Here is a 72,089-nt window from a genome sequence, read left to right as displayed (position 1 = left end):
AGGCCATCGTCCATTGATAGATTCCCCTAACAATGCCACTGTAAATTAACCTAGTAGTTGATTGGTTTTCCAGTCTTAGAAGCCACTTTAGCTTTGGTGAATGTTAGAAGACATCTTGAACTTTATGCATTGGATGCAGTTAGATATCAGTAAAACATGATTTCCTCAAGGGGGAAAAGGGCTTTTTCCATAAGATAACTCTTACCAAAGTTTTGATGAGCTCAGTGTAAATGAATCAGAAACGTATTATATTTCACTTGAAATATACAGGGATTTAAAAATTAAGGAGAAAAGGACTTGGCACAAAGCGTTAGGAGGCTTTGCCAAACCCAAAACATTTGAAAAAAATTGTCTGGATATTCTCAGAATTCTAACTGCCACAAGTTTTGCCTATCCTTAATTTTTATAGTTTGACATTTAATCATGGAATCTGGTGGAACAGTATTGAAGATTTTGGGGGAAAGTGGGCTACAAACTAATTGCCATTTAGTCGGCAAAACTGTGTTTTTTGTAATTAGCTGTGTATCAAAACTTAAATCTATATTCGCAGCAACAGATTTTCTATTTTGACCTGGGTTCACCTGCTGCTTCTTCCAGTTACCAGCTGTTTGACCTTGAGCAAGTGACTTAATATTTCTGTGCCTCAGATTTCTTATCTTTAAAATGAATGTAATTATATAATATTACCTACATATACAATATACTTAAGAGCCTTGGGACATAGTATTCAATAAATATTAACAACTATTGGATAGCACAACTGCTTTGGTTATCAAAGACAAGACACTTCTAAATAACTTTTCTTTCTCAATTCCTACTGAAATTGTAGGAGTTAACCATCCAGACTCTAGTTATGGTGTATGGCTTCAAGCCCCCACCCAGTTTTATTTCTGAATTCTCCTGTTCTTTATCTCCACTCTATATTTTTCCTGTGAGGCTGCTCTTACGTTCCATCTGCAGAGGAGGAGTTGTGGTCTACATCTGTCTGGGCATTTGGGATCAGGCGCTATTCCTCTGCCCCTGCCATCCCGTGGTTTACCACACTGCGGTAGCTGCATTCCTGGTTCCTTCTAATGCTCTTTCTGGGGAGGAGGGGTCCCATCACAACACCTCCCCCACTCCAACCCTTGACCTCACCAGTAGAAGCGTCAATACCAGAAAGAAAAGCAAAATCTCATCTTGAGGTGGTAGCCTTTCCCTGAGATGGTGCTCAAAGCTGATCTTTTATCATTCATGCATTTATTCATCAAATATGTATTGAGGATATAACAAATGATTTGATCTATTATAGAAACCACATTTTATGAAAGACAGGTAAGTTAATTTATCATTGCCACTCAAAAATGTGCAATCTAGCTGAGGAGATGATGGATCCATAAATCATGACGTTATAGTGCAATCTACCTTTAAAGGATGAACTGAGGGGAACAGACAGTGGTGCTGGAGAAGAGGATAGTGAAGGCTGAGAGCTCTCTGCAAGCCACAGGGGTCCAGGAAGGCCCTGGAAGACGTGGGACTTGAAAACTAGATCTCGTGAAGTCAGACAGTTATTAAATAGATTAAGGAAGGAGGCAAGGACATTCTGAAAGTCAGGAGATGCAAGCTGAGAATAAAGTCAGGGAATTTACATGGGACAGTTATAACACATAGCTGGAAAGAGCACAGTAAGAAAATGCACCCTAATGTTTTTTAGGATGGTCTGCATATGGGGAATACACACACACACACACACACACACACACACACACACACAAACAAACACACATATATATAAACTTCCTAGTGGAATTAAATGTTCATGGGTCTTAATTTTGGTGCTCTGAGAGTTTGAACACTGACCTTAACTCTCCTGACGTTTTTCACCCAGGGTACATGAACATTGCAAACAAACTCCAAACGACCCACTTGACACACCATAGGTCCCTAATTCTACATATATTCTGGATGCTGACTCCCTCCTGCTCCTTCCTACAGAACCTCAAATACAGAGATTTTGCAAAAATGATCCTTGGCCCTTTCACTCATTCTGGTTTCCAGCACAATTCTTAAAGCCTATGAAAATGAATCTCTCAACACTGTACCCTGTGAGCAAGTGAAGCTAAACTAACACAAAGGAAAAAAAAATATACCTTTTAGTGCTTGTTATCATTTGTGGATTTGTTTTCTGGTTTGGTTGCTCTCTTCTTTCTTTAATTCTTTTTTAAGTTACTTTTATATTTTTTTATTTTTAATAATTTTTTTCTATTTTAATAATTTTATTCTTTCTCTCTCTTTCATTCTCCCTTTCTTCTTTCCTTCCTTCCTTTCTCTCTCTCTTTCTTTCTTTCTTTCTTTCTTTCTTTCTTTCTTTCTTTCTTTCTTTCTTTCTTTCTTTCTTCTTTCTTTCTATCCCTTTTCTTCTGAGCTGTGTGGCTGACAGAGCCTTGGTGCTCTGGCCGGGTGTCAGGCCTGAGCCTCTGAGGTGGGAGAGCCGAGTTCAGGACATTGGTCCAACAGAGACCTCCTGGCCCCACATAATATCAGATGGAGAAAGTTCTCCCACATATCTCCATCTCAACGCTAAGACCCAGCTCCACTCAACGACCAGCAAGCTACACTGCTGGATACCCCATGACAAACAACTAGCAAGACAGGAACACAGTCCCACCCATTAGCAGAGAGGCTGCCTAAAATCATAATAAGATCACAGATACCCCAAAACATACCACCAGACATGGTCCTGCCCACCAGAAAGACAAGATCCAACCTCATCCACCAGAACACAGGCACCAGTCCCCTCCACCAGGAGGCCTACACAACCCACTGAACCAACCTTAGGCACTGGGGGCAGACACCAAAAACAATGGGAACTATGAACCAGCAGCCTGCTAAATGGAGACCCCAAACACAATAAGTTAAGCAAAATGAGAAGACAGAGAAATACATAGCAGATGAAGGAGCAAGGTAAGAACCCAACAGACCAAACAAATGAAGAGGAAATAGGCAGTCTACCTGAAAAAGAATTCAGAGTAATGAGAGTAAAGGTGAGCCAAAATCTTGGAAATAGAATAGACAAAATGCAAGAAACATTTAACAAGGACCTAGAAGAACTAAAGAGCAAACAAACAGTGATGACCAACACAATAAAAGAAATTAAAAATTCTCTAGGAGGAAGCAATAGCAGAATAACTGAGGCAGAAGAATGGATTAGTGACCTGGAAGACAAAATAGTGGAAATAACTACCACAGAGTAGAATAAAGAAAAAGGAATGAAAACAATTGAGGACAATCTGAGAGGCTTCTGGGACACATTAAATGCACCAACATTCGAATTATACGGGTCCCAGAAGAAGAAGAGAAATAAAAGGGACTGAGAAAATATTTGAAGATATTATCATTGAAGACTTCCCTAATATAGGTAAGGAAATAGTCAATCAATTCCAGGAAGTGCAGAGAATCCCATACAGGATAAATCCAAGGAGAAACATGCCAAGACAAATATTAATCAAACTATCAAAAATTAAATACAAGGAAAAAATATTAAAATCAGGAAGGGAAAAGTAACAAATAACACACAAGGGAATCCCCCTAAGGTTAATAGCTGATCTTTCAGCAGAAACTCTGCAAGCCAGAAGGGAGTGGCAGGACATATTTAAAGTGATGAAAGGCAAAAACCTACAGCCAAGATTACTGTACCCAGCAAGGATCTCATTCAGATTTGATGGAGAACTTAAAACCTTTACAGACAAGCAAAAGCTAAGAGAATTCGGCACCACCAAACGAGCTGAACAACAAATGCTAAAGGAACTTCTCTAGGCAGGAAACACAAGAAAAGGAAAAGACTTACAATAACAAACCCAAAGCACTTAAATAAATGGAAATAGGAACATACATATCGATAATAACCTTAAATATCAATGGATTAAATGCGCCAACCAAAAGACATAGACTGGCTGAATGGATACAAGAACAAGACCCATATCTATGCTGTCTACAAGAGACCCACTTCAGACCTAGGGACACATACAGACTGAAAGTGAGGGGATGGAAAAAGATATTCCATGCAAATGGAAATCAAAAGAAAGCTGGAGTAGCAGTTCTCCTATCAGACAAAATAGACTTTAAAATAAAGACTATTACAAGAGACAAAGAAGGACACTACACAATGATGCGGTGCAGAAAGTGAGGAAAGGGGGCCTAATATATTAAAATCAGGTGAGCCCACAGACATAGCTGCCATGGGAGGCTGAGGGAGAGGCCCTTGCTTTTTAAGTTCTCAAATAATTGATGGACTAATATCCTGAATGCAGACATGCATTATACACAGGTCAAAGAGAGTGTAAACTTTTTTCCCTCTAAGCCAGAAGCTGGTTTTCTACCTTTTGAAAAGTTATTGAGTACAAGCAGGCACTAAGACCTTTGCTCAGGAACCAGCCAAACTGCAGGCCGTGGTTAGTGGAAATGCATATTTGTTCTGGGAAGCAAAACTAGTGGGAGAAAAAAGGGCAACTTTTAAACAAAATACTAAAAAGAAACAGATCTGAGGAATCTGGTGAAACTGAAACTTTTAATCCAAAGAAGATAATAATGACTGAATGGAAAATAATCTTCATACTCATATTTTGATTTCAAACATTGGAAATTCTTTTATGGTCTAGAATTGCTGCCATCGCAGTGTATAATTGTGCTCGATCGGCAGTTGTTTATTGGAGTTATTTCTTCTCTTAACCTCAGGTTAACTGATCGCAGCAAAAGAATTCGTTGGGGAAATTACTTCAAAGATAACTTTCAAATGAAAGCCCGTCAGCTAATAATACTGGGCTCCTTTGGCTTCCAGTGGAAGAACGATCCCATTATAAAACAAGGGAGAGAACTCTACATAGGCATGGCTACTTTCAGCGACTAAGCTCTGCTCAAGAACATCTCTTCCGGTTACTGATGTGATCTTCCTAGTGAACAGGCTGGCTTACGTTGTAGGGGAAATATCAGTGTAGATATGTGTCCATTCATAATCCATGTCCAAAAATGCCATGTTTTTCCCCATTTGGCAAATCCAGGTGGGAAAAAAAGAGATACTATGTATTAGAACTAGAAAGACAGACTTTCTAACCTATTGCTCATATTGAGCAAGGTGCTTCCTGTTTTTCTAGTTTAATAGTCTCCTCTGTCGTCCAGTGGGTACAATCTCTTGGTTATATGTTTTAACCAAGATATGCTTATATGTTTTAAGCAGGAATTTTAATTTTTATGAAGCCCTCTCGATCCTCTATGGAAACCTCTTGGACTTTCTTTTTTTGTCAGTGAAAACCGTAAGTGAAAGTGTAGTGAAAATTATATCCACTTTTTTTTTTTTAGTGAATTAATGTTTTATAACTTGAAATGATAGCAATAAGGTAACTTGCATTCTTTCCTTTCATTGTTTCTCAAACTATTTGCTTTACCAAAGCATTTATTTGAATTATTCATCGATATAAAATGTAGTGTCTCTAAGGCAAGCCTCAAATTCATCTCTTTCTTTAGGTAACTGTGAGCCTGAGATAACCAGTAGAAAAATTATATTTTATGATGAAACAACAACAAAAAAGTATTCTAGAGAAAATGTTAACCTCTTTGGTGGAAGAGAGTTAACATTAGATTTTTTTATTATAAAAATGTTAACCTTGCACATTTTGTGACTTCTAGTTAATGTTCCCCAACTCTCAGTCTACTCTTTGCCCAACGCCAGACATCCGATTAGTCTTTTGGAATAACAATATAGCATTTAGCCAAAAAAATCTAAAGCCACCTAAATTTTATGTCATTGTACTTAAATTACATATTATTTCCATTTCTATATTCATATTGGAGTCTGGTTAGTTTCAGCATCTAGAGTTGTGGTTTGGGCGACTATTTCTACTCTTTAAAAATTTTAGAATCAAAAAATGTATTCAAAACAACTAAAACCAAGTTTTAATTACATGCTAAAGGTTTTTAAACTATACATGAATATGAATGCACTTTCATTATCATATTAAAATATTATATATTGGAATTTTTTTCTCAACCATCTATCCATGAAAGCTCAAATTACTGGAACATATAGTACTCTTTTAAACTTATGGGGAAAAATCTCTGCTTGACAAGAAACTTGATGAGATCTCTGAAAGGGAAAAGTTTAAACAGCAGAATTACATACCAAAATTTCAATGGAGAATGTAATCAAATTATGGTAGTTTCATAAATGTTTTACAAAATTCAAGTTGCAAAAATGAAAGATTTATTTTGATTTAGGAGGAGGAAAGTCAAAATGTAAAAAATATTTTATTCTACAAATAATATGAGTTTATAAGAAGTTAAATTATACACAACAAAGTGCCTAACTTCAGGGAAGGATCAAAAAGATATTAATGCGTGTTTGATGATTTACTGTCAGATGGTGGATCCAAATCCAAGATCATTTCTCCTGTTGCAATTTTGGGTGAACATAGCAACATATGGAGAATCCATCTAAGACATGGTTCCTTGATTTTCTTTACTCAACTACTTTCACTTCTATAATCACTTGAGTGTTATTACTTATGATAACAATAGTTATTGTTATTATTTATAACCAGTTATTTGGTCTTTAATTAGGAACAATGCCATTATTCAATATTTATCAAATTTCCATTAATTCTCTAGTAACCATGTCAAGAAATCTACATACAAAATTGAGTAGTGGTTAAGAACACAGTCTGGAGTTAATTTGTCTGCGTTCAAATCCTGGCTCTGCCACTTACTAGCTGAAGATACCCTTGCTTATGGTTCAAACCCTATTCAGATTATGTAAAATACAACTCTGTTTTTAGTAGTGTGGTAAAAGAAATACTTTGAAAACCCCTCACACTTGAAATTATTAAAATTCTGCATAGAATATTTATTTGCTTTAATTCATTTCTGAGCTGACACAGAAGGAAGGAATCTGAGGAACGTTATAATAAAAGAGGAAGCAGGTGGGTAGCCTCATAGGGGACTTCACATAAAGCTGGACCCCTTCAGTCAGTGTAAGAGAGGGTGAGAAATAAACCCACTACACAGGAGGGGACAGCTGGAAAACTTGCCTGACTTGATCTTGGCACTAGGTGGTAAGAAAATAAAATTGTCCTTGAGAATTTGTAACCACAACCTAGCCCTTACACGACAGATGTTTCCAGTCTAAATCCACCCTTTTTGCGGTCTTAAAAATCTGAATCAAGGAACTTAATTTAAAGTAGTTCCAGATTGGTAGCGTCCCTTTGGGACTAACTGCAGCAAAGGAAGCTCATCTTAGAGCAACGGGGCTTCAACCCAGGCCTCAGATAATCTACAGATAACCTTCCTGGTTGTGTGAGGTGGCGGGAAGGGAAACGGGGCATTGTCAAAATCACAACAAAAACAAACCAGCAAGAAATTCAGATATTTGAATTAGCAGATACAGAGTATAAAATAACTATATTTAATTTCTTCAGGAATAAAAGAAGCCTATAAATATATAAAGGGAATAAGATGGTATAAATAATGACCAAGCAATTTTGAATAAAAGCCAGTTAGATCTTTGAAAATAAAAACTCAAATGTGTTGTCATTTTTTAGAATTATGTCTGTCTTTTTCTAATTGATTTATTCAATAATTCTGGATATAAAAACTTCCAGAAGTGCATTATAAAGTGTTTCTGCCAGTTCATGCTTTGCTTTTTTTTTATAATTGAAGTTGATTTATAGCAGTATATTAGTTTCAGGTGTAAAGCGTAGTGATTCAATATTTTATAGATTATACTCCAGTTAAACTTTTTGCAATATAATAGCTCTATTTCCCTGTGCTATACAATATATCCTGTAGGTTATATATTTTATATCTAGTAGTTTGTACCCCTTACTCACCTACCACTCTCTTGCCCCTCCCCACTTACCTCTCCCCACTGGTAACCACTAGTTGTTCTCTATATCAATGAGTCTGTTTCTGTTTTGTTATATATATGTTTGTTTTATTTTTAAGATTCCACATATAAATGATAACATACAGTATTTGTCTTCCTCTATCTGACTTACTTCACTAAGCATAATACCCTCCAGGGCCTTCCATGTTGTTGCAAATGGCAAAATTTCATTCTTCTTTATGGGCAAGTAGTATTCCATTGTGTGCATGCGTGTGTGTGTGTGTGTGTGTGTGTGTGTGTGTGTGTGTGTGTATATACACACACATATAATAATTTCTTTATCCATTCATTTATTGATGGACCCTTGGGTTGTTTCCATATCTTGGCTATTGCAAATAATGCTACTATGAACGTTGGGGTGCATGTATCTTTTCAAATTAGTGTTTTTGTTGTTTTCAGATATATACCCAGGAGTGAAATTGCTGGATCATACGGTAGTTCTATTTTTAGCTTTGTGAGGAACCTCCACACTGTTTTCCATAGTGGCTGCACCAAGTTACATTCTCACCAATAGTCTGCAAGTGTTCCCTTTTCTCCACATCCTTGCCAATATTTGTTATTTGTAGACTTTGATGATAGTCATTCTGAGAGCTGTGAAGTGATATCTTGTGGTTTTGACTTGCATTTCTCTAATCATTAGCAATGTTGAACACCTTTTCATGTGCCTTTTAGCAATCTGTATGTATTCTTTGGGAAAAAATGTCTATTCAGGTGTTTTGCCCATTTTTTAATTGGGTTATTTGTTTGTTTTTTGATATGGAGTTGTATGAGCTGTTTGTATATTTTAGATATTAACCCCTTATCTGTCATATCATTTACAAATATTTTCTCCCATTTGGTAAGTTGTTTTTTCGTTCTGTCAGTGGTTTCCATTTCTGTGCAAAAGCTTTTGAGTTTAACTAGGTCCCATTTGTTTAGTTTTACTTTTATTTCTTTTGCCTTAGGAGACAGATGTGAAAAAATATTGCTGTGATTTATGTCAAAGAGTGTTCTGCCTATGTTCTCTTCTAGGATGGAGAATAGTGATTCAATAGTGATTCAATAGTGATTCTTTATGGTTTCAGTTCTTAGATTTAGGTCTTTAATCAATTTTGAGGGTTTTTTTTAATATGGTGTGAGGAAATGTTCTAATTTCATTCTTTTACGTGTAACTGTCCAGTTTTCCCAGCACAACTTATTGAAGAGACTGTCTTCATGTTTTACCTTTTCATTCTCTTGATGCCATTTTTTGATAAGCAGAAGGTCTTAATTTTAATGAAGTTCAGTTTATTAATCTATCCTTTTAGGTTTAAAGTTTATTGTGTCTTGTTTGAGAATGTTTGTCTACCCCAAAGTTATGAAGTTCTTCTCTTAGGTTTCCTTCTAGAAACTTGATTTTTATACTTTTCACTTGTTTTTTTATACTTTTATTTTTATACTTTTCACTTGTTTTTTTATACTTTTATTTTTATACTTTTCACTCATAGACTATGAGTCTATCTCAAATTAATTTTTGTGTATTGTGTGAGGTAGTGCTTAGTATTTTTTTCAAATGGATATCAGATTGATAAGGAACCATTTATAGAAAATATCAACCTTTCCTAATGAACTGCAGTGGTGCCTGTGTCATAAATCAGGAACCGTATATGTAGGGGTCACTCATTTTGATTTGTCTATCTTTGTGCCAATACTACCCTGACTTTACAGTAGTTGTAAAATTAGTTCTGAGATCTGGTAATGTACTTCCTCCATTTCTTTGCTCCTGAAATTCAAGATTTTCTTGGGTATTCTAGGTTTTCTGCTTTTTCATATAAATTTTCAATTCACCTGACTGATTTTCACATACACACAAAAACACACTGGAACTTTAATAGGGATTGTATTGAGTTTGTAGATCAACTTGGAGGGTATTGGCGTCTTTAAAATATTGAGTTTTCCAATGCATGAAAAAGATATGTACATTTCAATCAACAATGGAATCAAACTTCTCTCAGCATTTGTTTTTTTGGGGTTTTTTAAGGTAAAGGTTGTACATATAATTCATTAAATATATAACTATGTAGTACTTTGGTACAATTATAAGTGAATTTTTAAATGTTCATTTAGTTTTAGTTGCTAGTAAGAAGAAATTCAAACTGGCATTTATATATGATATCTATAATGAGCAGTGACCTTGTTCATTTACTTATTAGTTCTAATTATTTGTAAATTCTTTTGGATTTTCTATGTATGCAATCATGCCTTGCACTAATAATGACAGTTTTAAATTTGTCTTTTCTATATTTTATATATTTTTTCCCCTTTTCATATTACAGTGACTAAGGCTGAAGTAGAAATATTGAATAGAAGTGATGATAGTGTACATCATTGTTTTATTCTTACCTGAGTAGAACATTGTGCTTGGTGTTTAACCAGATTAAGTAGGATGGCAGCAGTAAGACAGTTGTCAATAGCTTTTATCAGGTTAAGGAAGTTCCCTTCTTTTCCAAACCAATGAGAAATTACTTTTTTTTTTGTTAGTGTGCTAATTTTTATCAAATGATCTTTCTGATTTTATTCAGATGATATATGAATTTTCTTCTTTATTGTAATAATGATGATAATTACATTGATTTCTGAATGGTAAATAAACTTTAAACTAGTAGAATAAATATTCATCATAATAAACATAATATGCTGTCTCATATATATATATATATATATATATTTTTTTACTGGGTTCTATTTGAATATTTTATTTAGTATTTTAGTGTCTTGGGTTGAAATAACTTTCTAGGCCCAAGATGGAGCAAGTACTGATGGGGGCAACAAATCAGCAAGCTGAAAAGAAACTTAGATAACATTTGCATTTAGTGTTTTCCTGTATATGCTCCCCTTGACCAGAAACACAGTATATTCAGTCAGCCAATCCCCAAACACCAAGCCAACCTGGGGCTTCTTACCCAAAACAAGGTTAACTATGTGGCCCCAGCAATCAGACATTTTCTATTTGTCTCTTCCTTGTTCTTTATTCTTTATCCTATAAAAGCTTCTTGCCTTCTGCCCCATTTGGTAGTTCTCTGAAAGGAGATGGTCCACTTCATGAAATGTTAAATAAATTTTGTTTGTATCACCTAAACGTTTTTCTTTAACGTTTTTTTCTAACATGTATTTTTTGAGAGGTATTGGCCTGTAATTATTTTTTTCTTGTAATGTCTTTGACAGGTTGATAGATCAATGTTATGCTGGCCACATAAAACAAATTGGAAAGTATCCTTCATTTTACTACTTTTTGGAAGAGTCTATGGAATTTTACTATTACATTTTCTCAAATTCTTGAATAATTCACTTGGGAAATCATCTGGTCCTGAAGTGTTCTTTGAAGGAATTTTTTTTTCTAAGTTTTTTTTTTTAATTGAAGTATAGTTGATTTACAATGTTGTGTTAGTTTCTGGTGTACAGCAAAGTGATTCAGATAGATAGATATTCTTTTCCATTATGGTTTATAAAAGGATATTGAATATAGTTCCCTGTGCTACACAGTAGTGAAGGAATGTTTTAAATTACCTATTCAATTCATTTAGTAGATATGTTTTATTAAACTTTTTCATTTTTTCCTGTGGAAGTTTTGTTAAGTTTTCTCAACTGTTTTGCTTATTTTATCAGAATTTTCAAATGCATTGGCATAAAGCTATTTATAATATATTTATTATATTTTAATATTTGCAAGATCATAGTGGGTTCCAGTTTTTCATTCTTGATATATCTTGTTAAGGGGGTATCACTTCTATTAATCTTTTCACATAAGAACCTTTTTGATTTGTCTGCGTTCTCTATCATTACCTGATTTCTTTCATCTATTTTTTCTCTTATTATTCTTTTTTCTTCTATAATCTTTGAATTTATTTCGTTATTTCTTTGTGAGATTCTTGTGATAGAAGTTTAAATCATTAATTTTTAACTTTTTTCCTTTCTACTGTATGCATTTAAAGCTATAACTCTATATTGAACAGTGCTTTAGTTGTATTACCCAAATGTTTTGGTAACTTTTTCATTATCATTCAGTTAAAGATATTTATAAAATCCTTGTGATTTCATCTTTGACCAATGGATAAATTACTTAATTTTCAAACAGTTGGGATTGTTTTATTTATATTTATCTTTTTTTTTCTAGTTTAATTTCATTATGATCAAAGAACGTACACTGTGTGATTTCAGTCTTTTGAAATTTGCTGCTTTCTGGCTCAGCATATGGTCCAATTTGATAAATGGTCCATTAACACACATATAGAACATTATTCTGTTGTTGGATGAACTCTTTGATATGTCTCTATATGTATCAAATAATTTATATTGGTTGATCAGATCTTCTATGTCCTTCCTGATATTTTTGTCTGATAATTCTATAACTTACTAAGACATGTGTTAAACCCACCCACCCTCTAAATTGTTGAATGGCCTATTTTTTCTTTTAGTTGTCATTTCTTGATATTGAAGCTATGTTATTTTGTGCATAATATTTACTTCTTATATCTTCCTGTGGATCAAGATAAATATGAGTCTTTAACGTATAGTTGATTTAGTTGGATTTTAAACTAACATCCAGCCATTTATCTTCCCTCCTTTCTTTTTTTTTTTTTTTTTTTTTTTGCTGTACGTGGGCTTCTCACTGTTGTGGCCTCTCCCGTTGCGGAGCACAGGCTCCGGACGCACAGGCCCAGCGGCCATGGCTCGCGGGCCCAGCCGCTCCACGGCATGTGGGATCTTCCCGGACCGGGGCACGAACCCGTGTCCCCTGCATCGGCAGGCGGACTCTCAACCACTGCGCCACCAGGGAAGCCCAGTTCCTCCTTTCTTGACTTCTTTCAATTAATCAATTCCTTTCAATTTTCCTGATCTATTAGGTTTTTATTTTTACATTATTTATCTGCTCTAGAAATTACAATATGATTTCTTAAATTAACACTTAAATTAATACTGCTACCATTTCTTAATCAATGCAAGAATCTTATAACAGTTTAATTCCATTTATCCTCCTTTGTATCATTGTTATCACATATACTATTGTATATACATTTTAAAATCCACACAGCATCATGATTATTGTCATTTTAAGCAGTTAATATTTATTTATACTTACTCTCATATTCACCTTTCTGGTATTCTTCATTGCCTCCTGTAACTTCATTTTTCCAGCTAGGATCCCCTTCAGTATAGCTGAAGAACTCCTGACAGTACCTCTCACAATACAGATATTTGGGCAACAATTCTCTTAAATTTATTTTCTTATAATCCGCAAGTATGTTTATTTCTTCTTCATTTTTGAAGGATGGTTTCTATGGGTGTTGAATTCTGTCCTGAAGCTTTTCTCCTTTTAATACTTTAAGGACATTATTCCCTTGCATTCCATCTAATAGAGTTTCCATTGAAAAGTCATCCATCAGTCTTATTATTGCTCGCTTAATGACAAGGGACCTCTATTTCTAGTTACCTTTAAGATCTTTCATTGTCTTTAACTTTTAGCAATTTGACTATGATGGGCTTAAGTGTGATTTTCTTTTTATATGTCATGATTGGGAGTGTAGAGCTTTTAAAATCTGTTTGGCAAATCACTTTGGGAACAATCTCAATAACTCAGAGGCATGTATAAGTTGGGTTATGACTATAGCTTAAAAGGGTTATGGGGAGAGGGGAATTAGTTCAGTTATCTCCTTCAGAAAACCTCTTAAGTGCCCACACCCACTCACAACCCCCAGGTCTCCCTTAGGTGCTCTTTCTTGGGACATAGCATTAGAGCACATTTCATACTACATTGTAGCTATCTTTTTCACTACTGAAATGAGCAGAATGCAAATAATATGGACACTTTTTTTCAATATTTACAAATGTGTATGTATGTGAAGCATATAAAAATGTTAATAAATGATTTTATTATGGCATTAAGTTTTTGTTAGATCATTTTTCGTGTATTTTGCTTGTTTAAAAATTTTAAAAACCTAGAAAATAGAATAGGTGATTTAAAATGCCCTGAATAGTATTTAAATAGTAGAGTTGAATATAAACTAATTATTTATATAATAAAGTTATATTTGGCCAAAACTCATTAAAGTTACTTAAGAGGATCAACCCTTACATTGTAATCTGTTTCTAAATGTTTACTACATACAAATTACCTGTAGTTAATTCAGCTTTGAAAATACTTTTCAGTAAATATAAAGTACAGCATTGAATCATCTTTTAATATTTACAATTCTATGCCAGTTTCTCAAATTCTTTTTTTTTTAACATCTTTATTGGAGTGTAATTGCTTTACAATGGTGTGTTAGTTTCTGCTTTATAACATATACATATACATATGTCCCCATATCTCCTCCCTCTTGCATCTCCCTTGCACCATCCCTATCCCACCCCTCTAGCTGGTCACAAAGCACCGAGCTGATCTCCCTGTGCTCTGCGGCTGCTTCCCACTAGCTATCTATTTTACATTTGGTAATGTATATATGTCTATGACACTCTCTTCATCCCACCTTACCCTTCCCACTCCCCATATCCTCAAGTACATTCTCTACGTCTTCATCTTTATTCCTGTGCTACCCCTAGGTTCTTCAGAAACATTTTTTTTTTTAGATTCCATATATATGCATTAGCAAGAAGTATTTGTTTTTCTCTTTCTGACTTCACTCTGTATGACAGACTCTGTGTCCATCCAGCTCTCTACAAATAACTCAATTTTGTTTCTTTTTATGGCTGAGTAATATTCCATTGTATATATGTGCCATATCTTCTTTATGCATTCATCCGATGATGGACACTTGGGTTGCTTCCATGTCCTGGCTATTGTAAATAGAGCCACCATGACCATTGTGGTACATGACTATTTCTGAATTATGGTTTTCTCAGGGTATATGCCCAGTAGTGGGATTGCTAGGTTGTATGGTAGTTCTATTTTTAGTTTTTTAAGGAACCTCCATACTGCTCTCCATAGTGGCTGAATCAATTAACATTCCAGCCAACAGTGCAAGAGGGTTCCCTTTACTCCATGCCCTCTCCAGCATTTATTGTGTGTAGATTTTTTGATGATGGCCATTCTGACTGGTGTGAGGTTATACCTCATTGTAGTTTTGATTTGCATTTCTCTAATGATTAGTGATGTTGAACATCCTTTCATGTATTTGTTGGCAATCTGTGTATCTTCTTTGGAGAAATGTCTGTTTAGGTCTGCCCATTTTGGGATTGGGTTGCTTGTTTTTCTGATATTGAGCTGCATGAGCTGCATGTTAATTTGGAGATTAATCCTTTGTCACTTGTTTCATTGGCAAATATTTTCTCCCATTCTGAGGGTTGTCTTTTCGTCTTGTCTGTGGTTCCTTTGCTGTGCAAAAGCTTTAAAGTTTCATTAGGTACCATTTGTTAATTTTTGTTTTTATTTCCATTTTTCTAGGAGGTGGGTCAAAAAGGGTCTTGCTGTGATTTATGTCATGGAGTGTTCTGCCTATGTTTTCCTCTAAGAGTTTTATAGTGTCTGGCCTTACATTTAGGTCCATAATCCATTTTGAGTTTATTTTTGTGTATGGTATTAGGGAGTGTTCTAATTTCATTCTTTTACATGTAGCTGTCCTGTTTTCCCAGCACCACTTATTGAAGAGGCTGTCTTTTCTCCATTGTATATTCTTGCCTCCTTTATCAAAAATAAGGTGAACATATGTGCGTGGGTGTATCTCTGGGCTTTCTATCCTGTTCCATTGATCTATCTTTCTGTTTTTGTGCCAGTACCGTACTGTCTTGACTACTGTAGCTTTGTAGTATAGTCTGAAGTTAGGGAGCCTGTTTCCTCTAGCTCTGTTTTTCTTTCTCAAGATTGCTTTGACTATTCAGGGTCTTTTGTGTTTCCATACAAATTGTGAAAGTTTTTGTTCTAGTTCTGTGAAAAATGCCATGAGTAGTTTGATAGGGATTGCATTAAATCTGTAGATTGCTTTGGGTAGTAGAGTCATTTTCAGAATGTTGATTCTTCCAATCCAAGAACATGGTATATCTCTCCATCTGTTTGTATCAACTTTAATTTGTTTCATCAGTGTCTTATATTTTTCTGCATACAGGTCTTTTGTCTCCTTAGGTAGGTTTATTCCTACGTATTTTATTCTTTTTGTTGCAGTGGTAAATGGGAGTGTTTCCTTAATTTCTCTTTCAGATTTTTCATCATTAGTGTATAGGAATGCAAGAGATTTCTGTGCACTAATTTTGTATTCTGCTACTTTACCAAATTCATTGATTAGCTCTAGTAGTTTTCTGTTAGCATCTTTAGGATTCTCTATGTATAGTATCATGTCATCTGCAAACAGTGACAGTTTTACTTCTTTTCCAATTTGGATTCCTTTTTCTTCTCTGATTGCTGTGGCTAAAACTTCCAAGACTATGTTGAATAATAGTAGTGAGAGTGGGCAACCTTGTCTTCTTCCTGATCTTAGTGGAAATGGTTTCAGTTTTTCACCATTGAGAATGATGTTGGATCTGGGTTTGTCATATATGGCCTTTATTATGTGGAGGTAAGTTCCCTCTATTCCTACTTTCTGAAGGGTTTTTTAAAATCATAAATTGGTGTTGAATTTTGTTGAAAACTTTTTCTGCAGCTACTGAGATGATCATATGGTTTTTCTCCTTCAATTTGTTAATATGGTGTATCACATTGATTGATCTGCATATATTGAAGAATACTTGCATTCATGGAATCAACCCCACTTGATCATGGTGTATGACCCTTTTAATGTGCTGTTGGATTCTGTTTGCTAGTGTTTTGTTGAGGATTTTTGCATCTATGTTCATCAGTGATATTGGCCTGTAGTTTTCTTTCTTTATGACATCTTTGTCTGGTTTTGGTATCAGGGTGATGGTGGGTTCGTAGAACGAGTTTGGGAGTGTTCCTCCCTCTGCTATATTTTGGAAGAGTTTGAGAAGGATAGGTGTTAACTCTTCTCTAAATGTTTGATAGAATTCGCCTGTGAAGCCATCTGGTCCTGGGCTTGTTTTTTGGAAGATTTTAAATCACAGTCTCAATTTCAGTGCTTGTGATTGGTCTGTTTATATTTTCTATTTCTTCCTGGTTCAGTCTTGGAAGGTTGTGCTTTTCTAGGAATGTGTCCATTTTTCCAGGTTGGCGTATAGTTGCTTGTAGTAATCTCTCATATCCTTTGTATTTCTGCAGTGTCAGTTGTTACTTCTCCTTTTCCACTTCTAATTCTATTGATTTGAGTCTTTTCCCTCTTTTTTTTGATGAGTCTGGCTAATGGTTGATCAATTTTATTTACCTTCTCAAAGACCCAGCTTTTAGTTTTATTGATCTTTGCTATTGTTTCCTTCAATTCTTTTTCATTTATTTCTAATCTGATCTTTATGATTTCTTTCCTTCTGCTAACTTTGGGGTTTTTTTGTTTGTTTGTTTCTTGTTCTTCTTTCTCTAATTGGTTTAGGTGTAAGGTTAGGTTGTTTATTTGAGATGTTTCTTGTTTCTTGATGTAGGATTGTATTGCTATAAACTTACTCTTAGAACTGCTTTTGCTGCATCCCATAGGGTTTGGGTCATCATGTTTTCATTGTCATTTGTTTCTAGGTATTTTTTTATTTCCTCTTTGATTTCTTCAGTGACGTCTTGTTTATTTAGTACTGTATTGTTTAGCTTCCATATGTTTTGATTTTTTACAGTTTTTTTTTCCTGTAACTGATATCTAGTGTTGTACTGTTGTGGTCGGAAATGATTCTTGATACAAGTTCAATTTTCTTAAATTTCCCAAGCCTTGATTTGTGACCCAAGATATGATCTGTTCTGGAGAATGTTCCATGAACACTTGAGAAGAAAGTGTATTCTGTTGTTTTTGGATGGAATGTCCTATAAATATCAATTAAGTCCATCTTGTTTAATGTGTCATTTAAAGCTTGTATTTCCTTGTTTATTTTCATTTTGGGTGATCTGTCCATTGGTGAAAGTGGGGTGTTAAAGTCCCTGACTCTGATCTTGTTACTGTCAATTTCCCCTTTTATGGCTGTTAGCATTCGCCTTATATATTGAGGTCCTCCTATGTTGGGTGTATAAATATTTACAAATGTTATATTTTCTTCTTGGATCTATCCCTTGATCATTATGTAGTGTCCTATTTCTCTGTAATAGCCTGTATTTTAAAGTCTATTTTTTCTGATATGAGAATTGCTACTACAGCTTTTCTTTTCTTTTCTTTTCTTTTCTATCCCCTCACTTTTAGTCTTTATGTGTCCTTAGGTCTGAAGTGGGTCTCCTGTAGACAGCATATATACAGGTCATGTTTTTGTATCCATTCAACCAGTCTATGTATTTTGGTTGGAGTATTTAATCCATTTACATTTACTTTTAAGGTAATTATCAATATGTATGTTCCTATTAACATTTTCTTAATTGTTTGGGATTGGTTTTTGTAGGTGTTTTCCTTCTCTTGTGTTTCCTGCCTAGAGAAGTTTGTTTATCATTTGTTGTTCCTTTATCATTTGTTCCTTTATCATTTGCTGGTTTGGTGGTGCTGAATTCTCTGAACTTTTTCTTGTCTGTAAAGGTTTTAATTTCTCTGTCAAATCTGAATGAGATCCTTGCTGGGTAGAGTAATCTTGGTTGTAGGTTTTTGCCTTTCATCACTTTAAATATGTCCTGCCACTCCCTTCTGGCTTGCTGAGTTTCTGCTGAAAGATCAGCTGTTAACCTTATGGGGATTCCCTTGTATGTTATTTGTTGTTTTTCCCTTACTGCTTTTAATATTTTTCTTTGATTTAATTTTTGATAGTTTGATTAATATGTGTCTTGTCTTGTTTCTCCTTGGATTTTATCCTTATGGGACTCTCTGTGCTTCCTGGGCTTGACTGACTATTTCCTTTCACATATTAGGGAAGTTTTCAACTATAATCTCTTCAAATATTTTCTCAGTTCCTTTCTTTTTCTCTTCTTCTTCTGGGACCCTTATGATTCAAATGTTTGTGTGTTAAATGTTGTCCCAGAGGTCTCTGAGATTGTCCTCAATTCTTTTTTCTTTATTCTGCTCTGCAGTAGTTATTTCCACTATTTTATCTTCCAAGTCACTTATCTGTTCTTCTGCCTCAGTTATTCTGCTATTGATTCCTTTTAGAGAATTTTAATTTCATTTATTGTGTTGTTCTTCATTGTTTGTTTGCTCTTTAGTTTTTGTAGGTCCTTGTTAAATGTTTCTTGTATTTTCTTCATTCTGTTCCCAAGATTTTGAATGATTTTTACTGTCATTAGTCTGAATTCTTTTTTAGGTAGATAGCCTATTTCCTCTTCATTTGTTTCGTTTAGTGGGTTTTTACTTTGCTCCTTCATCTGCTGTGTGTTTCTCTGTCTTCTCATTTTGCTTAACTTACTGTGTTTGGGGTCTCCTTTTCACAGGCTGCAGTTTGGTAATTCCCATTGTTTTTGGTAAACCTTATCAGTGGGTAAGGTTGGTTCAGTGGGTTGTGTAGGCTTCCTGGTGGAGGGGACTGGTGCCTGTGTTCTGGTGGATGAGGCTGGATCTTGCCTTTCTCATGGGCAGGACCACGTCCAGTAGTGTGTTTTTGGGTGTCTGTGAACTTATTATGATTTTAGGCAGCCTCTCTGCCAATGGGTGGGGGTGTGTTCCTGTCTTGCTAGTTTTTTGTCATGGGGTGTCCAGCACTGTAGCTTGTTGATCATTGAGTGGAGCTGGGTCTTAGCGTTGAGATGGAGATCTGTGGGAGAGCTTTCTCCATTTGGTATTATATGGGGCCAGGAGGTCTCTGGTGGACCACTGTCTTGAACTCAGCTCTCCCACCTCAGAGGCTCAGGCCTGACACCTGGCCAGAGCACCAAGACCCTGTCATCCACATGGCTCCCTGGGCTATTCTGAGGTTCTGAGAGAAGAGGGAATTGCAAAGTGGATCAGAGGCTGGCATCTGAGCCATGGAAGGAGGCAGTGGTGTCCACCCCGGAGCCATCCATGGCTTCAGAAAGAGCCGTCCTTGTTATTTTTTATTAACTATTATTATTCACTTGGGAAGGAACAGGTCATAAATTTGGCTCTTGGATTTTTAACTGCCAACAATATTCATATAAATAATATATAGGAATTTTCACAAATGTAAAACATGTCACTAAAGTAACTATATTGGCTGCAATAAATCTGAGAAAATGTCATAGATAAATTTCTAAAACCTCATCCAAATCTAAATCTGTTTAATTTTATGGGTTAATTATGGAGTCGATTATTAATCTCAACATTTGCAGATGGCCAATTTATTTTGTAATAAATTACAAGATTATTTAGAGTTTCTGGCTCTCTAACAAAATAAGGCAATAAAAAGGGAAGTGACTGTACAACAATAATTAATTAAACAATTAAAAAGAGTAACCTAGTTATATACTTGCATTATTCTTGCTCTTCCTTCTCCCGCTAATACTATTACTGACAGACTACTGATAAAGTTTTGTATTTCTTTGTAGCTCTGTATTTGCAATGTACTCCACTGAGGTTGTACCCTCAAAACACTGTCTTTCAAAATCATTTGAAAAATTTTTGTCCCCTCCATACTGTTTCTTTCGTATTCCTGGAAGTAATCATCTTTATTTGTTTTAAATTTACTGTTCCAGCTTTATTTTCATCAATTAAAAACAAATATCTATTATTTCCTGTGTGTATATATGTATCACTCCCTCTTGTCTTTCTTACAAGGTTAACATGCTAGTTACACTCTTACATATCCTGCTTTTCACTTGTACTCACATCCTGGCAGACCACTCTATCAATTTAGAGATTTTTCTCATTCCACGTTCTTTGCATAGTATTCTCTTATGCCAATCCCCTTATGATGGACCTTTGAGTTGTGCCTGGCCTTTTACTAGAATAATGCGATAATGATTAATGTTGTACACATGTCATTTCATTATATTGCCAGTGTATCTCTGGAATGGATTTGCAGAATAAGAATTGCTGGGTCAAAGGGTAAATGCATACACAATTTTTGGAGAAAATGGCGGACTGTAAAGCTTGTAGAATTTTCATGTACCATTTAATTATTTTAGAATTCACTTTTATGTTAGGAAAAAAATCATTTCTGAAGAGATAATTAAGGACATTGCTCAATTTATTATGTGAAAACTCACAGAACAAATCCCTGTCTACACTCACGTTTGGTAAAACAAAAGTGCCCCTGGATAAGTGGTCACATTAACTTCAATCAATAGGCTATCAATAAAGGAAACATGTCAAGACCTCACTCTTTCATCAAGGGAGACATTTGGGGCCAGAGAGATTCAACTAAGGTTGGTGCCACCTCTCCAGTTTGCTAAGACAAAGCCAGTCACTCCTGCAGTGTTGGCTTAACAGTGCAAGCACAGGTCAGGAAGAAGTTGGCGCCCTTGGTACTGCAATGCCAAGGTTACTGTCTCAGAAGGAACTGGGTCAGAGTCACTGGCAGTGGGAATAGGCTTTGCTCCCAAGAGCATACTCAGCTGTTTCTGGGAAAGCTGATGTTTGCCTTATCAGGGTGAGCCTGCTTCTCATGAGGTGGTCAGTTATCGCTCTCACTGTTGGGGAAGACTGAATGGCATCAGGCACCCACCAGCCCCGCATTTCTTCACTGTCAGAGGTGTGCAAGACTCAGGGACAAGACTTCTTTTGTATCCATCCGGCCTAGTCTGAGGGGCTATAAACTGCAACACACACACACACACACACACACACACACACACACACACACATATCAATGAATGAAGCCCCACCTCCTGTAGAGATGGAAAGAACTTTCCAAACATGTGGATGAGAACCTGGAGGCATAAAAGAGGAGGAAACAAAGTGAAAAGGGAAGACTAGCAAGAGAAAGAGAAGCTGCAAGGGAGCCACAGAGTTCTAGGGGGTGGGAGACATTCTGAAAAGGCTTAAGTTAGTGAGGCTTTCTTATCTTATGTGAAATAAGGAGAAATTTAAATTTTAAATTAAGTCCTAGATTTGGGTCCTTCTCAGCAAACTAGCCTGGGAGTAACACTCTGCAAGGCAGAGCCACCCTGTAACCAACAGCCTTGGGCCAACTAGTGACCAGAGGTAGTGCTTCTCCCCCAGGAATGCCTATGGTTTCTCTTCTTGCCCTTAATATGGGGAAGCATGAACATTTTTATGTTCAACTGCTGCAGTTTTCCTCAGCCAGAACTTCTTGATATAATGTTCTTTTCCTCTTTTTCCATGGAACCGTGTTTTATATTGGTACCTCAAAATATTTTTTGAATTAAATAGAAAAAAAAAATGGAAGAAGGAAGGAAAGAGGCAGGGAAGGAAAAAAAGAAATGGAAAAAAAGAAAAACAGAAGATCTGATGTATTTCAGTGATGCTCAAAGATATAATCATTTCTGCTTTAGAAAAGTAGTCCATTCCTTGTCAAAACTATCATGGCATCTACTTCTAATTCTATTGTAAAACTACTGAAAGCAAGAAAACAATTAGATTAATTGTTATTAATTAAAACCCTAAAAACAAAACAATTAATTATAATATTTTATTGAAAGAAAAAATACAGCAGAGCTCAAAAAGCTACACTTGTTATGCTTTATAAAGGTAGATGTTTACACAGGTTTTATAAATGCACACATTCATGACATTATATCACAATATCAAAGGCACCTTTTACTGCCACAGTATTAGGTAATGAATAAAAAATATCAAATTAATCTTAAAAAATCTAAAATGATACAATATATTTTAGGATTATGTACATATTTGAAACATTTAGCTATTTTTAAACACTTTATTTTCAAACGTGCATCAGAATTATCTCTAATTCTCAAAATATTATGGTAATTTGACAAACAAAAATTCTGTTTGTCAAATAACAAAACACAAGATGCTGTAATCTATAACCAAGCACCAGTTAAAGTCAGTATTTGAAGCTCCATCAGTTTGGCTTCTAACATGTGCAAAGTGAAGTGGGTATTTAAGATAACCATTGCAAAACATTGAGTCTCAATTTTTTGTGTCTTTAATTAGCTGATTACTTTAGAGAAAATGGGGAGAACTGGATGATTTAGATCAATGTTTTTCTAATGGTTCAATGGAATCCTAGGGCTCTCAGAAGAAACTTCCAAGGCACAGAAGAGGGTTTGGGAAATAAGTAGGTCCATTATATGTACATTATATGTTAGAGCTTTGTACAGGATTGAGATCATACAAAGAGTTCTATTGCTTTAAAATGTTTGAAAATACTAATTTGGAAAACTGCTTCAAAACATATTTCATTTGGTTATGCTAACGCAGTTTAAGAAATATGTTTGTCAAAACAGATTATCACACTTAGTCAGTTGCACAACTCAAGTGAAAGTTTATCTAAAAATGTTGCCTTCATGGTTACAGGGTATATAATTCTAAGTTTTTCTGTACATTTTTAAGTCTATAAAGACTTTGAATGGAATAATAAAATGTTATCATTAGCTCAATAGTATGACCAAAGAACATTATCAAATTATAGATCAACACATAAAAGTGGAGAGATAATCCTTTGATATATGGAATTGTTTTAATATATAAAAATAAATGATCACTTCTGAAAGTGAGATGCACCATAATTCTGTTTGATAATTTTAACTCTTATTGTATTTATGATGTAAACAAATTAAAAATGTATTTTATTAATACCTACTTCACAAAAAGAACACTTTAATAAGCACCTCAGATCTGGAATATCATTTAAAAAAATATTATTTAGGAAAATGGATGTCAAGATATATTATCTCTATTATCTTCCTAGAAAATTATGTCAATAGAGTCAAGCACTTTTTAATGCTCTCGGATTTAGTGAGTATCCAAGAATTTAAAACTGTTCAGCTTAAATTTTTATTGAACGGAAGAAATGGTTTTGTTGCAGGCCAAGTAGCCATCAAGAATTTGTTCTTTTAACCACCAGAGGGCGCCGGTGCCTGCAGCATGGTTGGTGTAGGTGTAATCTAACCTTTACTTGAATTTTACATCGCCGTGCTAAAAAATGCCTTTAAAAAAAATTGAAAACTTCTAAGAAATATATTTACATTCTGTAACATCTAAATAATGTTGGGCTATTAGATTAAAAAATTGAGTGTACTGGCTTATTTTGGTTAAGACTAATTTAATAGGACTTTATTAATGTTTCTAAATCAGGAATTGAATGGATAACACTTTTAACTCTGAATAAAGAGTCCCTAAGCTCCTAACAGTAACAATTCATTTAGCACCACATATTTAGCACCAGAATAGATATTGATAGTTCACACTTAATAAAAACTTTAATTCCAAAGAAACTTCAAAATTGTAGCAAGCATACGGTGGTTGTTATGCATTTTCAGCACCATTAATCAGTGAACTGTGTAACTTTCTAAGTTTTTGATTGACCTCTCATAAGTCAAAGTCAGACCATGATATAATTTTTAAAAATCATTCTGCATGCGTTTAAATATGTCTTCCCTCACACATACAAAAATACAAAAAATATATATAAAACAAAGATAATATTAGACATTGATAGAAATCTAATTTCACTCTACCTAAACACTTCTTCAGGAAAAGGCTTCCCTACATCCATGTCAAGATTTGTGTCCTATGCTACTGCAGAACATAGGGAATGCTGTTATACACGGGGGAGAACACAGACCCCAGGTTAACCATGACTTTTCCTTCCTGGACACATTCAAATTATCTGTTTAACTTATGTTAAGCAGGATACGAACACAAAACACATAACTGGCCTAAGTGTGTTTTAGATTTGCTTATGTAGATGTTATAAGTTGATCTAACACAAGCATGTATTAATGAGAAAAAGATATATTGTTTCAGTTCAAATATTCTGAGTAAATTGTATCAGTTGAACTTTCCCTAGTGTTTGGTCAACTCTTCGCTAAAGCTGCATGGAGCTTTCAAATGAATATTTCCATGAAGGTTTCAAATGAACACCACAGCACTGCCAATTGAATTTGGTAGGGAAGCCCTAATGGACCACAGAAGTGATGCTGCTTAGACTACTGAACAGACAAAAGCATGATAACAATAAAAACTGTTTCTGCCACATCTTAAAAGCATGCTTATCCATCATAACCAGCAACATTAAGGGTGTGCCTACACAACTCAAATACAATTCTGTAAAGAAAGCCATCAGTTTAACAGCGAAAATTGTAATTTTTCCAGTCTTTTGATGACACGGAAGCCAAAAAAATCTATATCGAGACAGAAATATTTTACTTTTCTACTGAATAAAGGATGACATGAAAAATCTATACCAAAGATAAAACCAATGCTGTAGAATATGCATGCCAATTACTATTTCTTTTGAATGAAACCTATTAAAATGAAAACCTCAGTAATGACTATTTAAAGCTGCTCTTATGAAATAGCTTATACCCACACCCTTTGTGCTCTGGGCATTACAGTGAGAAATAGCTATCCTAGCACCATTGTTGCATGCTGTGTGAAAAAATATGACACTCTGTGTTGATACTAGCAAACTTTCATTTGCTTTAGCCTGGAAAATAAAACATTTCACATGGCCACTTCATATTACTAACTTTAAAAAGTACAGATAGAATAACAAATATACCCGTTATATTTTCAGCTGAGTTGTTAAGTTATAAATAAACTTACAGTTCTAGTTGTGATTTGGAAAGGACTGTTGTGTACAAGCTATGAGTGTGTGAACCACAGTCATAATCTGATATGTTTGATGATTTATCTGAATTGTTGATGCACTCAAAGCTTTGTATTTAAGACATTTTTGTCTTAATGAAACATGGAAAGGTGGGGTTCCTCTAAATCCTTGCAATTCTGGACTTTTTAGTTAATTCTAAAAACCCATTCATGTAAACATTTATTACATTACAGCCACTATATAAGAAGCTGGTATAAATACAAAGATAAGACAGAATTTCTGCCAAAGGGGAGCTCAGATAATTTTATCTCAAATAAAAGTCTCACAACATGAATGCTAATTTTAATATTCATACATTTCTGTTACTATGGTAATCTTACCTTCATGTGACAAAATATCATTATACTTTTTGAGACTTGAGAAACGAAGCTACACAAGTAAACCAGCAACAGAACTGGAACTGATAGTAACCTTTTCTGGTTTAATAGTACTTTTCCTACTTCTGTAGAACTAGTTTAGCAAACTCAAGGAAGGAAATATTTTCTAGATAAATCAAATGAATATCGCGCTAATGAGCTTTCTCTTCAACTGCCGATATATATGTTAGCTAAAAGTTGAATTGGGGCCTGATTCTTACTGTTACTTCTATTTTTCATTTTAGTCTCCAAAATTTTTAGTTTTAATAAAATATATGTCCCCACAAAAGCAAAGTAGTATGATATGAAAACATTTGGTCAGATTCAGTTCATAAAAGGAATCAGGCCAATTGTTTGTCATCATGTAAACCTGAACTTCAGATGGTGGATGTTTCCACCATTGGATTTAATTAACTACCTCACCTTTCAGCGCATCTACCCTAAGAAATTGCAAACGTGTAGGGAGTTTTAAACAAGTAGTTTTCTTCTGTTATTTGTACTCTGGAACTAACCGTGTTTACTTATTCTGTGATCCTGTTGAAGCATTGCATAACCTGAAATACACACACACACACACACAAATGCATGCACACTTGAAATGTAATGTGTTAAGTGTCTTGACCCATGTGTTGAATTCTCCTCTCTGAAAGTGATTCCCTGATTTGGAAATAAGCATTTTCAAAGTCACATGAGTGAGATTTTCATAGTGACTTTGATTTGATTTCCACCAAACTTAATGGAGAACTGAAAATTATTCTTCTACTTAGATATGGGAATAAAATTTAGTAATTAGTCCTTAGAAAATCATCTGAAGAGGCCCCTTTAACAAAATCATAACTGTCTGTGGTGTGCACATGGGAACTTGCACATGATGCTCAAGGACCATGGTGATTAGATTGATTCTCACCAAGTAAGGATGGGCAAAGCAATGGAGAGCTGGAGGTATCCTTGACACCTACAGTGTTTCTTTCTGACATCCCTCACCTCCTGCTGAAAGGCTTCAAGTTACACTAGACCTTCAGTATATGCCCTTCAGAAGCTCTCCACCTGTGTGTGTGTGTGTGTGTGTGTGTGTGTGTGTGTGTGTGCAGTAACCCTATTTCTGCGACTTTTCTTACCTGTGACTTTTCATACCTGAAGCTCATTTCTCTTGGACCTTCTCAGTTTACTTAGGTCTTGCTTTCTGCCTTCCAAAATCACAACTATTTACTCTCACCCAGTAATCCCTAGGCAGTTGTTAATTTTTCCCTGCCTCATTTAGTTCCAGATGCTATAGCTACATTTTCATGCTAATCAGAAGCCTTACATATTACACAGTGTGGCCTATCACCTATTCCACCTACATGTGAACATTGTTGCACTCACTTCCTCAAAATTACATGGAAAATAAATCTGTTAAAAAATAATAATTTTACAGCAATATAATTAGGTGGCATTATTTCCTGAATATTTTTGTGAGCTTCTTGAAGTCAGGAATCATATTATCTTTGCATGATCAGAACATAACTATCAGAGTGCCTTGCCCATCGTAACCACTCAACACAAGATTCAATAAAAGAGATTAAGCAAAAGGCATGATTTGAACCTTACATAAGTCAAGAGTATCTTTTGGTGAACCCAAGTAAGATAAAATATCTCCAGAATGAAATCTGTGGTTGCTTAATTAAATTATTATATCCAGATATTACTGAGTGTTATTTTGCAAATTATCACTTTTGGGGCACTATAGAAGTGGGTGCTGAAGATGGCCCACCACCTCACATACATTTTAGAATAGGATTTTAAAAAATTTCCCTCAAGTTAACTACAAAATCATATTATTATCATCTATGTGTTATATCAGCTATGTGTGCGTATATACACACACATACATTATAGGCCAAATATATATTCTATTCCTTAAGAACATAATTCCTTTGGAAAACAAGTTTTGGAATTGGATGCATCAACTATGTCAATACTACATACACAATATTTTAATTTAGGCTTAGAGGTCAGAAAACAGAAATGGGTGCTTTGTTTACCTCCAAGGATTAAACAAACATAATAGACAAACACTAATTTATACAATGAATAATAAGAGGAAAACAAGATTATGATAAAATATGTATAATATGTGCAAAACTCAATATATATATATGCCTATGATTCCCAGAAACCATTATATTTCCTGGAGGAAAAGACAAGCTTATTTAAACCAGTATAGGTAGTTTGACGTTACTCCTGCAAAACAAAGATTGTCAGTACAAGACCCCCCGTAACTGGGAGGGCAAGCTGAACATGGTACCCCTACTTTATATGGTGCTTCTCCAATCCAGTTGCCCCTTGAAAAAAAAAGAAAAAGAGAGCATTAGTGCTACTTGCCCATTCTTTAAAATCTGATTGTCCTTAAGCACAAGATCACGTGTTGACATGTGATGATATTTTTAGAAGTCTGTCGTTTTAGAAAAGCACTAAAAGTTATAACCATTTCTTATTTCTACAGTAACTTGTTCTGTATATCTTACTTTTAAAATGTTTTCTTTCTGAGTAAATTAATATTATGTTAATTTACAGATAAGAAGTGAGGCACTACAATGCATGGTGACATTATTAGTCATCCGACACCAGGCTTGATGCTCTATCCACTCACCACAGCTGCCTCGTTCCTGCAGCAGCCTTCTAGAGCACATGGGCTGTGTCCACTTAAACTTACTTCTTAAAAAACTCATGCTAATATTATTATAAAGATAGTAAAGTATATACAGATATAGATATATCCATGTCCATTATATATATAAAGATATATACACGTAATTCTGGGATGCTTAGAAACGGTGAAATGAGCAAGAAGTTGTTACAAGCATAAAAAATAGGTTTTAAGTGTTCAAAGGATTTCTTCCTCAAGTTGAAAAAATAGTTTAGATTCTCAGTATTCATAAGATGAGATAACGGAAAACTCAGTAAGAGAATAATGGCTCACAGAAGCAGCCATTAAAGGTGATTCCAAAACATTTTCCCATATGTAAACTCATAGTTATAATTTTTAGTAATACTATTAGTTTTTTGATAATGCTGAACCTATTTAACTGAATTATTATGTGTTATCAATATTTTTCTTCATCTGTAATTATGGCCATGATTATAGTGGTACACCAAATTCACCATTTAGGATAGTTAAAAACAGCCACAATGCCTTATGTTATTAAGCTCTTTTAGCTGTGAGGAAGGAGGCAATGAATGTATTCTCAGTAGCATGGTGATTAGTAACTACAGTACTATACAGCCAGTGATGTGAAGGAAATTGAATGGTCAGGAGAAAATTTGGTTGTAGATAGTAAAAAGTCAAGGTTGAAGATAAGACAACAGTGTAAAGGCTAAAATATGAAACAAGTGGGTCTCATCTTTGAAACCTAAATAAGAACAAGCAGGTGACTCATACAGTGCATCTACCAGACATGAACATATCCTTATTCAGTCAGTTGAAAAGTCACGTTTTTATCTATAAAATATCTGTAAAGGAAAAGTTGTCTGTAAAATGAAAAATATGCTGATTATTCATATTACAAAATGAGATGAGATTACAAGGCTGCCCACCTCTATCTAGCTTATTCTACACTCTGCCTTCCAGAGAAGCTTCCTCAAGCATAATTTTGGTAATGTAAATGTTTGCTTATGAACATTCAAGGAGGTCCATCCCTCAAGAGTGCAGCTCACTCCTTTATCCTAATCTCTCCCATTCTATATTCATAATCTTATTTCCCTCTATATCTTTACCCAAACCTATAAAAATATATGAACCCAGCCTGTGGTATTTTAATTTCATATTTTTCAACTTATTCTACATAGCTTTTAGAAATTACACAGCACATATTTTTGGTAATGTTAACTTAGAAATACAATTTAATTATATAAAAATTATTATTTATTATATTACAAACTTTTATATGAATGGAAGATAATTGTATTCAGTATTAGATCAGTCAGTTGATAAACTTATATTATTTTTCCTTCTAATTTTTATTCTATTTCATCTAATTCAATTCATTCTCATTCTCTCATTTTTCTCTCTCTCTCTCTCTCTCTCTATCTCTGTCTCTGTCTCTGTCTCCCCCCCAAACCCCTTTCCTTCTCTGTTTTATTTTGCCCCTGAAAAACAGTTATACTTGAGATAAATTCATATTGGGATTGGAAGAAACATAGTCAACTATCAGTCAGGATTTTAAAACTTTCTTCATTGCCTAGGTTTCAAAAGAATGGTTCTCTATCACAGCAAATATAGCATACTAACACAATATCTTAAACTCTCAGACTTATAAAACAATCAGACATCTCATCAATAGTATTACAAAATTCCAATCATTGGCCAAAAACAGAATAGTTAAATGAATGTTATAAAAAAACCTCTCACTATTTGAGTACTACTTGGCCTATTTATGTCAGAAAGAAGGGTTAAAGTCTTAATAGGAAAATATACAGTATAAAACTGAAAATATCAAACAAATGCAGTTTTAATGCTTATCATAATGCAGCCACATTTTACTTTCCAAATCTTACTATTCTAATAACTGTGGAGAGGGGACCATCGGGAAAATTGCTATTTTTCTAACTTTGCAAAAACACTGCCACTGGCATACTACCATATAAATGAGTAATGCAGTTATTTGTGAAACGTTTTCTCATTCCCTCCCCATACTGGCAAAGCTGGAGAAAATCTTTGTTTGGGACTTACTTTGGAAGACACCAGGAGTGTCATAAATCCTTTGTACATTTTAGTATTTATTCCAAATGAGAACAGACTCATGTATAAATACTGGAACATTTTATCCGAAGAGTCATTGCTATCAAAAAGGCATTTTATCAGATGTTAACAAATGCTTATTTATCCTCATATTATAAAGAATGTTCATAAATGTGAGCCTATTTTATAATCTTTGATCAATTTTCACAATACCTTTTTATGTATGCCATAAGAAGAAATTACTGAATATTTTTTGTACTGAAATTGAAATCATGGCAAAGCTTTCATTAAAAAGAAGTCATAGCATTTAAATTTTCCCCTCTGATTCTGAATGCCTCCTTAACCATCTATGGAAAAAGTAAACTGTGATTGTAATTTTACTCTTAAAAGAAAGAAGAAGGGCTTGTTTTGCTTTCCTAGTGAAAAAGCTAAGCCAACATTCTAGTACTGATTGATGAGAATACTGTGGTGTTGATAAATTCCCTAGAAGATCCTTTCCTGATGCCTTTTATATAGCTATCAAAAGCCTAAAAGTGTATGTTTATTTTATAATTACCATGCCTAAAGAAAGATGGTAAGGAGAATTTAGTGACTCTCCAAATCACAAATAGTCTTGCCTGCAATTTTAATCTAGAATCCTTGTGAAAAGAAACCTTTCAGCTGATAACTTTTCAGATATACAAGAAGATGGAAGATTTGAGGATTAGTGCTTGTTAGTTAAGTCTTACTCATATTATTTACCTGTTAAAAGTATCTATCAGACTGAAGATATTTAACATCATTAAAGATTCCAAGAAGTAGAATCCAACTGGATACTTACTTTGGGGCATAGTTGCATACCAAATAAACTGCACGGCGCCATACAGCTCCCCAAACATTCATGTTTTGACAAGTATGAATTGCACATCCTATTCGATTGGAAGTGGCCCAAACCATCTGAGAAAGTAAATCGATATACTGTTATTGAAGTTGGAGCTAAGAAAATTCATGTTCACCAAAATAGTAAGAGCATTTTTTAAAAGTATGAATCAAAAATGAACAAAACAATTAAAATAACCTGTGTATAATGTGTGCACATGGGGCCAAAACATCTCATAGGACATCTGGGATTGCAATCCTGGGGATACGGAAAAGCATAATCTTTCACTTCATCATACCATGGCTTGACCAACTGGAGAATAGAGCGATATCTAGATATCAAGAAACACAATGAGAACTTAGAGTACAGTAGTGGCAATATATAGTGGACTCATGTTAAATTATAAGTTAATTGGTCCTTTTGCAGATTATTCATGATAAATCAAGAACATACCCACCCCTCACAATTACCATCATCACCTAGTAGAATCCTCTATTCCTCCAAGTAGAGCCAAGCATGAAAATGCCCAGGACTGGAGCAAGTGATCCTGTATTTGTCTAAGTATGTGTCTGGTTGTTTCAAAAAGAGAAATGCGAATCTTTCAGGAATTATCATCTTTATCTTGTTTTACCACCTGATTTTCCTCCCCTATGTGGAAGAGAATGAGTCTTTGGAATATTGGATGATGACATTCCACAGTGGTAGAAAAATTATCCTATTACTGGGAACAGCTTTATCCATTGTTGCATATACTTGCATATACATACGTGTGCCTATTTATATATACATATATGTGTAAATATATTGAATTTGTACAACACACACAGATACAGGTATATGCAAACATGGGAAGGTTGCATACACAATAATGGCTTCTGCCACCATGAAGGGATTTTTCTGAAGTAGAAGAGATAGGATACAGGATACAGCCTGATCCTTTCAAAGATTCTGTGAGATAAGGGTAGTATACAGGCTAAGGGAGGGTGTTCCAAGGGTGAAAGGGAAAACTGGTTTTTCTAGGCCCTTTTAAAAAATTAAATAATCCTTGAAGACATCTAAAACAGTCATAGGCCAAGCATCAGTGCCTGACACATAGTGAGCCCTCTTGCAGATATTACTTGAAATTGGTGTCACTAACCCTTGGAGTCCATAAGCAATAAAGTTGCATGGATAAACAGTATCAGTGAAACTACTTCCTACCTTCCAGTTCGTACAGATAGATTTTGACCCAAAAATCTCAATAAGTAAGAAGGCCCATGGTCCCAAATGCAAGTAGCTGCCCAAGCCTCTGCGGATTTTGCAAGATTTTCATCCCAGACCTGTGAAAGTGAAAAAAACCTTCAGCTTTACTGGGTTTGCTAGTAACAAACAAAAAGAGAAAAGAAATGGCACTACTATTTCCTAAACTTCTTTCAATTCTGCTTCCTGACTAGAAGAAAGCAAATTTAGACCATTGTTATTCAAAGTTCTACAGTGCAATATTGTTATTCCTCAAAAATCTTTATTGTTTTTACAGGGCCATCTAGACCCAAAGTCCAGACATAAATTTTGGTAAAGGATAGGTTAACAAAAATATCGTATCCAGATGTAACTTGGAGATACCTCATACTGACCACTGAAGTTTGAATCCACCAAAGTCAACTGGTTTCCCTGGAGTTTATTCACAGCAAAAAGGAGCCATGCTATTGATATATCTTAAAAATTAATGAGATCAAATTTATTCAAATCAATGTACCAAAATTAACAATGTCTCATAGTCCAACTTTTTAATTGAGATATAATTGATATATAACATTATTAGTTTCAGGTGTACAACTTAATGATTTTTATGTACATATATATTGTGAAATGATCACCACAATAAGTCTAGTTAACATCCGTCACCACACACAGTTACAAATTTCTTTTCTTATGAAGAGAACTTTTAAGATGTATTCTCTTAGCAGCACCCAAATGTACAATACAGTATTATTAACTACAGTCACCATGCTGTATATTACATCCTCAGGATTTATTTTATAACTGAAAGTCTGTACCTTTTAACCACCTTCACATATTTCACACACCCCACCCCCCAACCTCTGGCAGCCACCTATCTGCTCTCTAGATCTCTGAGTTCAGTATTGTTTTTGTTGTTGTTTTTAGATTCCACGTACATATGAGATCATAAGTTATTTGTCTCTTTCTGACTTATTTCACTTACCATAATGCCCTTAAGTTCCATGCATGTTGTCACAAATGGCAAGATTTCCTTGTTTATTATGGCTGAATAATATTCCATTTATCTACTTATTTGTTGACGGACAATTAGGCTGCTTCCATATCTTGGCTATTGTAAATAGTGCTGTTATGAACATTGGGGTGAAGTTATCTTTTTGAGTTAGTATTTTAGTTTCCAGACTAATACCCAGAAGTGGAATTGCTATATCATATGGTAGTTCTGTTTTAATTTTTTGAGGACACTCTATACTGTTTTCCATAGTGGCTGCACCAATTTACATTCCCACCAACAGTGCCCAAGGTTCCCTTTTCCCCAGATCCTCACCAACACTTGTTATTTCTTGACTTTTTGACAATAGTCATTCTAACAGGTGTGAGATGATGTCTCACTGTGGTTTTGATTTGCATTTATTCCAACTTTTAAGTGTCAAACTATATTAAATTATAATATATAAATGATATTTTATATCATTTGAATATTTGATAGTAATAATAATATTAGAACTTTTAATTGTTATGAGCTAGAAACATAGATTTACTTAATGTAACAGTGTATTTAAGTGAAAGGAAATTAATTTAGTGACTTTGAAATAAAATAGGAAAAAAAATTGATGAACCCTTCAGAGACATTTTTACCCTAGAAGACCATGGCACCCACCCTGAAAAAAGATTTGTTAGCCACTTAGAAGTTGTCTTAAATTAGAAAAACAAAGTCATCTTACATAAATCTATCTAGAATTACATTAAAATAAATTCACTCACAAAATTACATGAAATCAGAATTATCAAGAAAGGATCTGGAGTAATTCTGTGGTGACAGTGGCCATATCTCCACTGTCTGTGTAAAAAGAAAGATCATTCAAAAAGCTATAATAAAATACACTTTCCTTAATTATCCAGAATATAATCTGCCCATTTTGTGGATTAATTAAATGTGGCAAAACATTACATAATACCCTTTTAATAAGTAAATAATCAGTGTTAAATACAGTATATAAATGGAAAATACTCATTCTATAATATTTTAAAAGTTAGTGTCTCTTTATATACTTGTCTTCTCCTTTGAATTGATATCATGCTTTTTTACAGTTATAAAAAATACTTTGTATTATTCCTTCACACATAGCTCTGTAAAATAATCATTTGATATGTTTTATGAATTATTACTTCAAACCTCTCCTTTTGTTTGTAAAAATTCTGTGCAGAAATATCAGTGAACCAAACTAAATTTGCAGTGAAAATCATAGTATTCTAGAACTGAAATTAACTTTTAAAAGCATTTTGTTTGGCTAATAATGGATTCATCTGGTATTTATTCTTCTGATATTTTTAATGAAATATGGATTTACAAAATATGGATTTCAGTTCACCAAAATGCAAAATATTACCATTAGATCACAAATGAATTTTAGACGGAATAGCGTCAACAAATTATGTCTCTGAGCTAATTGTAGTCACTTTGGGAAAAAAATACATCTAAATATTATTAACATATTGAAGTGGTGTGCACTCAGAACAGTAACTGCTAAAAACACGGCTTTTCTGTGTTTTTATATAATCTTTCTAAAAACAGTCTTTCTTATAGTCTTGTTCTGAAATATCAGCACTGCATGGCACAAATAATACTGAAAAAGAAAATAAAATATCTTGTATTCTAACCCTAAGCCTACTGCTAAGATCATCTGTGACTGAGGACATGTCAATTATTCTGTCTCCCAGTTAACTCATCTCTAGGGTCCCTTTCCTCTTCAGCATTTCATGATTTAGTATCCCTGAGTAACTCCAGCATCAGAATCAGGAAGATCTGTTATACTGACCTATGACTTGTTCAGTTCTAGCCTTTTCCATACCACAGAAAGAGGAAACCTAGATTCTTCACAAAATAATTTAAAATATTTAAGGCAGTTAACAAATTTAAGGTAACTTAGCATATATAATTCTATATGCTTACTCATATACTTAAAATGTATTGTGTATGTCAAAGAGATAAACCAAAGAGTTCATGCCTGAAAAATATCTTACGTGAGCACCATTTTTAAATTATTATAAAGGATTTTGATAGGAAGACCCTGTATTTAGCATTACCGATGCCTACGTTTTTAGGTGTTTCTATGTACAGATATCATAATTAAAATTTTTGAGATGATAGTTGTGAGGGAGGAGAGATGACCACTTTTTTTCATTTCTCCATGTTTGCTTTTAGGAAACTGATGGGAGGGATTTCTGCCTGTCCCTGAAGGAAGATGCTGGAGACCCTGGCAGCACTGGCCAGGTCCCACACTGAGAGTGGGATCATTTTGCCTTCCCATGGGAGACATACCAACTGTCTCTCTGATGCCTACTGCAGAAGAAGTCAGAAAGTCCTGTGCTCTTTCTTGCCTGTTTGTCCCCAGGCAGGACTCACACCCATCCTGTAAAGAGGGGAAGATCCTGCTCTGAAATTTACGAATTGCGTATCTACTGTATTTGCTGTCTCCGTCTTTCTCCACTGGTTACAACTCCCAGGAGAATATGGGTGAGTGATGTATCCCTTTAATCCACAGTGGTATTTAAATCTATTAATATGATGAGAGGTCTTTCAGGGTTGAAAACAGCAAATAAGGATAGCTTCTTTCTTATCCAGAAGCTCTAAATTGTGATGAATGTTGCCAGTTTAACCATGTGAAAGAATTGGTAACGATCCTGTACATATTTGATATTATTAATATTTATAGTGGTTCAGAGAATCTGGCAACAGGTTATTAAAGCAATACGTTAGCCTTGTAATTTCAACATAAAATATATCAATAATTATTTATATTTGTGGTTTTAAGTTAAAAATTTTAAGAAAATCTTGTTACAATTTTTAAACAGTATTGCAAAATTTAGAACTTAAGAGTCACTGTGTTGCTTAGGCTTTTAAGACATTTAAGTATATGGAAATTATTTTCAATAAGCCAGTTGAAGTACTAAAGGTCAAATATGTTAAATCTATAAATGCAGCTTAAAATTTAAATTAACTAGATTTGTAAGTAGTAACAAACATTAAACAAATGTGATTGCCAAAACTTGCTAGATTTCTGAATAGAACAAAAATATATGTAAATGAAGCTAAATTAGAGGAGAACAAGAAATATTAAATTTGAAAATGACCTCTTAAAAAATCTGTTCTGCACGTGGAAACCATCTTCAAAGACATAAAATACTAAAAAATAAAATTATCACACTGAGTTTTTGAAGACACATTTCTAAATTGGTTATTGTCATGGATACTCTGATAGCAATGACATTGGAAACAGTATGGCATGTCGTATAGACACTTATTTTCTTGGACTGACATGTGGTCATTTCTCATATATTTAGATAAAAAGTAAAGGCAGTTTAGATAGACAAGTTTTTGGCTTTTAAAAATAACTCAGCTGGGGCTCTTTGTTCTTTTTCTGGGTTAGATTGGGAAAGCAGTGCTGACTTATAGAAGTGAGAAAGAGCCATTAAAAAGATATTAAGTGATGACAAAATTATTTTCCCTGAGGGCTGCCAGAAGCTTTTAAAAAACACTTCATGGGCATGGTTGTGGTTTTGTTTTGAAATTGGGGTTTATTCCCTTTCGGTGGAAATGCTTGTGAAGTGCCAATAAAGGAAACTGAGAGCTGAATATATGACCCAGTGTTAAACCAGACAGGAGGGAAGAATGGGCCTTGGTAAGACTGGGGGGGGGGGGTGCGGCACAGGAAGAGAAAAGGATTTCCCATGGGAAATTGGGGGCACTAATTGGATTAATTAAATGATATTAAACCAATTATACTTTTAAAAAGAACTAGCTAAGGAACTTGATTTAAAAAAAATTCCCTCAAGCCTCAAAAATGACCATAAATATGGGACCACATTATACCACAAAGTATCAACGTGGGGTCCTAAGCATTTTTTAAATGTTTAAATGAAAATAGTGAAGACTTTCCTCAGGTAAGATGAGTGCTACCTTTTATGTAGGTGGGAAAGGTAAATTTCTATTAAAAAAAGGTGTAAAAGTGTACTTTTTTTTAGAGGTATTCTGAACTGGATCATTGCCAGCAGCATAAAATTCTTAAAAACAAACACAAAAGGACTTCTCTTGACCCCTTTTCATCTTCGTCTTCCAATGCACCATTCCTCTTCTTCCTTTTACAATAAAATTTGAGTGTTGTCTTAACAGAGAATTTTCAGTTTTTCTTCTTCTACTCTTGAGCCCACCCCAGGCAGGTTCCCCCCGCTACCTCCACTCTACCCAAATTGCTCACATCCATATCATAAATGGTCATTTCCTGGTCACCATGTTTTTTGTTCTATTAGCAGCTTTTAGAATGCCTGACCACTTGCTCCTCCTGGACCCACTTCCACCCCCTGGTTTCATGACCCCACCCTTGCCTTGTTTTTCTCTGGCTGCTGCCTTGTTTTCCTCCATATGTTTGCTGATTCTTCCTCATCTCCCTAACCTGTGCATGCTGGAGGGTTCCCAGGGCTGAAGCCATGTCTCTGTCTGTCTCTCTGTCTGTCTGTCTCTCTCTCTCCCTCTCTCTCTCTTCTGTTTCATCAATTCACTGCCTAGGTAACCACATCCAGTCTCACACATTGAAATACTATTTATAAGCTGGTGGTACTCTTCCAAATTATATCTATAGACCTCTCCACTGAATTCCAGACTGATTTATCCACCTATCCACTTTAAACCTCTACTTAACAAGTCCAAAATTGAGTTCCAGTATTCACAACCCTGCTGCCACTCCCTACCCTCTAACCAGCTACTCCTACAGTCTTCCTCCCATCAGTGGATGACATTACCCTTTTTCTTCTGGTTCAGGGGTCACCAGATCTATCCCATTGCCTACTTATATGTTATCTGTAGCTGTTTCTGTGTTACAGTGGCAGCACGGACCACAAGGTCTGCAGAGCTAAACGTATTTACCATCTGGTCCTTTACAGAAAAAGTTTACCAATTGCTTTTGTAGTTGCTCAAGCCAGAGAGTCCATAGCCATCTTTACTCTTTCTTTGCTTAATAATCTTTTTATGCTCTATCAGCAAATCTTGTCGATCCTGCCATTAAAATCCTGTCTATCCAGAATATACCCACTGATCATCACTATTATTACCACCACCTTGAGTGAAGCCACCATCATTTGTTATCTGGATTATTGAAAAAGACTCCTTCCTGAGGGAGTGTTTCCTACATATAAAGCCTTAATATATAAATTAAGGAAGGCATGGATAAAAGAAAAATATTCAGAATTTGAGGTAAGATTATTTAAACAGGATTGGTGATTAGGAAATAAAGGAAAAAAAAATTTCAGTGCTTTAATCTATGCATGGCTCAATCTATACCTCAGTCAAGTGCTTTGAAAATACCAAAGTGCTATTTAAATATAATCAAACTCAACTGATTGGGTTGGGGGTTGGTCTAGTAATGAAAATGAGTATTGGGTGTAAGATGACAAAATGCAACTGCTGCTTGACATCTGGACAGTTATATGAAAGAGAGAGAGAGAGAGAGAGACTTGGAAATGAGTGAATTTTTCCCCACCCAAAGAGGTTCTTCCTTTTTAAACAATTGCTGACAAGTAGGAAGTGGGCACAATGTCTCTAAACCTTAAAACTTTTCAGGATAATCTAGAAATCCTGATGTATATGTGAAATGTATCCACTTCTACATGTTGCCAAATAGCCTTTTAAATGTAAAATTCTCTACAGTTCAACACTTGCAGAGCAAATTAAACATGACTACTAATTGGAATGGTTAATGGGCCTACAGTTTATGAACTCTGATGGGAGGTATCATTGTCACCATTACGCTTATGTAGATGTGTGATCTTAATACACAAGGATGGTGGCAAGAAAGAGTGACCCTGGAACTGTCTTGGCCCCAAATCTCCTTACACCAAACTTACCAGATGGGGACTGCTGTTTTGTTATCAACAATGGAAAATGCAAGAAATGCAAATTTCCAGATCAACCAATAGAATCCTAGATAATTTGTTAATCTAGGCAGCTAGTAATTGACTACTTATTGGGAGGGCTGCACAGTATTGGGTACTGGGAATTCAACAGTCAGCAAGACTGACATGGACTCTGCTTTACAGTTTAGGAAAGAGACAGGCAATTAACGCACTACCAAATAAATAGTGAATTTATTCCTGTGTGTATGTGTAATGTAAGAGGTAGCATGGGGGGTGGGGAGGGACTTGATTTTCCATTCCCTTAATGGCACAACTTCTTACCTTTTCCAAGATTTTCAGAAAGCAAATATCTTCATGCCACCTTCCTTATGCTGGCCATACTCTGGTTGCAAGAGGTGGTGTGTACAGGTATTTCACACAAAAGGGCTGGAGGCTTAGAAAGAGCTGGGAGACTGGGGGACAAAGGTTTAAGGCATAGATGCTCACAGGCTTCAAAGGCTTGAAACACTATCGTAATACAGAGTTTTCCTATGTGGTTGCCAAGGTTAGAAAGAGTACAGGAAGCAAGATTTGATTCCATATGAAGAAACACTTTCTAATATTCAGCGATGTCCTCAGATAAAAATGCATGTGGAGCGGGCTCAAGAGCAGGAGATGAACTCATGGAGGGGAGTGTGTATTGTAGTCTTTCAAAGCATGGGCTCTGTTGTCATACAGAACTGCTTTCTCATCATTTTGATTTACTTACTCTGGGACCTGGGGGAAGCAACTTACGCTCTCCAAACTTCAAATTTCCTGTCTCTAAATGAGGAAAACTGTCCCCATCTCACGAGACTGTTGTGAAGGTTAGGCAAGATAGTGATTGAAGAGAATTTAGCACAGCTCTAGCACGGCAGGGTGTACAGAATGGTAAACGCTATTATTATTGGAAGATCAGGCACTGGAAGAGTGGTGGTGTCTGTGAACTAGAAAGATGCCTAAAGTGAGAGGTAATGAGAGGTGCACTTTTGATCACCTTATCTGGCAGCCTGAAGTTTGAGACACATCAAGCTTTAATCTCAACTTAGCAGGCAATCAGAGAAAGTGAAAACATAAACCCTGAAGCAACAAACTAATCAGAAACAGAACTGTGTATAGATAACAAGGACCTTGCTTCTTGGCAACATAACATTAGACAGTGGAAGATAAAAATTAGAGAACATTTCAGAAGTTTTAAAACCTATTAATTCCCCTCCTTAAATCCCTCTTTAACATATGTTTTATCTTTAAATTTAAAGACCATTTGTTGATGGATTCTAGCAACAGTTCTCCTTTCCCGGGAAATTAATACCCACCAGCTATCATTTAATACTGTAGTTATATGCCAGGAAGACACTTTCATGTGTGGTTAATTTTTTTCACCAACTCAGTGTTACAATCAGCTAAAAACTGACTTCTTGATTGTTAAACTATCTTGTGAGACACATGCAAACCCCATACCTTGCTGTTGCCCACTTAGAAGAATTCAAATGCCTTTCCGCCTACCTACTGCTTGCTGAAAACATGATCTCACTGGAATGCAGAGACAGATTTGGTAGAATGTTCATATTTAATGAAATTATGAAATGTGAATTTGATGCACTTTGTAGGGTAAAAAAATATTGTGCCCTTAAGCAACATTCCTGGACTGTTTCAGTTCGGAGTATGTGATGTGAAATTTTAAGAGTCATGAAGTTTAGTCTAAACACACAACTTTGGCGGCATTCTTCCATATTTGTGTCAAAAAAATGCTTGGTACCTGATTTTAGACTCTATGGGTAACATAGACTGGGAACATTCAAATCATACCCCTCCAAACCTCAGTCCATGATGTATTTTATGCCAAACATTTCTCTTGACCATTTTAAGCTGTTAGTCTTTATCTTCCCTGCCTTCTTTCCAAGCCATTCTTCAGAAATTCTCATAGACAATTAAACATCTCAAGTTCATAACCATTTAATGGCCATTGACTGACTATTAAATGGTTTTCAGATATACTAAATTCAGGACACCAGCCAGACTAGTCAACTTCGATTTTTCTGAAGTCCTTTGATTAGTTTCCAGAAAAACCTTATCCTGAGTGTGTCAGAAGACTAGATGGACCTGGTGCTATCTAGGCCCCTGAAATAGATTTGGAGTCATGTTGACTTAAGTCTCAGCACTGATTCTAAAAAAAAAAAAAATTCTTAAAAGATACATGAAACTTTCTTGCAAAAATTCTTGAGTAGATTCCCAGACATAAAATCATGCATCCATGCTGTCTCCATGACACTACCCTACCCCCATTATGTAAAGTGGTCCATTCTGATTACCAAAGCATATTCCCAACCAAAATTCTTTGTATTGGAAGAATGTTCCCTCCCACACACTAGCTACTTTTTTCAACCTCTGTAGATGTGTACCCTGGATGATAAACCTTCAGCTACTTAATGACTACCAGAAACCTGCACTTTATTTTGTGTTCTCCAACTCAGGGAAGCCCAATTGTCCTAGTCAAAGATGGAGGCATCCTCCTTGGCTTCTCCATCATATAAATCCTTATGCCACTTCTTCATATAAATCACTTACACATACTGATTTGATCCCCAAATTCATTTTGTCACATCCCTATGCCCTTAAATGTCATTGAGGCTTCAATTATCTCTCGCCCAGGCTATTATAACAGTCTCTTGACTGTGCCATTACTTCTGCCTGTCTCCAATCCCTTTCTCAACCTGTAGCCAGAATGACCCTTCTGAAGGCAAATTAATTACACAACTTAAAACCTTCAACCACTTCCCTTAATCTTAGAATAAAACTCAAACAAGTTTCTGCTTGCCTTCCCAGCCTCATCAAACATCACTTTTTCTTTTATCCTCTACATCCAAGCCACACTGAATTTCATCCATGCCTTCAAGGTACCATGCACCTTCCCAAAACACCCTTCCCCACCTACCACATATTCCCTCCTTCCAACTCCTGCCTGTATAACTTTTATTTATTTTTCATATTTAATATCTGAAATCATTTCCTTTTGGAAGCCTTCCTTGCGTCTCTACCCCCAGTCCAAGTCTGGGCCAGATATGCCCCATGGGATCCCACAGCACCTGTATTTATTCTACTTTAGCACACAGCTCACTGCTTTGCCCACTTACTCGTCCATTCACAGTACTTCCTATCAAGAAATGTCTTTTTGCTCCCTGCTGAACCCCTCAGCACAATGCCAGGCACATGAATAAATACTGTGGAATGAGTGATTGAATACTGAGTGACCCCTGCCCACCTGAGCACCATAGCCATGTGCTCTTTACATGGAATGCCCAGCAAAGGTTAAAAGACTTCATTCAGTTGTTCCATAGATTGTTACTGAGTGTTCTCTGTGGGACAGATATGATGCTAGGTTCTATAAATAGTCAGCAGGAATATAATAAAATTTTCTGTACCATTGCATATGGTCAAATATAATTTGCCAACAAAAAAGCAGTGTTGAATACTAGGAAATATGGTCGATATATATGTAGCCTATGTATGATTCAAAGCTCTTCCTTCTACCAACTGATGGTGAGGTTCTGAATCATATCATGTTAATGTTTTTACATTTGCACATCTTAGAGCCTGTACTCAAAACAATCATAAACAAAATGTCCTTACTTTCAGCTGGCTCCATAAGTGGAGAGCTAAACATTCATATATAAGCAATACTAAGTAACTAATACTACGCAACATGCACCTTGGAAGAAAATTCATACAAAATGTGCCCAGTCTCCATTTGAAGCCAAGACACTTAAAAGGTTCTACATGTAGGAGAACAGGAATGTGGAGTTCCAAATGAGCTGGAGAAATGCCTTCCTGTCAGCAATCTTTCTCAGTTCCCTGCTGGCTGGCAATGTTCTCAGGAGGCTTTCTAGTGGTCATAAAAGCATTCATTGAAAAAATTTAAGTTAGACACATCAAATTTCTCATAAGAAGAAAATTGAGTTATCCTTCCCAAATGAGAGGAAAGGTGCCATCTGGTCCAGTATATGGTTTCATTTAAAACAACGATAAGGATAGACATCACAAGTGTTTTGTCAACTATGAATAATTTAAAAAAAAAGTCTTTTACATTATCTACATTCTCTTACACACAAAGCCCAAATAAACAAAATCCAAATTTTTCCTTATTCTCAAGACATAAATTACTGTAGGCAAATACTTTACTGGCTATTTCTGAGGGCGGATTAATCTATTCTCCATTCATTCATTTGAGTCATGCTTTCTGTAACTTTACTACCTGCTGTGACTTGGTAACTAGTATTTTTCTCTTTTCCAGAAGAGTATAGGAGACTGATTCCCTTAGCTCTGCAAATAATATTTGCAGGCACCAAACAAATGAAATAGGGCATATTATCAATACAGCTATTTTGGCTTCTTGAAATTACATTACACATTTTTTTTCACATTTAAGTTGTTCAGTTCATATCTATCATTATCTTCACGCTGTCCCCTACCTGTCTTTCCATCATTCTCTACCATTTATGAAGATGGCTACCATGTGTTCTCATGAACTACTTCCATTAACTGTTCATACCTGTCACTGTGGTAGGTATAGGTGTCCAGTTCCTCCTCACCTTTGACTAAAAGAATGGCCCTGTTGGGCTTCCCTGGTGGCACAGTGGTTGAGAGTCCACCTGCCGATGCAGGGGACGCGGGTTCATGCCCCGGTCCGGGAAGATCCCACATGCCGCGGAGCGGCTGGGCCCGTGAGCCATGGTCGCTGAGCCCACGCATCTGGAGCCTGTGCTCTGCAACAGGAGAGGCCACAACAGGGAGAGGCCCGCGTATGGCAAAAAAAAAAAAAAAAAAAAAAGGCCCTGCTGATTCAGTGGTTGCCACCTCTTGGGTCACCTTCACAGCCAATCTAAACTCCATCAATTGATAGTGCCATCTTTCTCATATGCACCTCTGACCCTGCTCTAAAACCTCCGTGGCCTCCCTAATGGCTCTTGTATTAAGTGATCCTCAATCTTTTCTCAAAATCCTTGAAAACATGGCAAATGTGTTATGCTTTTCTCTCCTGGCGATTTTGTTCATTCATTGCTTTACCTACTATAACATCCAATCCTACCCTTTCCTGAGCATCTATCTCATATACCCTTCCTCTAAGCAGCCTTCCATGATTTTGCCAACTAGAGATTACCTCTTCTTTCTTTTATTTCTCCATGGTATTTTGGTCTGTACTCTTTTATTACATCAGTCTTACACAGCAGCATCTTATACTGAATTATGTGCCTAAGGTTTTTTTTTTCCTGCTTGTTTTTCCTGTTTTGTTTACAGTTTAAATACAAAGATTTCTGTTATCTTTGGATCTCATCCTCTTACAGAAGGACTTCAAATTTTTTAAATTAATTTATTCAATTGCCTTAAATTCAAGAAATATCTTACAAATTTTACTCCATGTATGAGTCTTGTAATTTCATTCTTTTAGGGAATGATTCTTATTCTAAGAAACTAGTGTGGTCTGTGGTTTAGAGTCACGGTTTAAGTTGCCCTTAGGAAGAATGAAAAACAGCTGGTGTCCAAGGAGCTATGGAAATTTGTCAAAAAACTAATCGTAGAACAGAAGCCAAGAGTTTGACTTGCATATCTTAAGCTCTATCTATATTATTATTTTTTGAAAGGATACAGTGTTTGGAAAATCATGGCCAGTATACCCAAAGAAGATATTATACACTAAAATATGAATGTCAACACTCTAGTGTTCAAATTGTGTCCACTTAATTTACTCAAGCATACACTAGCATAACCAAGTACTTAAAGAGGATAAAATCATTTAATTTTAAGGGGCTTTTTGCTTTTTAGAACTTTGAAAAACTTCTTTCATATTTTAGGTGCACAGGATAAAATGTTATTATAAATGATAAGTGAACTTTAAATATAAATAATAATATCAAAATTGATTCAAGTTATAAACATGTAACAATTCATAGGGATTTCAAATTCACCAAATAATGGTTGATTACTGTCTATACACAAGAAATTTCCCAAGAAAATAGTTATACAAAGGTGAATAAACATAGACTGAGCACCCTGAAAGCTTAAAATTAGGAAGATTGCAAGAAATATACAAATAACTGTAAATTGAGTCTGATTTTAATAAGAGCAGTGTGATAAACATAATAGGCTACAGTGGTTCAAAAGAAGGAGAAATCAAATATGACTGTGAATGTAAGAAACAACAGTGAAGGACACAACATTCTTACATAAAACTTGAAGGGTAGGATTATAAATATTGGAATAAGTTAAGGAGGAGACATTAGAAGGTGAGGAAATGGCATGGGAAGAGGCTCAGAGAGTAAAGTTGTGAATGAAGGGGATTGCAAATCAGGCTGATGCAATTAGAAACAGCCCTGATACCAAGGGGGAAAGGGGTGGGGTGGGAGGAATTGGGAGACTGGGATTGATACATATATATTATTGATACTATGTATAAAATAGACAACTGATGGGAACATACCATATAGCACAGGGAACTCTACCTAATGCACTGTGGTGACCTAAATGGGAGGGAAGTCCAAAAGGGAGGGGATATCTGTATGTGCATGGCTGCTTCATTTTGTTGTGCAGTGGAGGCTAACACAACATTGTAAAGCAACCGTACTCCAATAAGAATTAATTAAAAAAAAAAAATAGAAAGAGCCCTGAGCTGAAGACCATTTTCTATGAGGCTCCCATAGTGATATCACCCACTGATGGGGACAGTTTGAACACAGGGCTGGTAGCCATACTGAGGTAAGTGTCCTAAGCTTTTGAGGTCCATATTTGAAGTTAGGAATTGAACTCACTTTCGAATTGTTCACAGTCCAAAGCAATGTTAAACAAATTAAAATAAAAGTAACAGTGTTCAACTGAGATCTGTATTTTTCACCTGGCCTGGAGGTTAAAGTCACTGACATTCCTGCTCTGACCTGTTAGATTTTATTTCTCTCAAAGTTTCTCTGAGTCTGCATGAGGGATCCAATGAATTATTTCAGTTAGTCAATTTACTCACAGAGACAGGATTTCACTAAATTGAGCACATTTTTCTAACTGAAGTAATCTGTTCCTCTCCCCCTCAGGGGAGTTTGCCCACTCTCTTCCCTCTGTCTGGAATGGTCTTCCCTCATCTGTCAGTGTGGCTTACTGCCTCACCTTCCTCCAGGACATCTCAGGGAGCCCTTCTCTGACCACACTATTAAATGTCCCAGCCTCAACCTGCTTTATTTTTCTTCATAACCTTATCACCTTCTAACATACTATGTAATTTATTTATCTTGTTTATTGCCTGATTGCCCACCCAGGAGGCCAAGGACTGTCTATTTTATTCATGAATTTATCCTAGGTGCTTAGAATAGTACCTAACATATAGTAAATGCTCCATAAATATTAAGTGAATAGATACATGTGTGATGAAGTGTATGCAGTATTTACATGATAATTTGAGACAGTGTTACTTTATAGAGCTTAATATTCTGACTACTGTTTCTCGTTAACTTTACTAAGTGAAGAAGGATTTATAAAGCATTTACTATATAACAAGCACTGTATCTGGTTCTTACAAAATAAATTATTATGTAGTAGCTCCCATATTTGAAAAGCAAATAATAATAAAGGAATGACAAATAGAATATGAAAACTATATGATTTCAGCTGGCATTGCAAAGAAGGAAACAGTGATATCCTGACATCTCCAGCAGTTTCCCCCAATGTAGTATTTGCTCGGTCTAGAGAATGAAAAGATGCTCCCCAATACAAGCATAGGCTTTGAAATTACACAGACCTTAACTCTAATTCCAATGATACCATTCCTTATCCAAACCACCTTCACCTAGTCATTAACTTCTTTGTGTCTAAGTGATTTCATTGGTAAAATGAGGATCGAAATCTTAACCTCACAGGGAGACTGAGCTATCAAATGAGATCATCTGTGGAAACAATTAGCCAAGTCCTTGGCACATAGAAACAATTTAATAAATGCATGTGGAATGAATTAATTCTTGATCAGTGGGGAAAAGTATAACTAGAAAAATGTGGCTTTTTAAAATATATTTCTACTGTGTTGTACCCCACATATTATTCATGATGATCCCTCTTCCCTCAATATTACTGAAATAATAAATTGCATTATATATTGATTGGTTATCATATAAATTATTGTTCCCATTTCACAGAGAAGGAAGTAGAGTCTTATGCATATTAAGTAACTTGCACAAGGCCACAAAGTACACAGCAGAGTTAGGATTTCACCCCACATGAAGTCCTCTCCAAAGCCGGTTCATTTGTCTTGATCCTTACCTTAGTCTGCATAGCTATGTGATTGCCGCCAGAAAGTATTCCCTAAACCTGCAGTCTGGATGGCATACCTTTTTGAGCTCACATAGAATCTTATGCATATTTCTCTCATAATGCATGATGTTTGAAAACATGTTTGTTCCTCTCCTTTCTATACCTGGGCATCACCTTCTAGAAACACCTGTTCAATGTGAGTAATTGTTCCTATTTTTAGATCTTGAACAGGTTTTCACTGGGCACTTTCACAGTAAGCTCACAGAAACCCATAAAAACTAATGTTTATTGAACATTATTTTTCTGTAGGCTCTGGTCTAATTGTTCTAGTTCTCAACTCCATACATTCCTCATAACAACCCCATATGGCAGATACTACCTTTATCCTCATATTAGAGATGATGAAAATAAAACACAATTAGGTTAATGAATTCACTCAGCTTATATTCCAGGACTGGGGTTTGAACCCAAACATTTAGATTCCAGACTACATATTCTTAATCATGAGACTATATTGCCCCTCATACACCAGGACTGATGACATCTTCTTTTCCACTTTCATTTAAAAATCCTAGAAAAATGCATTTTCATAGAGTCTAAATTGTACTTCTATGAACCATGACTCTCTTACATTTGGCAAGTCTGTATTTTTCTGTGACACTAATTTCTACAATTAGTCAAACTTTAAAAGCTTATTTAAATAAAATAGATACATTTAGAATCTGACAGAAACCCCCAAATTTTAGGTCAGCACTTACAGAGTGTTGTTAGTGGTACTGCCATACCCACCCCAACTTAGAAATACCATACTGGTGGTCTTCATTGCCTTAAACAGGCTCCAAGCTGTGCTCTTGGAAGGTGCTGGAAGTTAAACCATAACCTTGTATAAATTCAAAACCAAAAACAAAGAAACTTTAAAAAGACATCTATCCTTTTAATACCAACTTTTTAAAAAAACTTTCCAAGTAAAATGATTTAAACACAGAGAGCCTATTTTTTATTTTTAAGAGAGAGCAAAGAATGTGTTCATGGCAAGTTGGAACAGTGTGCAAATGTGCTGACTTCACTGTTATCTGAACGACAAAGCATTAAATCACAAGAAGGAAAAAGTCAGCATGTTCTCTGAGAATACAAATAGATTAGTGTCAGGAAGAGCTTTGTCCAAGAAAGGGAAGAGATACCTATCCAGAGAATAATTCATGCACATGAAACCTATAATTTAAAAAAATCATTTTCAAAAAATATTTTAGCTGATAAATATGACTATTAGATAAACAAAGCACAGAAAAAGTTCCATGTGAATTTTTTTTTTAAGTGGACCTTCCAAATGTGATCAGTCATCACACCCCACTCTTTACCTCTTTCTTATATAAGACCTGATTCATTAATGGTTATGGAACTCACACAAAAATATTAGATCCCTTTCCTCCCTTTTAATTATATGATGGAACAGTACTTAAGTTTACCAGGCACTTAAGAACATTCCTTAAGTTAAAAGGTGTAAAAAACCCCATATCCCTTAACATATGAATTCTTTAGATTCTCCTAATGTACAATTTAAGTAAAGCGTCCTCACTCAGAATTCAAAGAAAACAAGGTTCTCTTACCATATATTCCATGTTTGCTGCTGGTGGGAACACTTTGCCCCGAACTTGGTTATGATAATCAAGAATGGCGATCATGTCATTCTGCGAAATGTAGCGCTTCCGCCTGGCTTTGGGGATGTCCGCAGAATCTAGTTGTGCTTTTAGAGCTGCTTCAATATCAGTGAAATTATTGGTTGGCGGGGATGAGTCAGTGGAATTGAGTAAGATGACGGCACTTGCTTCACAGAGAAGGGAGAGCAGGAGTGCACTGCTGATGGCAGAGATTGCTATCATTTTGAGAGGTGGAGAGGGAGAGGCCACAGAGTTTGCCTTAAAGCAGAAAGGTAGAGTTAGGGTCTATGAAAGGAAAAAAAAAAATAGGGCCAGAGGGTATAAATTTACAAAATCATTGCTTGACTTGACTTTCTTCAAAAAATCCAAGCAAATGCTGAACTCAAGCCTAGAAGACAACCTGTAGTGGTCTCTATACATTTTACTTGGTGTTATGAAGCAGTCCCCTAAGAGGAACTTCCTATAGCTAGAGAAAAATAAACAGCATGGCTACTAACCCTAAAATGAATGTGAGCCATTTACCCCAAACGCCTGAGCCACAGAATGCATTACTGCATATTTATTTTCAGAGGGAAATCTTTAGGAATTGAAATTCATCTTGAGAGTGAAAAGGAAAAATGCATCACAGGTAATAACAGAGAATGTGCTGATAATGTCCCCCAGACATATATGGACACCAAGTAATAGAACAGATAGAAAAAAAAAGTTATAATAATCCAATCTCATTTCTAAAAAAATAAAAATGTGAGCTACTTTAAAAGCAATGCATGCAAAATAAACTTGTTGAGCTAAATAGCTTACCTCTGCACAATGCCAAAATGAATATAGTATTCTTCCAAAAATTTAAAGTTCTTTGCTAGGTTGTAGCATGAACTCTTGTAAGAGGAGTGTGTCTTATTACAAACTCTCAGAGCAAAACTCTGCAAGGTTTGAGTGCTGCTGGCTACAGGAGCAGCTAACAGCTTTTATATGTCACAGTCTGCAACGTCCAGAAAGGGCAGTCTTTCTTAGGGTCTCTCTTAGCCAAAATCAAAGGGGAGGGGTTTTGGATAGAAAAAACAGTGATTGGGTGGCAACCTTTTTATGTGGGTGGTGAGGAAATTGAGTCACACCCACAGCTTACAAAGTACAAACCATAAAAGACAAACCCTTTTTGCTCTGAGCTTCCACCTTTTCTGTGACTGGTTAATTTTCCTCATTTAATGCCTTCTAGTTCCTGGTTCCCATACAAAAAAAGGAGAAAAAAAAAGGGACTGTGAGTTTTTGAAAACACAGAAGGTTGAGTAACAAGCAGTACATTTTTTTTTTTTTAAGACAGTAAATGACATGGGAGCTGAAAAGAGCAAGCTGACATTAACTCAAAAGATCAGCTCACATAGTTAATCTGGGTGGCCACAAATATGATTCAAAAGAGATGCCAAGCAAATCAGTAGTAGTCAAACTATAGCATATGATATTGGGATAATAGATGCTCAAGTGGTTGCACTTTCTGTCTCCATGTGGCTTTATTCCTCTAATTTTCATATTTAGTCTCTCTTTATCTCTTTCTCTTGTTTCACTCTCTCTCCTTTTTTCCCTTTCTCTACAGAGAGGCAGCAAATTACCTGCCTTTTACCTGCCTTGTATAGAATGCAAATAGAGAAGCTTATGACAAATGACAGCAGCCAAGATAACATCTGTTTCAGGTTTAGAAGCATAGAGTTGAAATTTTAAGCAAAGAGTAGCCCAGCCTCTCAGGAAGCATATTGGAGGGCACAGCTCCGAGGCCATGAAGAATGTCACAGCAGCAGCTGCAGCTGTCAACCGTCAGAAGTGCCTTCCTAGAAAGATGCCATTGGAGCAAAACCTGTGTCTGGCAAGACAAGAGCCAAGAATGTGACTATTAGGGCAATTTGTAACAAAAGGACCCTCACAAATACCCTGTGTCATGAGAACTTTAACAAAATGTGGGATATTCCCAGTCTGTGGCAACAGGAATCTTAGAAACTACACATTATTCAGTTAAACTTGCATAACGTACACTGACTAGTCTAGTTGGTCATTGTGTGTTGCCTCCTGCATGTTTCAGCAGGAGGAGTACTATGTGGATTTATATTTGTCAGAAAGGATGATCATGTGGTAAGAAGCACACCAGGCTGGGAGCCAAGTTTCCTGGGCTATATTCCCAGTCGTGTCTCTAGCAGTATGTGTGGCCTGACGCACATAGTTTAGCTCTTCACTGGTGCATCTAAAAATGGGAGGGAAAAGGTGTGTATTCTATTCTTCATCAAATTCCTTATGAGAGCAGGACAGTGTTTGAAACTGAAAGTGCCACTGAATTTCAAAGTTCAGTGTGGAGATGCATTCTTTGATGTTGATAACATGTGCCAAAGTTCAGGTTTTGCTATATTTTCATGAGCCTTAAGTTCCTAACTAATTTCGAGTAATTGGAGAAGGGCTCAAGGTGCAATACTGAAAGCTGTAAATAGGAATTAATGAACACTGTTAAATTGAAAAGGCAAGAACATCTAATAGGAGCACAGAAGGTGAGCATGAGTATTATGAAACATCGGAGCAGCTTCAGGGAATGCACGTGGCTGCTCACAGCTGCCGATGTTTAACAACTGGAGCTGTCCAGCTAGGGTCTCACCCCTTCAGAAAGGACTCATGGCACATTGAATGAATCTCAAGGATGCTGTGTCAGAGATTCCTGAACCGAATAGAAGATTAGACGACATATTCTCTGTGGGCCATCCAACTCAAAGATCCAAGACCTTTTGAGAAATAGTGCCAGCACTGATTAGCCTATACTTTTCAACATATCTCTTATAGCTGTCTAGCATACAGGAGACTAAAGGACTTTTAATGCCTAAGCAGCAGACATGAATCTTTCTTTCTCCAGGGTGGCTGAGTTCTTGCTTAGAATCTCATAAAAATCAACCATTGCTTTCACGGTTACCTCTTTGTCATGTATACAAAGAGATATTGTTCATCTATTGAAGTTTGACTTGAGGTACTTCCACAGGGATGAAAATGTGTCCCTCGAGAAACTTGTCTGAACGATAAATGGATTTCCTCTATGAGAAAGTGGAGGGATGGAGGCGGAAAAAGAGAAAGAAGGAATTTCTGAGATGGACCTAAGCATGCCCAATTACATGAGGACAGAGATGATAGTTACTTAATCCTGAGACCCTGAGGCATGTCAATGATTTCAGATGTCTTTCAACAAACATGAATTATAGTGTGGAATTTCAGACTATTAGGAAAACCCCCAAGGGTATGGAATCATAAAAGAAAAGACCTGTGGGAGGAGAGTTAGGAATTCTGCTTCCAAGCAGACATTATTGCCAGAAGAAGTATTTTAAATGCTTTGGAAGTCATTTTAATTTTAAAATACTTGCAAAATTAAGAGGCATACATCCAAGTTGTCAGTAAAATAACTACTAATGAACAACTAACAATGAGGTGGTTCTTTATGAGATCTCTTCTTGAAAAAGAACATTGATGTGTATAGAAACATTTAGGGGAATGCTTGCCAACATGGACAGAAAGGAAATGCAGTTATATTACTGAGAAGAAATATATAAACAATTGGCAGCAACTATTGTATACCTTGAAACCTGTGAGAAAATGGTTGCGATTTTAAAATTGAAATCAGATATATTATGTATCCCAGAATGGCACAACTGCTTAAGCAAAGGTACTGTGAGTGTTTGTGTGTGGATACAGATACACATATGGTTTTAGTCTAAAACATTTCTAATCAATGGAGAACAAAGAAAGAGTTACACGAAAATGAGTGAAATGATTCAGTTCACTTTTTAGGAAGGTAACAAAAGGCAATGTTGATAATGAATGACAGGAGAGGCACTAGAGTAACACTAGGAAAAGATTGTGGAATTAACTTTAAGCAGTCATAAAAATGTTTAAAAGGGGGGAGAAATTGGCAAGACATTTCAGGCATAAAAATCCACAGGTTTGGCCAAGCTGTGGATGTACGAAGCAAGGTGAGAAACAATAAGCAATGGATAATTTGGGTTTCTGTCCTGGAAATGACAGAAAAAAGTTATAATTTCTATTTATATGGCACAACAGAAAACACTGTCACACACACTCAGCCACCTGAACCAAGATGGTGGAGTAGAAGGGTGTGCTCTCACTCCCTCTTGTGAGAACACCAGAATCACAACTATCTGCTGGACAATCATTGACAGGAAGACACTGGAACTCACCAAAAAAGATGCCCAACCTCCAAAGACAAAGGAGAAGCCACAATGAGATGGTAGGATGGGCACAATCACACTAAAATCAAATCCCTTAACTGCTGGGTGGGTGAGTCACAAACTGGAGAACACTTATACCACAGAAGTCCACCCACTGGAGTGAAGTTTCTGAGCCCACGTCAGGCTTCCCAACCTGTGGGTCTGGAAACGGGAGGAGGAATAGCTAGAGAATCAGACTTTGAAGCCTAGTGGGATTTGATTGCAGGACTTCGACAGGACTGGGGGAAACAGAGACTCCACTCTGGGAGGGCACACACAAAGTAGTGTGTGCATTGGGACCCAGAGGAAGGAACAGTGACCCCATGGGAGAGACCTACCTGCTAGTGTTGGAGAGTCTACTGCAGAAGCCGGGGGTGGCTGTGTCTCACCGTAAGGACAAGGACACAGGCAGCAGAAGTTCTGGGAAGTACTCCTTGGTGTGAGCCCTCCCAGAGTCTGCCATTGGCCCCAACAAAGAGCTCAGCAAAAACCACATTCACAGAAAGATAGACAAGATGAAAAGGCAGAGGGCTATGTACCAGATGAAGGAACAAGATAAAACCCCAGAAAAACAACTAAATGAAGTGGAGATAGGCAACCCTCCAGAAAAAAGAATTCAGAATAATGATAGTGAAGATGATCCAGGACCTCAGAAAAAGAATGGAGGCAAACATCAAGAAGATGCAAGAAATGTTTAACAAAGACCTAGAAGAATTCAAGAACAAACAAACAGACATGAACAATACAATAACTGAAATGAAAACTACACTAGAAGAAATCAATAGCAGAAGAACTGAGGCAGAAGAACAGATAAGTGACCTGGAAGACAGAGTGGTGGAATTCACTGCTGTGGAACAGAATAAAGAAAAAAAAATGAAAAGAAATGAAGACAGCCTAAGAGACCTCTGGGACAACATTAAATGCAACAACATTCACATTATAGGGGTCCCAGAAAGAGAAGAGAGAGAGAAAGGACCCGAGAAAATAGTTGAAGAGATTATAGTCGAAAACTTTCCTATCATGGGAAAGAAAATAGCCACGGAAGTCCAGGAAGCTCAGAGAGTCCCATACAGGATAAACCAAAGGAGAAACATGCTGAGACACATAGTAGTCAAATAGGCAAAAATTAAAAACATAGAAAAATTATTGAAAGCAGCAAGGGAAAAACAACAAATAACATACAAGGGAACTCCCACAAGGTTAACAGCTGATTTCTCAGCAGAAACTCTACAAGCCAGAAGGGAGTGGCATGATATACTTAAAGTGATGAAAAGGAAGAATCTACAACCAAGATTACTCTACCCGGCAAAGATCTCCTTCAGATTCAATGGAGAAATCAAAAGCTTTACAGACAAGCAAAAGCTAAGAGAATTCAGCACCACCAAACCAGCTCTACAACAAATGCTAAAGGAACTTCTCTAAGTGGTAAACACAAGAGAAGAAAAGGACCTACAGAAACAAACCCAAAACAATTAATAAAATGGTCATAGGAACATACATATTGATAATTACCTTAAACGTGAATGGATTAAATGCTCCAACCAAAAGACACAGGCTTGCTGAATGGATACAGAAACGAGACCTATATATATGCTGTCTACAAGAGACCCACTTCAGACCTAGGGACACATGCAGAGTGAAAGTGAGGGGATGGAAAAAGATATTCCATGCAAATGGAAATCAAAAGAAAGCTGGAGTAGCAATACTCATATCAGATAAAATAGACTTTAAAATAAAGAATGTTACAAGAGACAAAGAAGGACACTACATAACGATCAAGGGATAATCCAAGAAGAAGGTATAACAATTATAAATATATATGCACCCAGCATAGAGCACCTCAATACATAAGGCAACTGCTAACAGCTGTAAAAGAGGAAATTGACAGTAACACAATAATAGTGGGGAATTTAACACCTCACTTACACCAATGGACAGATCATCCAAAATGAAAATAAATAGGGAAACAGAAGCTTTAAATGACACAATAGACCAGAGAGATTTAATTGATATTTTTACTACATTCCATCCAAAACCAGCAGATTACACTTTCTTCTCAAGTGCACACGGAACATTCTCCAGGATAGATCACATTTTGGGTCACAAGTCAAGCCTCAGTAAATTTAAGAAAATTGAAATCATACCAAGCATCTTTTCCGACCACAACACTCTGAGATTAGAAATGAATTACAGGGAATAAAACGTAAAAAACAAAAACACACGGAGGCTAAAATATACGTTACTAAATAACCAAGAGATCACTGAAGAAATCAAAGAGGAAATCAAAAAATACCTAGAGACAAATGACAATGAAAACACGATGATCCAAAACCTATGGGATGCAGCAAAAGCAGTTCTAAAAGGGAAGTTTATAGCTATACAAGCCTACCTCAAGAAACGAGAAAAATCTCAAATAAACCATCTAACCTTACACCTAAAGGAAGTAGAGAAAGAAGAACAAACAAAACGCAAACATAGTAGAAGGAAAGAAAGCATAAAGATCAGAGCAGAAATAAATGAAATAGAAACAAAGAAAACACTAGCAAAGATCAATAAAAATAAAAGCTGGTTCTTTGAGAAGATAAACAAAATTGATAAACCATTAGCCAGATTCATCAAGAAAAAGGGGGAGAGGACTCAAATCAATAAAATTAGAAATGAAAAAGGAGAAGTTAAAACAGAAACCCCAGAAATACAAAGCATCCTATGAGACTACTACAAGCAACTCTATGCCAATAAAATGGACAACCTGGAAGAAACAGACAAATTCTTAGAAAGGGATAACCTTTGAAGACTGCACCAGGAAGAAATAGAAAATATGAACAGACCAATCACAAGTAATGAAATTGAAAGTGTGATTAAAAATCTTCCAACAAACAAAATTCCAGGACCAGGTGGCTTCACAGGTGAATTCTATCAAACATTTAGAGGAGAGCCAATCTTCTCAAATTCTTCCAGAAATCTGCAGAGGAAGGAACACTCCCAAACTCGTTCTATGAGGCCACCATCACCCTGATACCAAAACCAGACAAAGATTCTACAAAAACAGATTACAGACCAATATCACTGATGAATATAGATGCAGAAATCCTCAACAAAATACTAGCAAACAGAATCCAACAACACATTAAAAGGATCATACACCATGATCAAGTGGGACTTATCCCAGGGATGCAAGGATTGTCCAATATACCCAAATCAATCTGTGTGATACACCATATTAACAAATTGAAGAAGAAAAACCATATGATCATCTCAATCGATGCAGAAAAAGCTTTTGACAAAATTCAACACCCATTTATTATAAAAACTCTCCAGAAAGTGGGCATAGAGGAATCCTGCCTCAACATAATAAAGGCCATATATGACAAACCCACAGCAAACATCATTCTCAATGGTGAAAAACTGAAAGCATTTCCTCTAAGATCAGGAACAAGACAAGGATGCCCACTCTCACCACTATTATTCAACATAGTTTTGGAAGTCCTAGTCATGGCAGTCAGAGAAGAAAAAGAAATAAAAGGAATACAGATTAGTAAAGAAGAAGTAATACTGTCAGTGTTTGCAGATGACATGATACTTTACACAGAGAATCCTAAAGATGCCACCAGAAAACTACTAGAGATAATCAATGAATTTGCTAAAGTTGCAGGATACAAAATTAATGCACAGAAATCTCTTGCATTCCTATACACTAATGATGAAAAATCTGATAGAGAAATTAAGGAAACACTCCTGTTTACCATTCCAACAAAAAAAAGAATACAATACGTAGGAATAAACCTACCTAAGGAGACAAAAGACCTGTATGCAAAAAACTGCAAGACACTGATGAAAGAAATTAAAGATGTTATAAACAGATGGAAAGATATAGCATGTTCTTGCATTGGAAGAATCAACATTGTGAAAATGACTATACTACCCAAAGCAATCTACAGATTCAGTGCAATCCCTATCAAATTACCAATGGCATTTTTTACAGAACTAGGACAAATCATCTTAAAATTTGTATGGAGACAAAAAAGACCCCAAATAGCCAAAGCAGTCTTGAGGGAAAAAAATGGAGCTGGAGGAATCAGACTCCGTGACTTCAGACTATACTACAAAGCTACAGTAATCAAAACAATATGGTACTGGCACAAAAACAGAAACATAGATCAATGGAACAAGATAGAAAGCCCAGAGATAAACCCACACGCCTATGGTCAACTAATCTATGACAAAGGAGCCAAGGATATACAATGGAGAAAAGACAGCCTCTTCAATAAGTGGTGCTGGGAAAACTGGACAGCTACATGTAAAAGAATGAAATTAGAACACTCCCTAACACCATACACAAAAACAAACTCAAAATGATTAGAGACCTAAATGTAAGACTGGACACTATAAAACTCTTAGAGGAAAACACAGGAAGAACACTCTTTGACATAAATCACAGCAAGATCTTTCTTTATCCACCTCCTAGAGTAATGGAAATAAAAACAAAAATAAACAAATGGGACTTAATGAAACTTCAAAGCTTTTGCACAGCAAAGGAAACCGTAAACAAGAAGAAAAGACAACCCTAAAAATGGGAGAAAGTATTTGCAAATGTATCAATGGAGAAATGATTAATCTCCAATATATATAAACAGCTCATGCAGCTCAATATTAAAAAAACAAACAACCCAATCCAAAAATGCACAGAAGACCTAAATAGAAACTTCTCCAAAGAAGACATACAGATGGCCAAGAAGCACATGAAAAGGTGCTCAACATCACTAATTATTAGAGAAATGCAAATCAAAATGACAATGAGGTATCACCTCACACCAGTTAGAATGGGCATCATCAGAAAATCTACAAACAAGAAATGCTGGAGAGGGTGTGGAGAAAAGGGAACCCTCTTGCACTGTTGTTGAGAATGTAAATTGATTCAGCCACTATGGAGAACAGTATGGACATTCCTTAAAAAAACTAAAAATAGATTTACGATATAATCCAGCAATCCCACTACTGGGCATATACCCAGAGAAAACCATTATTCAAAACAACACATGAATCCCAATGTTCATTGCAGCAGTATTTACAATAGCCAGGTCATGGAAGCAACCTAAATGCCCATTGACAGACAAATGGATTAAAAGGATGTGGTACATATATACAATGGAATATTACTCAGCCATAGAAAGGAACGAAATTGGGTCATTTGTTGAGATGTGGATGGATCTAGAGACTGTCTTCCAGAGTGAAGTAAGTCAGAAAGAGAAAAAGAAATATCGTATATTAACGCATATATGTGGAACCTAGAAAAATGGTACAGATGAACCGGTTTGCTGGGCAGAAATTGAGACACAGATGTAGAGAACAAACGTATGGGGGGAAAGCCATGGGGGGAGTAGTGGGGGTGGTGTGCTGAATTGGGTGATTGGGGTTGATATGTATACACTGATGTGTATAAAATTGATGACTAATAAGAACCTGCTGTATAAAAAATTAAATTAAATTAAAATTTAAAAATAAAACAAAAAATAACACTGTCACATATCTTAACCACCTTGTGATAAATTAATATGTATTAAATAACAAATAGGGTTTATACAATGATCTTAAAAAGTCTCTGACCACTACTAAATCCATTGCCATAGAATCAAGTTCAAGTTCCTTGACCTACCTGACCAGGGTCTTGAGAATATAAATCAATTTACCTTTTAAGGTTTATTTGCTTCAATCAATGGTTTCTATTTCTGTACCCTGGCCACACTTTATGCCCCCACTACACTTAACCACTCTTTTTTTCTGTTGGCTTCAGTAAGTTAAGCCCATGTGTGTTTATTCATTGGGTAGGATGGCAGCCTTTTTGCCCTTAATAATATAATTAGTACAGATAATTATGTATGTTATTATAAAAAGAGCTTAACCAACAGATAGCACTGCATTAGCTGTGAATTGACCTCTGTTTAATAAATTATTTTCTTAATTACAAGTCTCACATAGCATTGTAGAGTGCCCAACATCTACAGATGTTTAAATGAGCTTTGCAAACATTTTCCCCCATATTTAGCCATTAATAACTACTAATCAAACTATAACATATATAGGGGATAGTTTGATGAAAGGTGCTAGAATGGTAAAATGTTTCGATGTCTAATGTGTATTTCAGTTTGTAATGTAGAGGATTGTGAATTTATTGAATTCAGAAAATATGCAGAATAAACATACAAAATATTTTCAAATTTTAGCCCGCTGTCTAATTAATACTATATATAAATATATAATATGTATAGGTTATATATTATATACTTATATAAATTTTATGCATTATATTATATATATATATTTATGATATGTAATACCAAAATACAGCATTTGGGGAAATATTTGAGAAATTATGTAAGATACATATGAACTACCATCTTCACATAATTATGATTTCTTTTATTATATTACCTAGTATTATGAAACCAGATTCAGGGTATCTGTACATTAACTCACCATTATCTCTTCCTGTTCTCTTTCTTACAAAAGTGATTAGGAACTAAATATCACATTATGATATTTGTGTGATTATTCCAACTTCTGTGTGTTTATTTTTCCTCAAATAAAAACAAAGCCAAAAACACTTTTAGGTATTCTTCAATAAAAAAGCATAAAAATTTACACTTTTGTGTGACCAAACTTGAGCTTTCTCATTGAAAAGCATGAGAAAGCTCATTCAAAACCGTTGAAAAGCATGGTTCCAAAGCAGCCTTTTAAGTCCCTGACACAGCTTGTTTCTAAAATAAATAATACAAAGTAATAAAGAATGATAGTTTAATGAAATATTTAATGTAAAAGTAGAATAAAATTATTTTATATTCATACAAGCTTTTAAAATCTTATCATTCATGTACTTTTTTTGAAAAGCTATTGAAGAATTTGCTGCAACAAAACAAAATAAGTCAAGAAGAAGATAGATGTGGAATTCAAGAAATAGGTCCACAACATGAGAATAAGAGATTCCCTCAATGATGGAAATTCCTGTGATAATGGTGGAGGGAGTTCTCAAGCAAAACTTGTGGTACCCTAGGGGCCAGCCAGTCTAGGTTGGAATAGCAGCACAAAGAACACCAATATAGAGTATTTCTGAAGGGGAAAAGAATGAGATTGATATATTTCATAATACTTTTTAACATGTTGAGCATATACTCGTGAAATAATGTAGGAGAAAGGAAATATAATCACAGAATACTATGTGATTCTGCCATGAATAATTATATATGCATAATATATACAATGAATAGTGCTGTAACCCAAAGAGATGAAATTACTCTGTCAGAAGGATGAAGAAAGAAGTGTGAATTTGTATGTTAACAGGGAAGGAGGTGGGGGGCTTGAAAGAGAGCTTCTTTGAAACACTCACCTTCTGTTATAGTAAATGTATGACATCAACTACTGCAAAGCAAATTATTCTGAAGCTTAGAGATTAAAACAACAGTAAACATTTATTATCTCACACAGTTTCTGTGGGTCAGGAATTTGAGAGTAGCTTAGCTGGTGTTCTGGCTCAAGGTTTCTCATAGCATTCCAGTCAAAATCTTGGGACTAAATGTAGTCAAATGTGGCTGGGAGACTTTAATAGGGCTGGAGGATTAACTTCCAAGATGGCTCATTCACTTGCCTGGAAGGTTGGTGCTGTTGGCATGAGGCAAACACATATGGACCTTACCACATGGACCTCTCCATAGAGCTGCTTGAGTGTCCTCACAGCATTGAAGCTGGCTTCCTCCATAGTCAGTGATCCAAGAGTGAGCAAGGTAGAAGATCCAGTGTGTTTTACGACCTACCTATGGAACTCACACACCAGCATTTCCACTATATCCTGCTGGTTACATGAGCCACTCAGACCTATTCAAGGAGGGAGGAGACTGTACAATACCATGAAACAGTAGGTGAGAATTACTGAGCGTCGTCTTGAAGACTAGCTACCACAGGAAATTTTTGGAAAATAGCTAATTTTTAAAAAATCAAGACATATGTATATTAGTTGAAAATATGGAGTAAACTATCAAGGAAAAGTATTAAAAGAGGTGAAAGTGGGAAGCAATCTGAATGTCCGTCGACAGAGGAATGAGTAAAGAAGATGTGGTTCATATATACAATGGAATATTACTCAGCCATAGAAAATAATGAAATAATGCCATTTTTAGCAACATGGATGGACCTAGAGATTATCATACTAAGTGAAGTAAGTCAGAGAAAGGCAAATATCATATGATATCACCTATATGTGGAATCTAAAAAGATGATACAAATGAACTTATTTACAAAACAGAAACTGACTCACAGACTTCAAAAACAAACTCATGGTAACCAAAGGGGAAAGTTGGGGAGGAGGGATAAATTAGGGGGTTGGCTTTAACATATACACACTACTATATATAAAATAGATAACCAATAAGGATCTACTTATAGCACAGGGAACTCTACTCAATATTCTGTAATAACCTATGTGGGAAAAGAATCTGAAAAAGAATGGATATATGTATAGGTATAACTGAACCATTTTGCCGTACACCTGAAACTAACACAACATTGTAAATCAACTATACCTCAATATAAAATAAAAATTAAATTAAAAAAATAAAAAAGGTGAAAGTGGCTGTTTCTGGGGAGCAGAAATGTAGTAGAAGTGAGGGACATGAGACTAATGTATTTTTTTATTTTAACTTTATAGAATTATTAGACTTTTTAAAGTATATACATTTATAACCTAAAGTAAAATTAATCAGCTAATACAAATTAATTTGGTAAAAAGTGCAGATTAATGTATGTCTACTGAGCAAATAAACAGATGACAAAACTGGAGATGAAGATCAAAGTGAAACCACAGCTGAGTTTGCCTGGTCTCTCTCTCATTGGATTTGATTATGTTACAGGAGGTTCTAACTAACTGGACCATTTTATCTTAATAATTCAATAGCTTCACTCCTAGAATAACTCTCCTATAGGTCTTTTCTACCTTCCTTGTCTGAGTTTGAGGCTACGCTTTCATCCTTTTGTGTTTCAATGGAGAAAATGAGGCCCTGAAGGAACATATATGTAGCAGTTGCTGTTGTGGATGTTTCATGGTCCTCGATAAAGAGGAGGTAGCCGTAACTCTCATCTAAGGGACTTTAAAATGTTGTTGCTTTAAAATGAAGTGTATGAACACTGTAGTCACGGTTTCTTTAGCATCAGTATTAAAGGAAGGCACACCTTCTCTTTTCTAATTAATCCTTAAAATGAGTACATACTTTTCTCTACTTCCTCTAGATATCCTTCAGAAATCTCAAGACTCTTAAGACCAAAGTGTCTGGTGAATCAAGAAGAATCTCATAGCTTAGCTACACTTCATCAATTTAGACTTTGCCAGCCCTGAAGGAGGACAAACATGAAGGGACTCTTCAAACAGCTAATGAGTTTGTGTTGATGTAAGAAAAATAGCCAGTTGGAGAGCTGTATTGTTTTCCACTAAGACACTTTAATGCATCTGAAAGATTGTGTAACTGAATTTATAACTATCTGGCTTCAGAAGGTATAAAAATCACATTCATGATTAGCAGATAAGAGATAAAGTTATAGTGGTAAATTCTGGTATGAAATATTGGTTATATCTGGTAAAACACACAAAGAGCCAAACATATGTTAGAGGGAGGTGGTTGGAATTAGAGTATGAGTATTGGTTTCTTAATGAAGGGAAAAGGGACTTAGATATTAGGATCATCCAGAAATTGTATGGTTACCTTATGGAGATGAAAAACCCTAAACTTCTATGCTATATATACATATTTTTTTCTCCCTAATCTTTAGGATAAAGTTGATTCTAGAAAAGAAGAACAGCACAGTGACCCAATGGTAGGATATTTCTTTCCATGTGCCAAGAGTGTATCAAAATAAAGGCTAAAAGGTCTGTGCTGTGGCCAAGTAGACAGACAGATTTTAATGCACTTATTCATGGCATTATTTCAGACTTTGCCTATAGTTGGCATTCAAAAGATGTTTGTTAAATTTGATAAATAAACAAATGCTATATCAGGACCTTAGCACACAGCCAGAAAAAACTTGCACTCTCCAAAAGCCATCTGCATTCTGGCCAGAGTCATCAATTCTGCTTGGTCCTTTCACAGTGAAGAAGGTCTGGATAAACTTTGTGGGAAAGTCTCGTTAGCTGCCCAGTAAAAATTTAGAAAAGAACATGGGAGATGGTGGTATTAGGATGCCTTGAGTCATTGGGTAGATTATATATCACAAAGTCCATCATTTGTCATTCACAATGACCATGATTAAAGGTGTGCAATCATGTGGCCCTTGTGAAGGGGAATGGAAAGAACATTAAAATCTCTTGAATGTGTACCATTCCAGACATTATATAGCAACCTCAGACCATCTGGTAATCAACAGTTATGAAAAATTCTGCTGAGTAAAATTTTGCTTAGTGGGTTAATATTCTGAAAATAATAAACTGAAATAATTATTATGCTTCCCATTAATCATGTTCCCACAAAGGCTGACTGCCACTGTGGCCCCAAGGAAAGGAATGGGTTACTGACACCTCAAGGATAAGGATACTATCACATAGCACAAGTCCCTTCTAGACAGAAGAGGAAGAAAAAGAAAGCCTTTCTTGTTCCAGAGAAAAGAAAAGAAACAGGAAGATAGAAGCAATAACTGTAACTCAACATTCTCAGTGACAGTCCTGGATAATGAAGCATGGATGACAAAGGATAGATACTTCATGTATACAAAGCAGAGAGCCAAAAATAGGAAGGCTTGAACTTACATCTAATTGGGGCTTTTAGGAGGAGAACCATTGCAGGGTGCCCAATACCAACATGCCATTCCCACCTCTGAATGGCGTGGTGGCATTGGCAACATGGCATATTTGAGCAAAGAGCAGATGTAGTATATGTCAAATCTCTTCCTGATCACAGGTATCACAGAAAGCAATCTTCAGCATGCTCCGGTGGTGGAGAGGATTGGGGGACAGAGGGCTGTAATGAAGAGTGAAGTAACTTTGTTAACTGAGGCTGCAGATGGAGCCGGAGAGCCCAAAGCAAGAGTGGGGAAGAACAACCTGATTGAAATTCAGAAACCCTGCAGTGCCATTGAGAGCTGAAGTGAGGTCAAGTCTACAAGGGAGGGCCACTGGATTCTCAGTGTCCTAAGTGAGAGACTCAAGTTTCAGCACTACAGTTTCGAAAGTAGATGTTAACATAATGCCCAACTACCAGACAGTACAGATTTTTGACACTAAAGCAAATTAGCATGCAGGGGAGATAAAGACAGACACAGAATTTAAAATCTCTATCCTCAGGAAATTATCCAAGATTTACTCTACTCTCTAGTGTCATCTTGAGTAAGAGGATGAAGGAGAAATCCTGAATTACCGAGTATTTACTGAAGACATTGAGTTGCGATTCCCTCTTTTGGCAAATTTAAGGATATGTTTACCTCCAAATCCAACTAGCAGAATGAGGGCTTGGGGGAAGATTAAGGAAAAGAAAAGAGCTAAAATGTTTTGGGAGCAATCCTGAATTGTGCTGTGTAACTTTCTAATACACTATAGATGTTTAAGTAGGATTGTTTGGAGGACCTATCTAGATTGCTTAGGTGTTATCTCTGTATTAAGCTAAATGTTAACAGAGAGCCACACTTTTGGAGCACATTTCTTTTAGTGCTGCAACAGTGCTTTCACTGACTTGTGCATCGGTACTATGCCTCAGATGTAGAAGTGCTAATGGAAAGGGAAATGGCGCTAGCTCAGTAATTCCAGGGATATTGTTAAGGGTGTTGCCAGCCACATCATTCAGTGTTTCCAACAGAAGTCTCAGCATGAAAAGCTTATTTCCTATAGCTAATAGGAAAAGCTTCATTTCTCTAGCAGAATTTGTATGCTTTTCCTTTATGACCATTTCAAACCTTATAATTGGTTGTGTTTCCTTTTCTGCTTTGGTTAACAGAACCCAGATAGTCAATTTTAGCGTCCAACATAGACTGTAGGTTTACATATCTACATATTCATCTGATTTTATGTTCCTGATCTATTTGAGTTTTTGCTGGCCGTGATTTTAAATTATGATTTTCCCTTTAATATTGTTCTGAATCATTTTAAAATGTCACTCAATATTCTTGAATGACAACATATAATGATAAAAATAATAGTTTTGATATATTGAGACTTCCTATGATAGGAACTTTTCTAAGATAAGATTTAATTCTCACTACAAATCATGACCTGTGAGAAAGTTTCCACACATCTCTATTTTACTGCAAAGAAAATAGGTATAATTAGATTGGGCAATTTACTCAAGCACAAAGCTAGAAAATGCTGAGGCTGGGATACAAACCTATATTTTCTGAGGACAAAGCGTGATCTCTTAGTCGCTATAGTATACCATCATTTTGGAACAAAATGAGGTTTATATAAAAAAAGTTATCAATTATTAAACAATTATTAGAAACTTTCTCAAATTTCAATCCTCTATTGAACACTAAAGATAACAACAGAAATACTCATAGAAAATCAATTACCCTATGCTCTTAAGGGTCTTATATGTTAGTTGTAGAAATAAGACATGTGTATTGAATTATCTAAATTTATAGAAGATAATTTATAAATAAATATATTCATATACTAAGTAGTAGAAGAAAGCCATCTGGAAATTTTTAAATGGAGGAAAATCTGCAAGTATTAATTGTGGATTTCTTATCAAAGATGAAAATTAGGCTGAATATAAAGGTGGCTAAGAATAAACTGATGTAGGTAAAGACAGAGACTTCCACATAAAAAAAAATAGAAATTAGGTACAGAAACAAAAACAAAAGATAGCACATTTGTGGGACAGAGGAATTAGATGTAGTCAAGGAATAGGGTTTAATAAGTAGATCAATAATAAAATTTAAATGTCTCAAAAGTTCTAAGCCTAAAAGCTTGGGAAAAATATCTTTGCCTAAGAATTTGGGAAGAAAATCCCATCTGGGGAGTAAAATGAAAAGCTTACTATGCAAGTGTTGAGTTTGAAATGATATTCAATTGGAACTATCAAGCTGTGGAGTTGGAGACATAGTACTGGGAATTGGTTAATTGTCAGGCTTTATGACACTGGGACAGATGGGAGTAGGACATAGAATATACTGCAGGTCAGGTTCTGTCCAGAAACCAATCAACACTAGAGAATTAGCTAATATGTGAATAAGTAACTTAGCATATCTTCTTAGTTCAGACAAGGAAGCAGGTATAGATTTGAGAAGTCTACATAAATGAAAAGAAGAAGTGGAAACAAATCTAGGGGTAAAAAGCAAAACCAAGATATACAGTCTCTGGTGTGAGGCCCTATTATATGTTGTTAGCTATAGGTGGGTGGTTAGATAAGAGTGTGTGCATGCGGAACTAAACAAAGACTGAGTCCCATGAGACTTAGTAGACTATGATCATAAAAAAAGAGCATTACACCTTCAAAAATATTCTTATAATACTAGAAATAAATATAATCTTCAAATTCTAGATGCGAGTGAAATCCTTGAAAGTATACTACCTATTTAAGGTAGTGATGGTAAACAGAAAAATATACAAAAATAGGTAAATATAAGCTATACAATCTAATATGATAGAAAATAAAGGTCTTGACTAATCTGAAGATGTCATTGTGTAGGGCTGGATTTCCATGCACAAATAGTGACTGATTATAATATATTTTGAAGAAATTTCAAGACTACTTATCACTTAATCTCCCCACTCCCTACTGTGGTGTAACCTCCTGGCCTTTCTCTGATAAGAATACCCAAACTAGAGTTGCTAACAAAATAGGCAACAACTGCAAGGTGAATGTGTCCATAGGCCAATGGTAACATGCATTTATGATATCTAAGGCAACTTTTTACCTCTTTTCCAATCAGCACGCTCATATCATAAGTTGATTTTGCTATATAACCCTTGAAAGGCATAGATGGTCTGCCTCAAGCACATCCCAAACCCCACCTCATCCTAACTCCAGCTTGTAATTCACCGTATCTTCCTAATTCTCTCAGAACAGAGGCTCTCCAATTTTAGCATTATTAGAATTATCCAGAGGTCACGTTAAACCACAGATTGCTGGGCCAGAGTCTCTGACTTAGTAGGACTGGAGTAGACTCAAAACTTTGCTTTTCTAACATATTCTGAGATCATAGTGATCCTGCTGGTTGGGGAAGCATGAGAACCACTGACTTAGAAGAAGATCGTAGGTATTTGTATAGTTAGAGTTGCTAGTTAATTTCATATTGATTTCCCTCACAAGGTAGTGAGGTAAGGAGAAGACTGTCTCTGGTGCATCTCTGAACTCCCACTGGGCTGCACACTACCCAGTACAATAACAAACATGGACTGAACAGATGGATTCACCTCTCCATTTGAACTTTGATTTCTCCATCTTAGGCATTCATGAAATGGATGCTCAAATAAATGCTTAACTAACTACTAGAATTCAGTTTTCCCTAATGCTTATATAACTAACCCATTATTTACCAGAACTTTATAAACATCCTTATTTTTTATTATTAATTTCATAAACACCCCTGTCTTATTATTCCCCTATTTAAAATTGCAAAAGTCTCTTACTGCAGAAATGTAAATCCTTCTTTCTCCATCATACTGTCTATTCCTATGTACCATTAGTATTAGGCTAGTCAAGCCAGTTGCCTCCACATGAGATGATGCCTATGCTCATTGCAGCTTTGCTCAGAATGTGTCCCCAGTGGCATAAACTCACTCTGTCATTACTTCTGCAAATCCTATCTACAGGCTTTCTAGAATACTTCAACAAATTGTCTCAAATCCTTTTGGAGACAAGATGAAGAAGTGCACACCAACACTTACCTCACCTATAACTGATGCCATTTTTATTCTGTATTAGATTATATCTTTTATTATTCCTTATGTGTCTAATGTACATTAGTCTTCTAGCTACCACACAATCATAAATTCCTGTGGACAAGGACTATATCATCTGTAGCCCCACAGTACCTAGAAAAATAATTTGTACTTAATATGGATTCAACAAATACTTTTTGGCTGTTGAACTGTTTAGACAAATAAAGGTCAAGAAGAACATATCTTACCTTAATGAAAAGTACAGATCATAATATGAGCGGGAAAGAACTATATAAAAAGGTTTGAACTGTGATTAATATAAACCCTTAAAAATTTAAATAAAAGGTACCTTTTTTTTTTAAAGTGACTGCCCTTTAATATTTGAAATTGTCTTGCACAAACAACTATGTGCAATCTCTAACAGTGACTAAAGCAAAAAGAACAATTTCCCAACATTGTGGTGGGAAAATCATCCCATAATACCCACTTTTCTGTAATTTTCTATTGTTTATTAAACAGTTTTTTTGATGTGTACATACTCTCACTACAGTTTAACGTCAGCTGGGTAATCTCTTAACTCCTCCAAGTTTGTGTTCTTGGCCCAGGGCCATATCTTCAAGCCAACTTTTCGAAGATCTGAAAAGTAACAAGTGGTACCCTAAGCTGAAAAGTCCTATAACACAGAAAATTATATTTTACTTTCCCAGAAAATGGTGGGAATTGATCGGTGAGACATGCAGTAAGGCTTCTTCCTTCTTATCTCTTTCTAGCTCTAAAAAACTCAAGCTTATACAAGTACAAGGCTCACGTTTACTACAAGTTTTCCATATATTGTGAGAAAAAAAATGAAACAATATAGCAGGGCAGCTGAGAGCATGTACTCTGAAAATACACAGCCACACTCCAACATACATCTTGCTCCACGACTCCCCACCTCTAGGATTGTCAGCCAATTACCTAATCTTTCCTAAGACTAGATTTTTTTCTCCTTAAAGGAGGGATAATAATGTACCTCACAGGGTTGTTGTGAGAATTAAGAAAAGAAACCTACGGAAAGCATTTAACAGACAATTTTATACACATACATATACATATATTACATAGGACATTTAGGGCATTTCTGCTTCTGCCCAAAGACCCTGAGAAGAGGGTAAAAACTGTGGGAGTTAGGGGCAGGGGTGTGTGTGTGGAGAAGGCAAGGGAGAAAAGGAAAGAGAATACCCAAATTGTTGATAAAAGGAAAAAGGAATCATTTCTTACAATTTTTGAATTTTCTTCAAATGGTATGGAGTTGAGAAGACAATCATAAAGAGAGTAATAGAATTAGAATTTGAATTTAATGTGTGCAGATATAAAGTATGATTTTAATGCAATGAAAGAGAGAGGAAAGAAGGTTAAAAGGAAACAACAATAACTGAGGGATGCAGTCTCCCACAGCTGTTCAGAAGCGCCATTCTCAGCCTCAGAGTGAGGTGTTCAAACCAGCTGCCATAGAAGCATGTGCCAAATCTTGAAGAAGGTTGAGATGGGAAAGGTGAAGATGGAACTAATAGAGATAAAGTAAGCAGGGATGTGTAGGACACAGGGGTAGTAACAGGCAGTGATGCAATTCATTATAATGTGTGGGAAAAGCCTGGATGACTGAACACACCAGTGAAGTCTTGATGTCACACTGTCTTAGTACATTGAGTAACATCTAGAACAGGACTCAAATGTCTTTCAGATTTTCCCCTTGTTCCATTTTCCCACCATAGTGATTGCCTCTGTGCTTACAAAATATCTGTGCATCATCTGAGCTACATGAGTCCATTGAATGATGCACTTGTTCAGAAAGAGATACATGTGACTGTCCAAATGTTTAGGCCAACTTTAGAGGGTGCCAAGCAAGATCCACTTCAACAGATCATAATTTATACTGGCAGCTGGACAAACAAAAGCAGAGTGACGCATGAACCAGCTTAAGAAAATTGCCAATCCTCCACCAACTGCTTGTTATATTACTCTTAAATGTTTCTAAATAAGTCAGTTAGAATAACATCATGTGGGCCATGGTAAGTCAGAAGAAAATAAATGTCACTTTCAACAATTTGAATTCTATCTCTAAATGCCTTCTCTTTGGTCCTTTTATTTAACCATCATCTGGCAAAGGGTAAAAAACAAAATTGTCATGGTTTTGTAGTGGTCAGCACTTTCAGTGATTCACATTTCAACGTGGCCTTGTGACAACTATGGGTCTTTTCCAGGTGGTTTTTGGCATTACCTACATGGCTGGTCACACAATGTATTTTGCCTTGGAGACTGGAAGAATAATAACAATGACCCCATCTTTCAGAGAACCACAACCTCACTCTGGCAGAGGTTCTGAGCCAAAAGCTCTGAAATCATGAGCTCTAGGATAGTAAGAAGTTCCAGAGTCTTGGGTCACCCAGCTTCTCCTTCCTCAATATTCAAAGAACATGATAATCCCTGGAAGTATCCCAAATCAGTTCTTTTGGCTGAGGTTAGGTATCATGTCAGAAGTGCCCTCTAATAACATTTTAGCCAAATGGAGTTGGGTTTATGGTTATGCACATCTGGAAATGCAACCAGAGGAAATCTGTCAACAATGATAACTATAAAGGGCAGCTGACTTCTTTTTGCTTGTATATGCTGTTGGGGGGAGGAAATTACCAGGGTTCATCTTTTTTTTTTTTTAACATCTTTATTGGAGTATAATTGCTTTACAAAGGCGTGTTAGTTTCTGCTTTATAACAAAGTGAATCCGTTATAAATGTACATATGTTCCCATATCTCTTCCCTCTTGCATCTCCCTCCCTCCCACCCTCCATATCCCACCCCTCTAGTTGGTCACAAACCACCTAGCTGATCTCCCTGTGCTGTGTGGCTGCTTCCCACTAGCTATCTATTTTACGTTTGGTAGTGTATATATGTCCATGTAACTCTCTCACTTTTTCACAGCTTACCCTCCTCCCTCCCCATATCCTCAAGTCCACGCTCTAGTAGGTCTGTGTCTTTATTCCCGTCTTACCCCTAGGTACTTCATGACCTTTTTTTTTTTTTCCCTTAGATTCCATATATATGTGTTAGCATACGGTATTTGTTTTTCTCTTTCTGACTTACTCCACTCCGTATGACAGACTCTAAGTGCATCCACCTCACTAAAAATAACTCAATTTTGTTTCTTTTTATGGCTGAGTAATACTCCATTGTATATATGTGCCACACCTTCTTTATCCATTCATCTGTTGATGGACACTTAGGTTGCTTCCATGTCCTGGCTATTGTAAATAGAGCTGCAATGAACATTTTGGTACATGACTCTTTTTGAATTATGGTTTTCTCAGGGTATATGCCCAGTAGTGGGATTGCTGGGTCATATGGTAGTTCTATTTGTAGTTTTTTAAGG

At 35.8% G+C, this 72,089-nt stretch overlaps 1 protein-coding gene across 1 annotated transcript; it reads right to left on the bottom strand.

Moving 5' to 3' along the window:
- Nucleotides 1-28,078: 28,078 nt before the first annotated feature.
- PI15 (peptidase inhibitor 15) lies at nt 28,079-49,816 on the bottom strand. The gene is made up of 5 exons (XM_060035182.1): nt 49,544-49,816; nt 32,709-32,827; nt 31,707-31,839; nt 31,470-31,585; nt 28,079-28,253 (listed from the first exon to the last, which is right to left on the bottom strand). Exons 1-5 carry the CDS (start codon nt 49,814-49,816, stop codon nt 28,118-28,120), a joined length of 777 nt encoding a protein of 258 aa, XP_059891165.1. The 3' UTR covers nt 28,079-28,117.
- Between the last annotated feature and the right edge of the window lie 22,273 nt (nt 49,817-72,089).

Source organism: Delphinus delphis, chromosome 17 (genome assembly GCF_949987515.2).
Source record: "Delphinus delphis chromosome 17, mDelDel1.2, whole genome shotgun sequence".
Taxonomy (NCBI): domain Eukaryota; kingdom Metazoa; phylum Chordata; class Mammalia; order Artiodactyla; family Delphinidae; genus Delphinus; species Delphinus delphis.
The sequence above is the reverse complement of the archived record's forward strand: the minus strand, read 5'-3'. Positions and strand labels throughout refer to the sequence as shown.

Coding starts and splice junctions, on each gene's coding strand:
- PI15 (XM_060035182.1), bottom strand. CDS start 49,816: ATGATAGCAATCTCTGCCATCAGCAGTGCACTCCTGCTCTCCCTTCTC. Junction 31,840..32,708: donor CTATCTGTACGAACTGGAAG/GTAGGAAGTAGT, acceptor CTTGATATCTAG/ATATCGCTCTATTCTCCAGT. Junction 31,586..31,706: donor TGTGCACACATTATACACAG/GTTATTTTAATT, acceptor TTACTTTCTCAG/ATGGTTTGGGCCACTTCCAA.